Raw genomic sequence first — 59,656 nt, 5'->3', positions numbered from 1 at the left:
AATTTTATGGTTTGATATTTCATCATCAATCGATGGTAGCCAGAGAAATAATCCGGAGCTGTGCCATTACCGATGGACAGAGAAGCGGTTAAGCGACTATTGTGACCTGATGCTCCTTTAATCTAGTATCATTTCCTTGCACAAAGGATAAACAAATGTGTATTTTATCCTTCCAATTGACATTCTTATGACTGGATTGTTACTTGGATCATCAAAATTTGATTTTGCTTGACAAACTAATTCAGAATTTATCCATCTTCCGAAATTTAAAATGTCGGCAGGATCGTGAAATCACTAGTCTGAATTGGGAGCGATATCGTAATTTTGGATAGTCATGCTGACTAAAAGGTGATTGCTGGGGCCCTCATCCTAATCATCAGATAAGTCGTTTTCATAGTTTACTATTATTTCCTCTCTAAACTCATTGTATAGCACCGAGTGTTGTGACCTGAAGTGACGTGTGAGGAGACGTCCAAGGGGACTTCCGAAAGGTTTTCTCCTTCAAAGGACGATTTAGTAGGTAATAAGAAAAACCGTGCAAGTCATAATTTGGTTGTATTCTTTGGAGGAGTGGAATGTAGGCGTCCCTACACGCCATCATATTGCAATCCAATACTAGTGGCAACCTCCAATAGTGAGAAGATTGAAAACTTGGACAAATGCATTTTTGCTACTGTCTAAAGTGATGAAATATTCTCTTTCCTAAACACATCAAAATTGTTCTTTTTTTCAAATTCTGCTCTTTTTCCAAATTATCAGTGCCTTTAGGCTCTGAAATAGGTTTTTCAGTGCATTTAAGCTTTGAAATGAGAAATAGTGGGTAAAATTATTCCGATCCTGGATTTTTTTTTACCTCGGGACGCGAATAATTTAAACTACGACCCTAAACCCTAGGGATCACTTTGCTGACGATACCACAGTCCACGCAGCTGTCTATAAACACGAAGATCCTGTATAAGCTTCTCTGCGCCTACAAGCGGATTCCCAAAGAAAAGCGGTCTGATGGCCAATTTCAATGCATCGAAGACCAAGGAACAACTAATCCCTTGATCGAAGTTCTTGTCGACGTCCTAACTTCCTTACTGAACAATAAAGGTATCAAGAGAGTTGACAAACTTCGTTCTTCGGGAATATATTGCTCAGCAGACCTCTCTTGGGGTACACATCTCGATCAGGTCCGATTTTCCTGCACGAAAAAGCCAAGTTTGACTCGTTGTTCTGAGAACCCGTCGCCATCCAGTTCGATAAAATATCTGGACAAGTCTTGCATTTGACCTATTGTCGAACATCTGTGCTCCCTTTTTACAGGGGCTCCCAAAATCCAACTGACCCCGGTCCAGAGGGTCTAAAATAAAGCATCAGGGGCAAGTTGAGTAATGACAATGAATTCTAAGCAGTCTGGTGCCATGAAAGATGTCATAAGAAATTTCAAGTCACTTTTTGTAAATGTTAAATTGGATCCATTTTTCAGAAACATGCAACACGTGGCTAAAAAATATGAAAGATAATTCATGGACTTGGCATGGTTTCTAGTTAGAAATCTTTCAAAAACGAGTTTTTTTTAGTGTCCACCACAAATTTAAAACCCAGATTGTAACTATATTGTTTAAATGAAGTCCATTTCACACATGAGCCATGTTAGACATCTATGTCTAGGCATGATCACTTTCGACCAATCATAATTAGCTTCCTCTTTTATAAGCGGCCCTCATTGGGCCAAAGCGATTATGTCTACACATTGATGTTTAGCTAAACATGCGTGAAAGCGGAGCTTAAAAGAGACTCACTGCATCAATCAGTCTCTCATAGCAACATTACGAAAGAATATGTTAATGACTCTGTTTCAGAAAAATGGGACTCAAAAGTTATTATAATAACGTTTATTATATTATAATTCATTTTATATTTCATTATACAATAATAAATGTTGATACTGCATTAAAATAATATCTTAGACAGCTAATCCCCTACAAAAATCAATAAAACATATTTACTGTCCATATTTATTCAAACCAAACATTCTAACAAAAGTGCAATTATAAGAGCTGAAAATAGAACACCAAAGGATTTTTGGTTAAAGAATATAAGGAATGAGTCGCTAAATTAGAGCATTGATCTCCAACAAGGTTATGCCTATCAAAAATCGGCTGATCCTTCCCATCACTATTTTATCACTAAAACGCTGGCTTTTATAGCCATGAAAAAAAAAAAAAAAAAAAATTTACTTAATATACACACTTAAGACTACTAAACACTGAAACTTATTCACAATTCAATGCACAGTTCAGGCTCATACATAGTATAGACTTAATAAGCTTAATTTTTGCGAGTAAACTAATGATTAAAGAAGTAGTTAAACTACACCATCTCTGCCATATTTTACAAGGCTGTTTCAGATTCCAAACTGATAAAACTCCATAAAACAAATATTGAAGGAAAACAGCAAAATAAGAATTGCCGATTGGGTTAAGAAAATAGGTGATATAAAATCTGTCACAAAGGTTACATAATATCCGTTGTTTAATCTTTTTGCTAGTCAAGGGCTGGTTCTCAGTTTCAGGAAATTTAATTAGGAATATACAAAGTTAAGAATCCCTCTAACGTTTAAAAACTAAATACTCAAAAAAAAAATACTAGAGAAATTAAGCTAGCCAATATAAATACTGCAGAAATCAAAAAGTCTTAAAGACCGGATAGCTCATGTGAGTATGCAGGGGAGTTTCAACCATGCAACATACAGACTGTGGTAGTGAAAAAATAAAATAAAAATAATACTGCTAATTTAGACAATAATAAAAAACAAATATTTTCGACCTCTTGGTATTCACAAAATATAAAACAAGACACAAAAAAAAAAAAAAAATTCGTATGGGCCTGCAACTTCCAACTAATGACTTATCATATATATATATATATATATATATATATATATATATATATATATATATATATATATATATATATATATATATATATAGAAAAAGAATTAATTTTACTTAAAAAGAAAAAGAATTAATTTTACTATTGATGAAATCATTGTTGAAAAGTATTTTACATATTAAACCAAGCCTCACAGGTGAGTCACATCAAAAGTTGTTTTAACCCAATAAGACTAGCCGAGGATACGAAATAAACAGGCTGATCAATGCCAAAGCCATGTGATTGACAGCTGTCGGGATAGGAATATTTAAATTATAAAGCCTAGAGATATTCATTCTAAGAATATAAATGACGTTTGAGGGTAAATGAGTCGAAATTTTTTTGAGGTGTCCCCTTTTCCAGAAAAAAAGGGGGGCGGGGATTCATTAAAACCATAAAAAAAGCAGACAAATTATATGACAGTTACAACAGAAGTGTTAGATAATAGTACAAAAATGTTCCTTTTCGAGGGTTTGGGGCTAGCTTAGATGATTTGGATATGTTATTTGGCTCATTGGCAGACAGACATACTGAATTTGGACAGCAACTTCTATTTCAACATATATAAAATAATGACAGGCTTAAATCCTAAAAATTGTGAAATAACAAATTTGTAGTACAGGACTCACCACACAAATTTAAAGTTTGATTTGTTAGAGAGAGAAAGGACTAGAATGAAATAAACCATATACAAAAACTAAAATGAAACTAAAATTACCGGTATATTTCAAACAAAAAGAAAACAGGTAATAGAAAAGTGCTGAGACAACTAAAACCTTTTACCAATTTAGAGAAGAAAAATTTGACGTATATTTGCACATTTTATACACAACAGTGGTGCATGGCAGTATTTGCTTACTATTTGAAAAATTTACATAGCTAAAAGATTAGCTGAAGAGTTTGGAACGAGAAGAGGCTCAGAAATCCAAGTGTTCAATCAAAGTATACGCTGCTGGAAGTAGCTGACCGTCCCTAAAATTCCACAGACCATTCACAGGAAAATGAAATCTCAAAAAGTAGGTTTATTTTTAGACAAAAGGATAGCGAAATAAGACAGGCGGCTGATTCAAAACGCCATTAAGGATTGATAGCACGGTGCTTACACCTGTGAATTCGGCTTTGTCAGCATTTCAGGAGAGGGGTTTTCCGTTTTCGCAGTGAATAAGGAAAATTTAGCAGATTTTCAAGACACAAAAAAAAACTTTTGGTATCAAAGGCTTCATTTTCGAACTCTTTCTGCAGAACAAATAAGGACGTCTAAAGTATTGAAAAAGTACAATCCGCCTAAACATCTAAAGAACCTATTTATACCGTAATAGATGAAGTATATTAATAAATCCCGAGTGTCCGGTTTAAAAGAATGGGCTATAAATCTCAGCATTGAATAATGACACATAATACTCTCTGAATTAACACAGCCAACTTGCCTGAGGATATTCGAAGGTATAATGTGACATTTTATGAAACCCCGCTTTATATCCTTTTTAAATTCAGAACGCTAGATTCAGATTTACTACATGAATAGATTAATATAGAAAACGCATTGTAGTAATGCAAGCATGGAAACAGGTACCAAGCATCTAACAAAAGTGCTGGAAACAATGGTAATCAATCAGTCGGCTGAGAGATGCAGAAATACCGGTTTTCACAGGTTTTACCTTCTTCCTCTACCTCAATAAACCTTTGCTGGTGGCGTGAAAGGAAAACAAATGCTGTCACTAGTCTATTATGGATTCACACTTTTGTGGAATCAATCGATTTTCTTTTTTTGTTTGATTCTAGAGATACTGAGATGTTTCTATTACGCCACATCGTCTAGCTTCATTTTTGTTGCAATAAAGTTTTATCCTCCACATTTTTGACGTGGACTTCCCAAGTATAAAACCTTCGTTGGTATCAGGTGAAAATCTCAAAGAACATTTTCTTTCTTAGTTTTCCCGCTGTCCTACAGCACTTATATAGACTAACACAGTGGCGGATCCAGGGGGAGGGCCTAACGTAGTCTTAAGTAGTGTAATTTGTTTGATTAACACAAGTTCACGTTGATTAAACTTGCTCCTAACGCAAGTTTACCGGATCAACCTTTTTTGCAGACACACCCCCCCCCACCTAAAAAAATCCTGGATTCGCCCTTGGTGTAACGTAGCATCTTTTGACGGGTGACAATCACACTAAAATAAATCTGCATCTTCAAGAGGATTACAGTAAATTGCCGAGGATGAGGCCAGAAACGACAGATAGGTAGATTTGTGACATACTATTTGTCTTAATTTCTTTATTTTAACTGGAGATCGTAGTATAGCAGAACAAAATTTGGCCTCCGTGCATATGACAAGAAAATAAACACTTCTCTTCTACATTATTCCTACACAAAACTAACAAGCAAGCTAATTGACATTGACGAGCCTGTTATAGGTCTATTTGATATAAGACACTAATACATACGTACATTTACAAAAGGAAAAGAAAATTAAATACCTTTTTAATATAAAATTGCTAAAAAAAAAAATCTTCTAAAACCATTTAAGGTGTATTTTTTACATATAACAGTTAAAAAGAAGTTAGGGGTAAATATATAGTAATCTTCGAGCAATAAATATCTTCCATCTACAAGTACTAGACTGGATACCTTTAAATGTTATTTAAGAAAGATTTCAATTTAGAAATGGGAAATTACAACTTTTGCTTAAATATTATGTTTTCGATACTTTTTCTTTCGCGTTTTAAATTCCCATTACCGAAAACAGATAACAATTTTTTCCAGTTTTTTTCCCAACAAAAATAAGGCACATGTTTTTGGACTTGTAAGTCTCACCAACACCCCTCCTCCTCAGCAGTTTTCTTCACCATATAGGCTAAATTAAATGCAATGAAAAGCATATAAAATACAAAACACAAATTAAACAATGTCCGCTTATCGTTATGCACCGTCTACACTACAAACGTTTAATCTGCGTGGATACATATTTATACATACGGATACACAATCCTTTTTCTCCCCAAAGAACTCTCGGACCAATGGACTATGTCTTATAAGATTAGTCAAATCAGAAACCGCTCATCAGAAATAAGAAAACTCAGTTAAGTCTAAACCCGGGTTAATATCCAACGTCGCTAACACAAACAGGGTGCCAATTAGAGAGGGAGGGAGTTTCCCCAAGTAACTCCCCCACTAGATCTTTTGCCCCTTCAGGCTTAGAAAATTACCTTTTTGAGCATTTTCACTGAAAAAAAAAACAAAAAAAAAACCACAAGACAATTGCCCCCCGCCTAGATTTAAAAAATATGTTTTAGTATCTTCATTAACAAAATACTTGCCCCCCCCCCACAACCCCTTCATTTTCCTGAACTGGCATTTCTGAGCACAAAACTCGGAATAGTTCGGTGCAAGAAGACGTTAAGTCACAATATCGACATTTCAAAAGTCTCGCCTTTGTTTTCGATTCCATCCATAAACGGATATATACAATACAAGATGGGTAGCCCATATTTCCGACAACAAGGTTGTTTAGAATAAAGGCCACTTCTTTTGAAGCTAGGTTCGTATTTGATTGAAAACACTTAAAGGTAGACTTGTTAACTTCACACATTTAACTCAATTAGGTCCAGTCAAACCTAAAAATCTTATCGGTGGATTCAAATCCAAATATCAAGCCCACAAGACTAAATTACTCAGTAGCCTTTGCGATAAATGCATTTATAATTTTTATTCTCACGATCGCAATTTTTGCAATATATATCGTAACTTTGCGCATATTGAAAAAAGCAAAATATAAAGTTGGATCAGAATGTTGAAGAATAAGGGGAGGGAGAAAATATTTACAAATTTGAAAAACTATGAAGCCAAACGTTTTTCTACGATATTTTAAATGTCAGTATTAGCATCTCAACATGCTTTTTTACTGATAAAATAAGTAATTGTATGCAAAATAAGCCCAATATCACGATTTATATAATCATGTCAAAAAGTTTTAATAACACTAGGACTTTAATTTTCAACTGCAATTATGTTAAGTGTATACTGCAGAGGACGAGAGAAAACTTGGGGCCCTGACAAGACTTTGGATAAGGCCCAAAATGGAAGAAAGCCCATTTTAAACGTCGAGGCTCGGGACAAAAACCATAGCCCGTTTTTTCTATCAGCAGCCCACACTAAATCTTACAGAATAAAAACTGGTAGAGTTCTGGCCTTGAATGTGTTGAAAAAAGGACTGTGAACCAACATATACATAGATTTACATAAAATAAAAGAGAAATTTGATAAGAAATAAACTTGAAACATCACCAGTAAGGCACCATAGTTTAAAAAGAAAGGCACTTTAAAAGAAGACCCTTCCGACACGACTTAAAAGAAGACACGACTCTCACTCAGCACAGAGGCTGTTACAGTTACGACAAACATAGCCAATATATGATCTAACTTATATTTATTCTATATTTTATATATAAGTATATTTTATATATATATATATATATATACATATATACATATATATATATATATATATATATATATATATATATATATATATATATATATATATATATATTCTATAACTTATATTTATTCTAAAAACCACGATTTTAAAAGTAAATGAAATCTACAGACTTTTGGTGTAAGGATGTTTTGGTTCAAAGAGGATGATATACAAGCGGATACATATGGCGCAAAAATTGCTGATCTTTCACGATTATATAGCTAGAAGGTAAAAAAGGTGGTCCCACATTGTCAGCCTCTATCTAAATTTGGAGTCTGCCTGCTGATGATTTTTAGCACAAAGTTCAGCATAGCAAGTTCAAACTCAAGACTTTTCTTTTTCAAGCAGTTGTTATGGAGCTATACTAGGTTAAAAATTAGAATACTTATATTTTTTCCAGCGGTAATATAAATATATCTCAACTCCTAAAGTAAGTTTGGTACTCAACGCACAAATTGATAGCATATAAAATACTTTTTTCCCTTCTCTTTATATTAATACATAAATACGTAAGTAATTAGTACCCAATTGGACCACCTAAGACCAATCCCCCCACCACACTCAGCAATTTTCTAAATTATAAACCAAGCAATTTTTTAATGTTATAGATGCACGAGGTTAGGTACAATTTGAAAACAAATCAGCGCAAGATTAGACGGGCCATCTACAATTATTTGTTATTTTTTTGGGTTGAGATACTCGCACCCCAACCCTCTTCAAGGATCGTACCAGCATGCACCTCTGTTAAAGATTATTTTACAATAGGAAGACCGATTAGAAAATAAGTTCGAATCAATATTCTTAGGAAAATGGTTGTCGGAAATGCCGCAGCAAAAATTCACAAGAGGCTGTTGCAAGATATACAGGCCACTCTTTTCATTCATTTTTTAGTTAAATTTTTCTATATTATCCCTTTATTGAATTTTTTTAACCTTACACCACGAGTCTATAAATAAATATACAATTTAAAACAATCCGATATAGTCCACCACTTTTCGAACACTAACTAAGTTGAGCAGGAATCACGAAATCACACCCGGTAGTTCCATAAGAAGAAAAACCCCTATCTAGAGCTAAATACCAAGTTGATTATCCAAGATTAAAACTTTTAAGTGATATTAATTTTTACTCGGCAGATTCTTATGGAGAGGAGATGGGGGAGGGGGGGGGGCAAATTTTGTCAGAATTTTGAATTGCAACTTTAAAATTTTTGTTTGTGTAATGTTCCAGTGATTCTTAAAAATCTAAGGGAAAACTACACCTATGCCAAGAAGATCCAATACTAAAGTTACATAAAGGCCCATTTAAAAATCCAAAACTTAGTTTCCTTATGGGAAAAAGAACGTGACAAAAATTCAAAATTTTTTTTTTTCAACCAACCAATATTTATTTTTCTTAGCATCTATATTAAAATTAATTTTCAATTAGTAATATAATTTGAAACTTAGAAAGTTAGTAAAAAACATGTTCACAACTAAATTTTGGACCGCGATTAAAAAAAAAAAAACCTTGGAAACACTTTCCAGACCTTTGTCCCCCCAAAAAGAGGTGTTTACAATAATATTCGATAGCTTATGGGACAACACTATTATTCTTATAGAAATCCTACACGGCAACACCTTTGCTAAATACGCATCCTCATTTTCAGCTAAAACTGCAAGCACGAGCGACAACTCATTTACTAGCTTTTAAACAGGTAAAGTCTTTTAGCTCTTACAACTAACTACTCTTTGTGGTAATCGTTTTTATCCATTATAATAGTTTGTCAATATTCTCAGTTTGGATGCCGTCTTTTTGCTTTTGATAATATTTATTTAATTTTTTGAAATTTCAAATTTCGGATGCGCTTTATGTATTTTATTTTATTTTTTCAATTCTACACAGATAGAATATTTTAGACTTATTGTTGTCTTGATAGTTGAAAAAAAAAACAACATGTAATTAATTTTAGGGTCAGAATTTCGGTAGGAAGCACTGAAATATTTTAAATATAAATTGGACATTCAATGATCTTGAACGAGTTGTTTGAAGTAGGGAAAGATAGTTAAATGCTAAAAAAGAGTGGAGAAATTGAATTGATCTAAAAAGACTAGATATAAGCACGACTTTCATCCCCACTTCTGGCATGGACCCTGCTTTAAATCAAGGATAATCCAAATGGTCAGTCTTGATGGTCGCCAAGGTCTTAGTCAAGAATAGTTAGAATTATAAAAAAGAATACCTAAGTCAATAATTAGAGATTATGAATGAGAATCTTTAACAGAAGTTGTATCGGAACAATAATATGTTGATGTACTTGATTCAGATTTGGACCGTCTTCGTCCTCCTTCTTTGACTGGAGTTAAAAAATTAGAAGTCCTTAGAGGACTAGATGTCTCTTTGATTATTTCTTCTAGTCGTGTTTGAGCTGACTCCTGAAATATAAAATAGAATTTGAACAGAATGTCTAATCAATTTCAACCATTCAACGATGTGTATATTTCCAAGAATTGCCGCTTTATGTGAAATCAAATCTCAAAGACCCCCCCCCCCCCTCCCAACTCTAACTGCATGCATTTCTGAAATAGTGTATAAGCAGTAAATACCTTTAGAATATGGTTTGTTAATACTGACTTGCTTTAATACAGATACAGAAATTTTACAGAGAGTCAACCTTTAGCCTTAACCGTTAATAGCTATGGTTTTTAATCTATTGACGCTAGCCATTATTCGATAAATCTTAATCCAAAAGTGTGGATTAAGAATTTACTTTAACAATATAGAACGTATCCAGGTTTTTTGTGGGGGGGGGGGGGGGTTACAAAAAAACTTTTTAAGAACGCATCCAAAAGTTGTTTATATTCTTTTTTTTTATGTTATACGAGTCGGACAAATATTTCGGGAGAAGGGGGTTCAAACCCCCTACATGCCCGCTGGAAACGGCCTTGTTAATATATTTACGTTGCCGATGGAATAGACTTTCTTATCTGGTCAAGCAGGAAGCCTTCAACATTCAATTAAAGAAGGGGAGATTATATCATGTCTATGCTTTTAGAATATATTAGGATTTAAAAATACAGAACAGTGATCATTTTTAGCTAACCCCCAACTTAAATTTATATTAACGACAAAAACAGAAATGTGATACATCAAGAAATTTCGAATAAAACCTCTGTTTGAATGCAAACATTGATACAGATTTACAAAACCACTTTTGTTTACCTCGATTTTTGCACGATTGCTTTTTTTTTACAAATTTGTGTCTGACTTTAAGGGCACGGGTTACTTTCAGCGTTGTTAGCAAAAAAAAAATACAGGAATAATAGTTTTCATATATACCCTAGGATCTTGGAAAAAAAAAAAATCAGTTGACCATTTTTTTTTTCGTAAGATTAATTTCTTTATAGGAGTTTGTTAAATATGAAAATTCTATTTAGCATATCTATTTACATTTCCAATATGAAATTTCCTGCAATGGAAATAGAATGAAAATTTCTAAACTGAAATAATGAAATTCAGCAACTTTCAGACACATACTAGGCAAATTTCCCAGTCCGAGGCATAATCGCATGGAACAAACCGAGACCGATTTAATTCAAATACTCGATTCAAAACCGATCAAAATTTTTGAAGTGTCAAAGCCGATTATAGGGCAGCTATGAAATCTTTATTTAAAAGGGCTATTTACATTCTTTAGAGCCATCATCCCAAAGGTTGGACGGATTTTATCACCCTGGATCCACATTCTTTGGACCCTTGACTGTTCAGATTAAAATGGGAATCAAAATTTAATCTGATGCAGTGTCGGGCTGCAGAGGAATATGGAAGGGTTGGAAGGGGAATGGGAACCAAACAATGCGTCTTCAGAGCGCAACCTGATTATTGAAAACACGGGGGCTGAGGCCCTATATAAATAGCCCATTTAAAATAAAGGCTCCATGGATGCATCGATCATTATGCCTTTTTACAAAAAAAAACATTTGAGCTGACCAATTTTTCAGAAACTATTCATAACTTCCCAGATCTTCCCGTGATCCTCCGACAAGTAGTTTGTCAGGATCCTGAAATCCTGATAATGATAATGGTCCTGGATAATGATAATGATAACAATCAGGATAATGATCCTGATTATTTTCCTGATAATGCGATAATTAACAACTATCGGTAATATAAGATAATGGAAAGCTATTTTAGCAGAGGCCATGAGATTTGGAAAGCTTGCTTTCACATAATATATACAGGTTTCATACTTCAAATGGCCTAGCTCATAGTACACTCCCTGTGAAAAATAAGTATGGGAGATTGTAGTCTCAGGTTACTAGGCTGCACTGCAAGCCTGTTTTGAACAAGGACAATGCGTTTTCTAATCATAAAGTCGGGGGCATCTCGAAATTTACTAAAGTAAGTATGTGCCACGTTTTTTTTTTTTTTTTTTTTTTTTTTTTTTCTGTCGTTTTATTTTTGCAGGCGAAATGTAAAGATAATTGTATAGAATATAACATAAATGCTTGCATTCACGCTCTATTCTTTACAAGGCATAACTCCTCCCAGATTTAAAAAGGCACAAATAATTGTCAATTACTTTAAGAAAAAAAACTAGTTAAACTAAAACTATACACCAGAAAAAGAAAGAGGAAATCCCTAAATCCCTAAATTTTTATCATCTAAATCCCTAAATAAAAACGAGCAGTATTTAAACAGTAATTAGTAAATTAGTGCAACAAATGGTACAACTTATAGACTCATAAACGGAAGCTAGATCAGCAACTCCTGATTTTTGGTATATACTACACCCCCCCCCCCCTCTTTGTACCCCATATGGATGCAAAGAGGATGGTCATATGTAAAAGGTAAAAGGGAGGGGATCCTCTTCTCCCTAGGATACGACTAAAGAACCATTCTCCTTGCAAAACTGAATGAGTCACCACGAAAAAATCGTTGTTACGCTTTAAATCTTTTTCTCATTTTTACTGAAATAATGAAAAGTAAAAGTTCTGCTTTTCCTAAATTACTGCTGGAAAAAGGCTTAATTCGTTCAAAATATGCTGGAATTCGTTCAAAATACACTTTTCAATTCCTTCTTTTAATACGAATTTCTCCTCCAAATTCATAAATATATATTGTTTATTGAAGAAATTACGCTGCATGTTGCAAAAGTTGTGTTTTTGCACGAAAACACACCAATGCGGCCCAACAGTTAGGAACACGTTACATATAGATATATTCAGTCTACCAGGGAAATTCAAGACACGTGGCTGGCATGGAAGATACCTACAAGTAATTGCAGATCCGTTGAATGAGTTTGAATATTGTGGCAGTCGTCCATCATCACTTGTGGGAAGATCCTTACTTCACTGACAACACCATATTCTGATTCTTTTAGGGTTATTGCAAAAGGTGTCATCCAGCTAACACACTGTGCAATCTGCTCAAAACGATAACCTAAAATTCAATAAAAAAACATAGTAAAAAACGAAAAATAAGTTTCATATTTTCCAGGCTATACAAAAATATACCGTTTAAAATACTGTCAACACAACAATTAGTAAACAATAATCTAGTTAGATAACTTACCATACTCAGCTCGCATCCTTCTTAACTTTTTTTAGTCGCTTATTCTTCCCTTATATTCCTTTTCATTTCCAAGGACAGCCATTCTTGGCGATCTCCTCTCTACTATTGCAAAAAGTAGAGCATGGCAATTTGAAGCATCTCTTTTTTCGAAAGACAGAATTCAAGGCCAAAAGAGGCAGGAAATATTTCATTTTCAGAATGGATACTTTAGAGGTAAGAAAGTATATCCAGTTAGTCCAGTCAGTCCAGGCCAATCAATTACTCTATACTAGTTTCTTTGTTAGACTTTTACACGTTCTAATTTCAGAGTAAAAATTGGCAATTCAATCACTGAGCAGTTTTAGGTGATCCTAAGAAATATTTTCACCCCCCCCCCCCCACTGGCATATAACATAGAATAATAGAATTTTATTGTAAAAATTACTATCACAGCATGATTGTCGAAGTTTAATTTTAGGTCCAAAAAAGCCCTATATATATATATATATATATATATATATATATATATATATATATATATATATATATATATATATATATATATATATATATATATATATATATATATATATTCTATAACTTATATTTATTCTAAAAACCTTACTTATATATATATATATATATATATATATATATATATATATATATATATATATATATATATATATATATATATATATATATATATATATATATATATATATATATATATATATATATATTATCTTCAGAACGTGACGTTCAGGTCAAACATAATTCATTGTAAAAAAAATACATAAAAAAAGTCAACACTTATTTAAAAAGGCAAAATTAAAAATAAATAGAAAACAATTAAATTAAGGAAAATACATAAAAAATATGATGAGTCAAAAATTTAGTTAAAAAGTCAAAAATAAAAATAAATAAATAGATAACATTAAATTTAATTACTAATTTCCCTGGTTATCATATAACTCAACAAAACTCGGAACAAAACTCTTGCAATATCTTTCATGTCTAGCGGGGATGGGAGTCAGTTTGGGGACTTTTTGGGATTTTATACCGGACGGTCTTTTGCGGGCGGGAAGGTAGGGTTCGGGGATGATGGAACGTAATCAAGGAACATACAGGGTCTTGGTACCGAAACGAAGGCATAGGAGGTTCCTTCTCTCGGCCAACGTGACCTTACCTTCACCATTTATGATTATAAAGTGCTCGTTTTTGGACAGTTTCAATTTTATAAATATGCTCTGAAGAAAGACCGAAATGCCACAATGGACAAGCAAATTCCAGTATTGGCCGAATAAAAGAACAATAAAGTTGGAGAAGATACTTAAGGGGGCAAGAAAATTTTAACAATTGTCCACAATGGACAAGCAAATTCCAGTATTGGCCGAATAAAAGAACAATAAAGTTGGAGAAGATACTTAAGGGGGCAAGAAAATTTTAACAAGAGTTTTAGAAGGGAAATTGAAGGAGAAGCTTGTTTGAGGATAGTTTGGACATGGGCATCCCACTTCAAGTCAGCGGTAATTGTCACCCCAAGTAGTTTAATGCATGTAACAGAGATTTTGGGATGAATGGGGTCTGTAAAAGAAGGGGGTAATTAAAAAAAAAATTAATTGTCATAACTGACGATTTATTAGCGTTAAATTTCATCTTCGACAAAGAAACTTCCTGCGTGACATCATCAAGTAATGTCATAATTGAGCTTTTAGTATTTCGTCGATAAACCTCAAGTGCAGACAGGTCATCCACATACTTCCATTACTCTTTTTCTCACATCGCTCAGTGTTTGACTTTCTCACAACTCTATTTTTTTCTTAAACAATGAAAAACTTTAGCGTAAAGAGCGAGGCGATGAGGAGGGGACAGCCCCTTTCATATACGGAATAATTTCTGTTCGTTTTAAGTTTTAACGTCGTTCCTAACTTTCAGTTAAAAAAAACTTATTTTTTTTTACTTAATACGAACAAGGGGTATTGATAGTTCATCGGGAAATGCTTTTATTAGATCATTTGGGATATCGATGGGACAAATGCTAGTTTTTTTCAGTTTCTGTATTTTTCTATTATTCGCCTCACAGAAATTTCCGGGATTTTGACTTTTAGAGTTTCAGGGATATGCTGATTTTCCGAGAGAGGGGGGAACGTTTGCACAATCCTAGCTAGGTATCTATTAAGCTCATTGGCTGTCTGCTCAGGCAGTTCATCCAGAAAGAAATGAATGTTTTTGCATAAGCGACCCCCCTATTTCTTTCATAATCTTAAACCATTGCTAAGTTTTGCCCTATTTTAAGTAATTTAGTTTATTCTAAACATAATGAGAAGTAGAACAACGTATTTCTTTCTTTATTTGTTAACGAAGGGTTAAGGCATCCTCTTTATTTTCAAGGCAAAAAAGTTTTAGTTTCAAATGGATTAGTCCTTTTATTTTTTATTAATGTAAATTTTATGAGGAACATACCTTCTTGGTAACCTCTGGGAAACAATTTTGGTTGAAACAAAATAACCTTTGAATTTACACACGACAAACATTATCCCAACTCTCGGACGTAATCCAAGATTCAAAATATAAAAGACCTTGACTTGTTATTGGCCGGTACGAAAATTCAGAAACTGAGAATTTGTTTTAAAAACTAGCAGTGGTTTCAAATGTAACATGAAATGATAGCTACCACAGAGGGGGGAAGGGTAGTTGGAATATTGTAGAAGGTTTTAAAAGGTTTTAAGGTTGGTACAAATAACATCCAAACTGGTTCCACCTTTTGTTGTAGGGAAATCAACAATTTGCTTAAGCTTCTGATCATTGCATAGATAAGACTTAGTTCGTTCGCATCTCCTGCTATAAAGATGTCGTCACAAAGTCAAGACTTGCTTGTAGCCTGTCATGAAAATTACAACGAGAACAAGCATTCTGTCCGGGTGAATAATAAAATGAGCAAGTTATTAAATTAGTATAAGGCCGCGGCAGGCAGTTGGGCTTTGTGGATATCCAAATGATTTCATCGCAATCACCTAGATCTGGTACATGGATAAGGGTAGGAGATAGGCAATCCTTTGGGAAAATCATTAGTCTACTCCTCCTCTTTTTTTCCCAGTGGGTGGTAAACCGGGCGTAGCTTTATAAACTCCTGAAACTAGTCATTTTAAGGAGATTTGGATTTTGTGTCTGGACTTCAGTAACTGCAATTATATCAATATAGTTTAATTTCGCTGTTGCTTCTAACTCAACTAACTTTTCAAAATTTAAATTTTCGGCGTTTGTAAGGAGAAAAACGGGGAAATAATAACGTTTTTTTTTTTATATCAAACTCTTCAACAACAGATTTCTTCAAAAAAGCTTTATTTTGAGGCAACTTTGGCGGGGTGCAAGTATCAAAATCAATACTGGAAGTGGGGAGAACGTCCCTCAAATGTAAAATATTATTCTTCGGGTTATTGTAGAGAGGTTTGCCGTAAGGCTCACACTTACCACCCTGAACAGAGAGACAACTAAACCAGTTTTGAAGTGGTAGGGGAAGAGGTTCACTTTTAAAAGTTGGGGATAAATCGAGAGAGCCGCGGGTGAAATTTTGCTCTTTTGCAAAATTTTCTTCTATTAAAGAGGGGAAACTATATCTTTTAACTGAATAATCACGGGTGATCCATGAAGCATTTACTGATTCACGGTTGGACTTTAAGAGTGAAGCTTTAACTAGGCGATGGGATGGAGCGGATTTTTGGGGCGGACTATTTATTATAGGATAATTTTCGCATGTGGGAACTCTTAAACCAGAGTCACACTGGTAAGGTAGCCAGGGGGGATAAAGTGCAAGGGAAGGGCGAAAGGCTTCATGGTGATCCGGGAATAGGTCAAATTATCCTATGACCGCATATCACCAAGAGACCCATTTTACTTAAAAAAAAACTGTATATAAAAGTAAAGCAAACGTTTTTGTGCATAAAAAAAAGAAAATAAAAATACTATGAACAACTTTTTAGTCCAATGGCTTAGTCACCGATTTTAAAATTAAGATTACTTGAAACTACCAGAGGTGGACGGGGCACTTGCCCCGGGCACAGAAATTTCAAATAAACAATCTAACATTTCCTAATTTTAGGAATATCCTTCCTAATTTTATTATATAATTAAAAATTAGGAATAATCCTTTCCTAAATAACGTAGACGGCGCAGTCGGCAGTAAGTAAAAGCAAATCAAATCAGAAATTTTCATTTTTGTCATATCTTTTCCCATATAAACTAAGAAGTCAGATTTAAATAATTGAAAATTCTGTTAAAATTTGACCTGAAAATTTTTGGGAGACAGGGGGAGGGGGGGGGCAATAATCAAGATTTTGCCCCGAGCAAAAGAGAGGCCAAGACCACCACTGAAACTGACAGGAAAATTTTCAAAATTCATTTCCTCACCGTGTTATAAATGGAACATGAAAAAAATATCAATGGGAGCTATCTAAGTTTGTTCGACAGTTGAATGTTTGTCATTAGAAGGGAATAAGGAAGTCAATTTGAAAGTCTAAAGTACGACGAAACCTTTATATTAATAATGATTCCTAAAAATAAAAGAAAATGTAACGAATTTGCCACATTTTAATATATAAAATTGACAATTTTAGCGTAGAAATAATTGATTGAGAAAGTTTAACATCATGGACAGATAAGTGAAGAAACTGCGGAAAGATTTAGAAAAACAGAAGATTATCATCTCCTCACAATATCAGCATTTTGGTCATGACTTCCTAAAAATTTTTAATCTTTGGAGAAAGGTTGATTTTTGTATTTTCCACAGATTCAATTCAGTTTACATGTGAGCAAATATTTTCATAAATGAAATTTATTTTAGGCAAGAAGCAGAAGAAGTCGATTACTGAAGATTTATATGCTTGTATTCGTCTTGAGAACGACTCATTATAAGCCAGACTTAACTAAATTGACGTCACAAGATCAACGTCAGAGACGGCACTAATACAAAAATGAACGTTTATAAATAAAATTGATTTAACTATGGTTGTTTTTATGATAATTATATTTCTAGCTTTTAACGTCTACTTACAGTATAAACGCTTATTTTAATTTCTTTAAAACATACCTTCCACTAAAAGACTGCTACAAATAAAAATACCATTGATCCAAATGTCTCTTTAATATTAGCATTTCGCTTGTTTTTTAACCACAGCCAAACAAGGTTGCTAACCCCTGTATTAGTATTATATTAAGTTGCACGATATTTGCACTTAATAATTGCGACCTGACATACCCTCGGTTATTCCGCGGATATTCTGTTGTCTTTTGGCTGTTTTCCCTTGATATTGGGCACTCATATAAGGACAAAATTTAATCGAGGGCATATTCATTGTAATATCAATAAAGGAAGCAGTTCTTTCTCTTTTTGGATTGTATTTCTCACTTTCTCTATCATTTCTCATTTTGTTTTTTCTTGCCATTTTTTTTGTCTATTAGGCAACCACCTTCTAATATTCAGAACTTCTAATTTCGTTCTATCAATTAAAATACAAAAGCAAAACTAAATATGAGTTCCGGCAGAAAGCTGTTCAGTTATTTTTAACGGATGCCTCTTTCAACGGCTCGATCGAAATATTTCAACACAGCCGTTGGCCCGTTATGACACAATAGTTTAAAGGATAGAAGTGATGAAATTTTGTGGAAAACACGAAAACAGCTGCTTCTGTGCGAAGACACAGCTGTGTAAACCTAGGGTGATACTATTACGAAAATCATATTAACCTGGATAGAAATATCATTTTTCGGTCTCGTTTATAATAACAAAAAAAAAAAAAAAAAAAAAAAAAAAAAAAAAAAAATTGCCATCGGCCAATTGGAGACAAAGCCAAGCCAGGTAGTCTGAGTGAGAGGCAAAGCTGGCATAAGCCTTTTTCAGGATTTTATAAAAAATGATGTTATTTTCAATTGTTGTTAGATATTGTCTATCATCCATCCATCCATCCATCCATCCTAGGGTAGAACTAAGGTAGATAGCCATAGAACTAAGGGATGATCAAGATTTTTGGTTTGACTCTTGACGGAAAATGTCCACTGGACTTGTATGCAAAAGGAGGGAATGGATTCACTTGGACTCAAAAGCGAACAAGTAACCTAAGTCTAATAGGCTTGCCCGCTTAGAGTCTCAGGCGGACTACCGTGTTTTACGATTGACACATGGCCGTTAAGTCGCCTGGAATCGCAAGCAAACAAGCGTCCAGTCCAAAGCCTAACAGGGCTCGCCCGCCTGCCTAGAGTGTCGGGCCAGGTTTAGAACCCAATTCACAAGCTCAGACAGATTCGCTAACAAAAAATCATTTAAATATAGGGTTGACCGAAAAGTCGCCTGAACTTGCAAGCCAACAAGTGTCCATAGCCTAATAGGGGGCCTATTAGGAATATAAGACACCAATATCCTCGAAAAAAGAAATTAATATTTGTTTAAACATTCCCAATAAAGAAAATACATACGGAAACAGAATTCGCATTAAGACTGGAAGTTAATATCTGCTTAGTTTCTAGCACTACAGGACGATTCTGTGGTAGGTGTTGTAAAGTCTATTGTGCGGCCCTTCGTGGTAGAACTTATTGTTTATATGTATGTATGCTAAGTGTTTTTTTTTGTTATTTAATTACATATTGTATGTTATATATATATATATTGTTTTTATATTACATAGTACGCATGTTATGTTTTACAATTTATCGTCCGGGTAAAAATTTGTGACAACAGAAAACCCAAAGGGATTAGTTGAAATTCCTACGTAATTTGACTTTTAAATGAGGAACAAAAAGAAGACACTTGCAGTAAGGGCCGTATCCAGGATTTTTTTTTCGGCGGGGGGGGGGGGGGTATAAAAAATTTAAAAATGCATCAAAAAATTTTGAATTCATTTTTGTTACGTTTTTGTGAGTCGGAAAAACACTTCGAGGAGGAGGGGGGTTCAAGCCCCCTAGCCCCTCAGCCTTGCTTGCAGTAATGCAACTTTCACAACTTTATGCGAAAGTACAATAAAATAGTTGGTACTAATCAACTTATAAAATGGTTTCATTCGACATGAAAATGTATTTTGTCGAGGAAAGCATATTGAAGCCTACTCGCTAGTTGATTAGTACTGACAAATCTAGGCGAAAATATTTTGTAGATTTTGGAATTAAGGCATTGATTTATTTACGACATAAATTTTCATCCTCACACTAAAGGTAACTAATCTATGGTTTAAGACTACTCATAATTTTTAATGATATTTTGGAGAAAAGTCCTTACTTACGTCTTCGCTAAAGGAATCATCTCAGTCATTTGAAATGAATAAAATGAGACGGACTTTGACAGAAAATCAGGCAAAAATTAAGGTTCTACTTTTTCTAGATACAAGCAACTAAAAAAAAAAAAAAAAAAAAAAAAAAAAAAAAAAAAATCTAACTTAAAATAAAAATGTTTGGAATTCAGGTCTTTGAAAATTTAAACCAGTCGAATAATTAAGCTAAAGAATAAAAACTACAATAATTGAGCTACTAGTGCAAAAATATTTAGATGGCTTACCGGATGCATTCATGGCTTTATCGCTCCCAATAAAATGATACATGGCGGAAGCAGCAAGAATACTATAGGGATACATCACTGAGTTTATGTCTATTGTCACTAGATCCAGAAGTTGTGTTACTTGCACAAAACTCAAACCAGAGAACTGCCTCTTCTCAAAGGGATCTCGGGTGCATGACACGTGTTTGGAAGTGCTGTGTCCACTCACTTGCATATATAATGATAGCCATGCAACAACTGTCACTGGAGTCAAATCCCAATCAAGACACTAAAGGAAAATTTAGTAAGCATTAGCGAAAAGAATAAAAGAAGAAGCTATGGGACAGGACCTGGGAAAGCAGAAACAAACGTTATATAAATTAGAACCAGAAAATGGAAATATCTGAAGAGTTGAAGTACATATGAATGTATGATTCAGTAAATTTATGATTTAATAATTTAAAAAAAAGAAGAAAAAAAAAGAAGGTTTTAAAGTTTTTTAATTCTTATAATTTTGGCTTTAATTTGTTTTTTTTTCTGTCTGCTTTCCACGTTGTTTGTTTTTTTCGTTTTTTTTTTGTTCACATTTCCGTTGAGAAAACGTAGACGCGTTTCCTTCTAACTTTGTCTTATAGTGCTGAAGAAGAGAGGCGGTTGTCCTTACGAAATATTCGTTTCCTTTCGTCTAGTATTTTCGTTTGCCTTATAAAACCCCATTCTCGTTTTTTTGTTTTGGTTTCTTAATCCTTTTTATGGCAGGCCAATGTGGATTATGAAACTATCTTTGATTCATAACACAAAAAAAAAGAAAGAAAAAGCAAAGGGCTATAACAGAAAAGAACAACAAAACTAAAAAACTAACGCCCAATCAGCTCAAAAAATTTTAGAATACGAAACTTTTGGAAATAAATGGAATCACTTCCAAGCTTGTAAGGACTGATGCAAATTACAGAAACTTCAGATAATAGGATGCTACTCCAACTATTTCAGAATATCAGATTTTGATTGATAAAAAAAAAAATCTCAGAAGATATTTTAAGCGTAAGAAAAATCGCCCCAATACATTTACATTACCTAGAAATTGCTAAGCACTTTTTTAGAAGCATTTTTTTCCACAACAAATGAAAGTTTAAGAGTATAAATATAGATAAGCTGGAATATAAAGGCTAAAGTGTCATTGCCTAAGCGTCAAATATCTATCCAGTCCATATTTTGCTATGTGAATTCTTTGTCTCAGAGAAATAAATACAAAAGGGGAATTGAAGATAATTTATTTCTTATTACAAAATACTATTAAACTCCTATAGGCAAAGACCATAACTATCTAAACAAAATGTGACAACATAATAAAATTACGTAGTGTTTTGATAAAAATACATGGCGTTAGCTTTCTCACGGATTTCGCGAAGCCTAGAAAATTTTATCAATTGCTAATGTCCAGCTTTTAATTTTAAAGTACCACTCCAGTCCCAATCTAAAAATGATAAAAAGTGGAATTTTATTAATAAAACTAGCTCTAGTTGATCACCATGGTCATAGACTTACATGCGGAAAAAAAAGAAAAAGAAAAAAGAGAAACACTATAGAGTAAAGAAACCACAACTGGTCCCCCTACCTTCATTATTACAAGTTCTTTTTCTTGTATTTCTATTTCCGAACATGCGCCGTCTGTTACGTAGGCAAACTCCGCTAATTTTGGAGGATAAATTTCTTCCATTTTCGCAGCAACAAACAAGCAGGATATCCCTAAAAAAAAGCGAAAAAAATGTTCAAGTCTAGACATTAACAAACCTACCTAAACTTCATTGATTTTTTCAAATCAATCTTTTTTCGACTTTTTCGAATCATTTCGTTGATTCGTTGATTTCTTCCCAAAATTAAACACACAGTCAATTGAGGTGATTTAATTGTTTAAAGAAAGATCAATGTCAAATCAAATCAAGTAAATAGGTGTTCAATTTAAGATTAATAAGGATCAGCTCGAGTTGGGGGGGGGGGGGGAGGGAGGGGGGTACCGCTTAGAGATGTTTAAGTCAGACTAAAAAAAGTAGAAAAAAAGCTAGAAACTATGTTTGCTTATGAAAGAAACAGAATGGGAAAATACAGGTAATCGATGGTCAAGCCATCTCAACTAGTAAATTCTAGCAACTACCTTCAAAATTATCTGAAGAACTTAAATGTAAGCATAGATAGGGGCAATCTGGGAAATCATGCCTTAAGTCTTGAGATTACTAGCTTCCAGGTCAGACCAAGACCTAAATATGCTGACATATACATACGTACTATAGATGGACTTCGTCCAGATGCCTATAGGAATGATCCTATTTAGTTTCTCCAACGAAACCTAAATATAGAATACATCCATGAAGTATGCACGACACAGCTAAATGAGTAATTTTGGGATTACAACAGGATGCTAGGCTAATACGAGGTGAACCAAAAATAACCGAATCAGATGGATCCAAAAATAATTTTTTTTTTTATTGTTCAAATTTTATGGACTGACTGTTTTTCTTTTAGGTTTCTTTTATTTCTGCACTAGAATCAATACACTCAATTGGACTTCATAGCACATTTGATAAATAAAAAAAATGGTGATTTTCCAGAACACTTGTGGCGGAGGTATTTTTTGAATCAGCCTATTAGGAAAGGACACATGTATTTGCAATCACATTTTCAACTTTGATTTCAAAATTGAAATATTCAAAAATGTAAAAACAGAAGTAACTCATAAATCCTTGCTTATCGGCATGGGGTAGAAATCTATATCTCCCGCGAAATGCAGCTCAACCGGTACCAAAAATTCAGCCAGTGCCAGCAAGGCATATGCGGTAGGCAAGTAGTTTTGTTCCCTCGTTCGTCAAGATTTTTAATTCTCCACCCACTCGTCGATAATTGTACATATTTATTTTCTCGAGTTCATTATTCTTTTTATTCGCTTGACTCTGTTTAGTTTGAATCTGTGATATTTCGAATCAATTTATATTTTTGCATGACGATGGCTATGCCTGTGATTTTCATATGTTTTATATGTTTAGTGTCTTATTATGACAAAAACTGCCGCTGATCGGCATGACCGTTTTTATGGCGTTTGAAAATAAAATCGTTATTTATTTATTTATCTAAAACACAATAAAACGTAAAACATAAAACATAATAAAACGATAAAACATAAGTAGGAGGCAAATAAATGAAAAATAATAAACTGAAGTACATCAACAGTGCAAACAGACAAAATCAGAATTTAGCATAATCGCATGTTTTATTTACATGACAAATGAGCTGCGGTGCTGATCAGTTTTGACTAAATATAACTTGGGAGTCATCCCCTTACGTAAAGTCTGCACCCATACCCTTCCGGCTTCGCACCATAGTCGTGAAATATCGCGAGCGAAATATCGAAGAACCATATAGCGAATATCGAAGAACCATAGAGCGAAATATCAAAGTAAAATTTTGTCTACGTCATCGAGGATCCAACGCTAACTAAAAAATACCCAATAAAAATATAAAATCCTGTAACAAATAAACTTTATTTAACATTTACTCTTAATAAAAAAAAAATTCTTCTGTTTCAAGCAAGGATTTTCAACCTTTAGGATTTAAGCGCTCTTATTAAAGTCCTTAGGCCCCGTGCCTCTTCGACGCTTTCCCCTTCCCCCAGTCCTCGCAAAGACAGGTATTTTGCACCTGTTTGGACTCACGATTCTGCAGTGATTATTTAGGGAAATGTCGAAAATGGTTAAACTTTAATCAGTGAAAATTCACAAGATTGAAACTCGTGTAGGCCTAATGATTCCACTAATAGATGAAAAAAAACGAAAAACTTCTTTTTACCAACAACTGCCAACAAAACAATTAGTTTCAAAATTACAAAAAGTATAAGTACTTGAAACAGTTTTTCTAAATACTCTATATTGCACTACCCCTGATCAACTAAATTACTAATATAGTCCTCAGCTAGCTAAATATTATGCTAGTAAGAAAAAAACCGCCATAAAATAATCAGTTTAATAGAATATAACACTTAAGGAAAATGCAAGATAGAAAAAGCCACTACATACATCTCAAACTAGGAAGAAAGGATATGCTAATATGGAGAAATAAAAGAACTCAGGATAAAGCTATAGTTTAAATCTTGCTCTAAATAACAATAATCAATTTGTAAAGCCACCGGTTATTTCAAACCCGTGAGGCTATCATAACATTTTATCATTTAAGACCCAATTGGGGGGGGGCACAAGGGCGCAAGGATAGTTTCTGAAGACTACACACACGCCCCTCCCGGCCTTACGAAAGTACTTCTAATCCTCCTTTGAAAAGAGAAATAAATAAGTTAAAACAGAAACTCACATCGAATGAGATTAATTTCCCTAAAGAAAATCACCTGTAAAGAGACTATTGAAAAACAAAACAGAATTTTCAGCAAAGGGTTATACATGAAAATTAAATTAAATGCACTGTACATTCAGCTCGTCAATTTGGAATCTAAAACCAAAGATACAGAAATTTTAGCAAGAAAAACTAGAAAAGAGTGTTTTATAGTACTTTCAAAACTTATTGGAGTCGCAGCTCCTCAATGTCGAAACCATATTCGGAATAAGCATTCTCAGTGCGCTCCCATTTCAACCAGAGTAACTATCAATCAAATTAAAAGTCAAAAACACGTGGAACGTTGAGTTACTCGATCGAGTTAACTTAGAACAACTTTTCTACTTATGAGAATTGCTCATAGTTAACGGCTTATTGACGTAGTTTTTATTTCCTAGGAGACGACAATTATTGAAAAGGGTATTGAATGACAGTATAAAAGGAGTAAAATGGGAAATGCCGATCATTTGGAGATTATACTATTAACAAAGTCAAACATACAAAAAATAAATACACTGTATTAGCTTAAAGTCTGAATAAAGGATTAAAAAAAGGTAAACGGTAAAAAAGAGAGGAAAATGGGAAACACCGATCATTTGGAGGTTATACTTTAGACAAAGTTGAACATACAAATAATAAATACATTTTATTAGCTTGAAGTGTGAATAAAGAATTGAAAAAGGTAAACAGTAAAAGAAAGAAGAAAATGGGAAATACCGATCGTTTGGAGATTATACTTTAAACAAAGTTGAACATGCAAATAATAAATACGTTGCATTAGCTTAAAGTGTGAATAAAGGATTGAAAAAAGGTAAACGGTAAAAAAGAGAGGAAAATGGGAAACACCGATCATTTGGAGGTTATACTTTAGACAAAGTTGAACATACAAATAATAAATACATTTTATTAGCTTGAAGTGTGAATAAAGAATTGAAAAAGGTAAACGGTAAAAGAAAGAAGAAAATGGGAAATACTGATCATTTGGAGATTATACTTTAAACAAAGTTGAACATGCAAATAATACAGTGATGACAATGGTCAAATATGGCTCTGAAGCATTGACGCTCTGAAAAGCAGATCAAGATTTGCTATATCTTTTCTAGAGAAGGTGCATGAGGATTGTTGTAGGTTCCTGATTTACTTACTGCATTTCGAAGAGTAGACAGTGAAAAAAGATTGGTTCAATACCGCTCTATAGGACTGCAACGACAGAGAGGTGGAGATGGCTATGGCACACTTTACAGCAGAACGATGACAAACTGTCGAAGATTGTTCTTTGCAGCAAACCATCTAGGTCTAAATGAAAAGCAGGTCGTCCCCGTCTGGGTTGGGAGGACGTCATAAAGAAAGATTTAAAGGAAATGGGAACTTCGTGGGCGGGTGTAAAAAGGGGAGGCTTTGAATAGATTGGGGTGGAGGAGGAGCGTGCGTAGCTGTGTTGGCCTCAGGCGGCTTGGTGCTGCGGTGAGTTGTTAGTAGTAGTAGTTTGGAGATTACACTTTAAACAAAGTTGAACATACAAATAATAAATACGTTGTATTAGCTTACAGTATGAATAAAGGATCGAAAATCTTGATAAATTTTAAACATATAAGAAAAAAAATTCGCAAGAGAGAAAAAAAATTCATGGACCTTTTGTGTTCACACAAAAGGTCCATGATCTGTAAAAGAAGGGGTAAACATTAAATAATCACTAACTGAAAACGACAAAAAACCTGGGTGTCATCTGACCCATGATAAAGACAGCCTAATAATCATTAAACATGCTCCAACCTATCCTGGAGACAGTACCCCAAGGATAAAAAGTTAAAGTGAAACCTAACAGTTTTTGAAGGTGCCAAATGATTGATATTTTCGATCTAATCATGTCAACCATTAGATATAATAATTTTTTTATATCTATAAATAATTAGAATAACAATTTTGCCAAAATTATTAATAATTTGACATTGCAACATTCAAAAATAACATTGTATTTTTGTTTCATTAATTAATTACACTGATAATCATAAAATTATAGAAAATGATGATTAATTTACTGATCATTTCCCGTTCTTAACCACATTTTGTTTCTTATAAAGTAGCCTCTCAAACGAACTCTACAATCTTCCAGCCAATAAATAGCAGGATACCCACATTTGAGAGTGTTTAAATAGAATCTCCAAAAGGCAGCATTTAATAAGGTTAAAGCAAAAAAAAAATGGTCGGAAATAACCCAGAAGAGAAACCAGGGCTATATATTGTTTTTTTTTTTTTTGGGGGGGGGGGGAGAAAAACTTTAAAAAAAGAATCAATAATTTGTTTATATTCATTTTTGTTATGTTTTTAAGAACCGGACAAACACTTCGGGGGGGGGGGGGGAGTTAATCCCCCTGTATACGGCCTTGAGAGAAACTAAATATAGACACTTTCTGTAAATATTTCGGCACGACCAGGACGCGATTAGAATTTAAAAGCCAATTAGAAGTAGCTTCGGCCACTACTAACGAAAAAAAAACCATTTCACCACCCTCATCAGGAATTGCAAATGCTTGTTATAATTTTAAACTTAATGGCAACTAATGAGAAGAAAACAATCGTTTCTTTAAAGAATGACTGGTCGCAGAATTTTCAACTTTTTCTTTGGTCACGTGAATTAATTATGATGATACTGTGGCTGGCGATGATGGTGAGAAAAAGGATGAATAATAAGATGTGGAGTTATAATTCATATTGACCATCAGAAGACCCTTGAACGCATGTGTGGAGGGGGAGGTGGGTATCTTAACCGGAACTAGGGGTTTCATTAAGCTAATCAGTTTGAACGGAACAGAGTACTATACGCATTTTTTGACTAAAATTATCTCGTGTAATTAAAAAATACTTATTTGCCATTGCAAGTAGAATTTTCAGTAGCCTGAAAATCAGCTACTCTGAAAATTTTCAGTTTCAGTAAGGAAAACACAATTAGCTTTCAGGGTGGGCCGATCATTGTTACTGGCATATATTCTCCATGTTAAGGCTATTCATTTTTAAGCATCATTGAAGAATATTGTCTTCTTGTGTAGTTGAAATGTGGAGGGCAATAATGAATTTCTCATACTGTGTCAACTTTATGCTAGTAAGATAGCCATCGAAAATTCTGACTACCCACAAAACTGTTGATGTCAAGTGATTGGTTATTACATATCTTTATATTCCAATCAATTAGAGTAAGGAACAATTTTAAAGTAAGTCAATTTTAAATAAATAGAAAGAGAGAATAATAAAAAGGTAGATAATAAAAGAGATGATTACCAATTAATTGTAATTGCTGTTTTGGAACATCTGATGTATTACTCAGGTACCTGTCAATAAAATCCACGGCTAAATAAAAAGTTTCTCTGTGAAGCCGATAAACTTCGCACACCTATAAACAATAAATTACCAGAATTAGATTAATATTAGATCCTAAGGCGAAACCTACGGTAGTAAACTCCTTTTCGACGGCACACGGTGACGGAAAACCTAGTTCTTCTTCGTCAACGCATTTTTACAAATTTAATCTTGTAAGATTAAATCTCTACAAGATATAAAATCTCTTTCAATCTTTCTCAATTCTCAGTCCCCTCTTGCTTATTATCAAATGTCCAATCGTTATTATTTCTTCCAATGTAAAATCACCGAATATCCAACTATTATAAGTTTTAACCTTATAAGATAAAAAGTTCTTCGTCAACGCTTTTTTACAAATTTGTCTTTATAACACCGTCGTAAAGTGCCGTATGGCACCACAATTGGCTCTTTTTGATAAAGGTACCAGTATAATATTATATTATAGTTTTCTAGGTCTAGGACCTATAAAAGGTTCTAAGAACCTAATACAAAATAAGCTGAAATGATATATTCAGGTTTTCTTAGAATCATTTTACGCCGTCAATGATTCAAACGGTGTCGAATCCAGATGGCCCAGTGTCTATAATTCACACTGTCCTTTTCGACGGCACACAAGTCTATTAGAGTCTTATCAGGAAAATCAGAGAGAATCAGTTCGAGAAGTCTATAGGGATTTTAGGATATTGCCAGCGGCGGGTCTTCATCATTTTTATATATTAATGTTAATGTATAGATACAATATGAAGCAGCTGCCGGAGTGTTTTAACGGTTGGTTTTACAGCCGATGGAACACACATAACCAAAATACTAGGGGTAAAAATGATGATTATACTCCACCTATAGTGTCTGTCAGGTCCACGTTTTCTTTTGTTATAAAGGGTATAAATTTATGGAATAATTTGGATGGTGATATGAAGAAGACTGAAAATTTTAGTGATTTTAAAGGAAAATTGAAAGAAAAGTTACTAAGTAAGTATGAATTCTATTTTTGTTGGTTTTGAAGGATATTTGATTTAATTTGAATTAAATTATAATTGTTTGTTGGTTTGTGAGTCCGACCCCACAGCATGGATATGGTATGTAGTTGCTGCCCCTGTAGTATTATTATTCTTTATATTTTTTTTCTTTTCTTTTCTCTCTTTTTTTTCTTTCTTTCTTATTATAGTGAATTTAAATGACGTTATATGTATGTATTTTTTTTTACCTGTTTCACCCCACGTCAACCGTTTGGTTTTGGGTGAATCATATTGATTTTTGTATTTAAGCTTTTTGTTAAAGTTAATTAAATATATCACTAAAAATATATCACACGGTGACGGAAGACCTAGTAGATAATTTTTTAAAACAATTACGTATGCCCCAAAAAAAGTTTGTCATACACACGTTCAATGCCAGATAGTTTGGGGGCGGTCTCCCTGGTATGATTTCTGTTTACTCTACTGCAGTTTCCATTTGCAATAGAAAATCATAAATAAAGTAGTCAAATTTCGGCATACCAATCGGTCAAGGACAAAGTCTTCAAAGCTCTCTTTAGCCCCCCCCTCCCTCCTCCTGAATCCGTCACTGTAAATTTGAAGGCTTTCTCGTTTTTTCATCTCAGTTTGGGTATAAAGTTCCCGTTTAATTTAGCATAATAGATCGTTCCATGAAATTTCAATGTCGTATATAGTAGCATAAAAATGTTTGAACATACTGAATATTAGCATATTCAAATAATTAGTAAAACTAATTGAGCACCAAGTTTTTAGAGGAGGGAGCAATCATGTTAAACTTGAGTGACATTTAAAATCAAATTTCTTTTATTGAAGACAATTATTCTTTTTGCAGAAAAACGATGTCATTTCTGAACTATATGCGGAGAGGTAAGCACACATTTTCCAGTTAGTATGTGTTCTTCTACTGCTTTCAAATTGCATAGGTGCACAGGACTGAACCATGGAGATGAAAAGGGGCAAAGGCACAAAACAACCGTTGTTAGGTCTTCCTTATTCAAATTATCTTGGGGGGGGGGATGGTCGGGGTTCTGAAAATCAATTCAGGAATTCCACAACTATAATTTTACGATTTATTCAACCAACATTCCAAAAACTAATTTAATTACCAATTTAAGGAAATGCGTATAACTCAGATAACAACATTTGATAAATAACGGTATTTTTTAGTCATTTTTTCAATCTTTTTCGAAAAATGTTTTTATTTTGATCTTTCCAGAAAAAGGTACTACGTAATATTAATACTTATAAAAGTGACAAAGAAGTTATAGTACTGCAAACACATAAATCTATGCCTAATCATTATAGAAATAAAAGAAACTTCTTGTTTCTTTATGTAATAATACCATTGTATCAATCCCTCTTTCACTGAAAACATTATTAGCTGATATTGAAAATTCTGTTTCCTAATGTGTATGCAATAAAAACATAAATTGATTAAGAAGTGAATTTAAAGCCAGAGGGTCAAATTAAAAATCTGAAAATAAATAAAGTTTACTCGAGATTTAAGTATAAAATCACCAGACATATCATTTTCCCTGGCTTTACTGAAAACATTTTCTATTTGTTTGTACAGGGTTTTGTAAAATTCAAAATATTCAGATATAGCTCATTTACATTCTCTAAAATTTTCCCTTGAAGTACACTCCGATGTGCTTAGAAACGGTAGAGACCAACACTACTATCACAACACACCAGACAAGTATATATCTCTGTGGGCATGTCTTTTTTCCCAATTCCTTTTTTCATTCTATTGATTGGTAAGTAGTAAGCACAAAACTCTAGCTAACTTTTCATCCTGACAACCGATCATGATATATGCATATGAAGAATCTGAATATACGAGTATATGTAGAATAGAAATATAAAATTATCATTTTCATACACTATTTACAGCCTAAGATTGACAAGTTATTAAAAAATATATCTACTATGTCCATTAGCAGTGTTGAAGGTTATTAGAAGAATACGTCCAAGTTTTTCTAAAAAATCAGAAGCTATTGCTTAGAATTATGTATGAAGTGCTGAAACCTAAAGATATTCAATTACATGGTTCGTTATGCCCAATACAAAAGAAAAGCGTTTAAAAGGACAAGGTCTTCGCCTAAGAAAACTACCAGACTTTGGTATGTACCAATGAGAATATGTAAGCTATAACAGTGGAAACTGGTACCAGTGTCGAAAAAAGTCACCAAGGCCATCTAGCGTTTGGCGTTTCTTTTTTTTTCTTTACTTTTGTAATTTCTTTCTCTTTTTAGAAACTGAGATCAAAATCCTTATACTACACTAATTGTGCCTTATTATTACACTAAAAGATGCCAAGAACGCCAAACGTAATATGGTGCTGGTGATGTTTTTCACACACAAGCACAAGTTTCGACTCATATAAGTTTTATATATAAGTATTATATAAGTATAAGTATATATAAGTATAAGTTTTTTCTAAATGCCTTGCAAATTTTTTTTAGTTTTAGCTCATGGAAGTAATGCCAAAGAGGACTGAAAAGACACTGGCAAAACCTGGCCGTCAGACTTGGAAACTATCAATGGCTTCAGGAAGATTAGTCTAAGGTGACACACGCAATGGTTACATTTACTCAGTTAAAAACAACTAAGCATTGGTGTCGAAGATCATGGATCCTAATTACCAACCCACAACTACAACTATTTTGTCTCTAGAATCCGGGTTGTAATACTAGCAATCTCCTTTTCCTAATAGAAGATTTTTACCATAAAATATAATAGGAAGAGGCTTTTAGCCCCCCTTCATTAGACAGCCTCAATATGGCTCAAGGACCTTTTAAAGTTCAAGGAATCCAGAAATTTCAAAATAAAATATTTCCCCAAGAAAACCGAAAAAAGGAGCTATATTAAATAGAATAGTTTTATTTATACAAGCAATCATGTTTTAGAATAAAAATAAAGATAGTATGTTATCTCTTTTTTTAGTTTCTTCTAGCTAGTGCAGTATCCATGGAATATGTTTACTAGCAGGTTTAGTAAGCTGAAAATTAGACCTAAATAATGACAACAACTGTTATGGCTACACGAATTAGCACTCAGTGCGTCCGTATTTCATATGGTTTAGTCGTATCCCCTATTTAGCCCTCTCTTAAAATCTACTATGAGAGCTATAGGACCACTCTGTGTAACAGGAAGCCGCAACTGCCTATGAGGCAACACAAAACTTTGTTTGGACTAACTTCAGTTTAAAAACGACAATTTTTTTTCTTCAATTAGACATAGAAGTGTTAACACAATTCTAACAGAAGACGGTAAAATTTGTCAAACTGGAATGACCAAACGTTGTTGCAATGCGAATTTCGGTTGGCATGTCGGATTGAGAGCGAATTTCTCGAACAAAAGAGACTCTTGAATGCCTATCTAGAAAAAAATACAATAGTCTATTTTTACCTCCTGAATACACATGAAACTTTTATTTACTTTAAATAACGTTTTTCCAGATTTGGAAACGATTTGTTCGACTTCGATCTAAATCAGATGCGAACCGAATTTTCGTCTATGTGAAAACATTTTATCCCTGGCGACGTGAAATCCTGCCGGCATTATGCCCAAAATAGTTTCAACGAGATTCTTTTTTTTGTTGCAACTAGAAGACGAGAATGAAAAACTTCATCGGATGTATTATCAAATTCATTTTCGGCACGGAACTATACAAGTTGTGTACGCAACACCCAAGATTCATTTGGCCATCTTTTAAGAAGTCATTTGGCCAGCCAAACACCCAAGATTCATTTGGCCATCTTTTAAGAAGTCATTTGCCCACCCAAACACCCAAGATTCATTTGGCCATCACACAAGAAGTCATTTGGCCATCTTTTACTCTGCTTTTAATTATTTCATTTTTTTTTTCAGAACGAGAATAAACTCGTATATGAGGTGTATATTATCAAATTTAAGACTTGTTTGGTATTTGCAGTAGATGATTATGATCTGGCCAACCCTTGGTTGTTCTCAGGATGATAGTTAATTTCTTCTTGATAACACGCGATCATCTTATGGTATGCTCTCAAACAAGATATTTTTGTTGCAATGTTTAGAAAGGAAGCACTTCACGATAATAATTATTTTTATTTTCTCAAATACAATGTTCAAACAACACGTGCCTTTTATATGTCGAAATGCGACATTTACTTTCTAGTTTAATAATGACAGCACTGACAATTTTAACAACAAATCCATACCTCAATAAGCCAATCAAGAAGAATAGTTCTCATTCTGGGTTGTAATGCTGTATGCCTATTCATCATTTCTGGGTCACGAGTATAAAAAGTTTCTTTCTCTCGAAGAAGTGCCCACACCTCTGCCGAGTCTGCCCATTGTAATGCAGGCATTGGATTTGTGAGGGTATCACCTTCTCGTTCAAAAGCTTTGTTACGAAACCTAAATTTAAAATAGATATCTATATATTTATATTCACGTAAATATAGCCTCCAATTTTTCTTTTACCATTGGATTTTAGTTACTGTTTACACTCCTTTCTACTCAGTTTCCTATTTTCTACGCATCTATCAATTGTCATTATTTCTGAGTGGAAAATTGATAGATTAGCTAAAAATGATCCAAAATTACTAACTAAAAAAGGAAAGAGGGTGTACCACGAGTTCATTATCAAAAGCTAGGGTTTCCTGAAATGGCTTTATCCAGCTTAAAAAAACAGTCAATGAACTATTCAACCTTATTTCTGAATAGGAAAGGCGTATTTCACAAAAATATAATAAAAACGAGCTTTATGGTATTGGTACTTAAGATTTCAGTTTAAGGTCAAAGTTAATTTGGATCTATACGTCATTTTCTGAAAAAAGCCCAAATCAGAAGCTACTGAAAAAATTTTCTGAAAAATTACTTAATTTGCATATGTTTGTAAATAAAGAAGACAACATACTAACCAACTTATATTGAATATGCACGTATCTTAGCTGAGATATATGTATCTATAAGAAAATTCCTCTATACCTAGTTCCTATCGCCATTTTTATTTTCTATATCCCAATTTATTTCCAATTTCCTCTCCCGTGTTTCCTGTTTCCCATTATTTCTATGAGTAAAGAAGTCACTGCAACATCCTATAGATACTGAGTATATATTCGTCTTAACTGAGGATATATATATATATTCTTCGCTACAGCTACAATCTAGTAAAGAAAAAACCACGGCCCACAGTAACCAAAAGTTTGAACACTTTTTGAAAAAAAAACTGTCAAGTGAGAAAGAATTGCCATTTAAAGCAGATTTAGGAATGGTAAATATGATTTTAATTAATCTTAATGGTAAAAGTTTATTGTAAAATCAAATTTACCGGAATTTCGAATGACGGCCTAAAAACCCTCGAAAATGTTGTCAGATCGAAATGAAAACTGCACAATTGAAATCGACTGAAAAATCGATCAAAAAAGAAATAATTAAAATTACTGTTGTCAGAAACCCCCTACAGGAGTTACAGCCACCCCTCCCTCGCCTTGAACATAGAGGAAAATCACTTTTTTGTCATAATATTTATAAGAAGTTTTCTATATACCTATTTCATATTCCCATATTTATTTCCAATTTTCCATGTACCAATGAGTAAGAAATGCATGTACTAACCTACTCATACTGAGGATATACGTATCTTCAATTTGTTCCGCACTAGTGAGATCTTCAGTAGCCAGCGAGTCCCCGACAGAGCTAGCATCTTCCATTAAGTATTCTTGTGAAAAAACACTGCTACTGCTAGGTGTCGCAAAACCTGAAACACTACTTGTACTTCTGACATCAATAGACAGTTCACTTGCTGTGCTTCTCACCTCCGCGGCAGCAACTTCAGATCCATCTGTCTCATCCTAAAAAGTAGAGATGTATTACCTTGGGTTCACTCAGATGCGTTTACACCTAAAAATTAACATTCCTTCATTTTTATCGTAAATTATTACGTTGTAGGGATACGGCATCTGTGCTGAAATCCATAATTGAGCCATTGAAAAGCACAGAAGTTTTAAAATTTGAATTTAGCGCTATAGGCTTATAAAAAAAAAAAAAAAAAAAAAAAAAAAAAAAAAAAAAAAAAGTTTATTTACTTACAAGAAGTCACCTTATTTTATAAAAAAAAAAAAAAAAAAAAAAAAAAAAACTGACTCCTCTTTGGGAGTACCTATAGAGCTATTATTTTTATTATTGTTTACTTTTTAATAAACTTCAGGTCTTTGTTTTTGCTGTTTCGCTTCCGTTTTTAAGGTTCTACATTTTGACCCTGTTCACTTAACTTAAAGAACTCATGTTTTTTTTTTAAATAAATAAAATGAAACACAATAAAAACAAACAATACAACTAAAGAGAGAAAGAAGTACGAAACATGAAAAGAATAGGAAATTTGCAATTGATTTTGGCGGAATTCCTTGCAGACAAGTTATTACCTTACGTTATTAACACAATTAATTAAAACAAACGTCCCATAGAAGACTCAAAAACCTGTGCTGTATGAGAAGAAAAAAAAATTATCCCCAGTTTAGGAATTAAATCCAACAGCATAATTAATGATTTTATAAAGAGGCTGAATTGACCCGGCTTTGCATGGGACTCCTTATAATATTTTCTTGAATAGCTTTGGCACCATGATTGTCTTTAATTTCGCAGGGTTTAATCACTTCACTCTGACACCAATTACCACCCCCTCCAAAAAAAGCCCGCCTCATCCCATGTTGACCTTCACCCACCATTTCCTGCCCTTACCTCACGAGGTATCCTACCACAAAATATTTATTGCAATAATAAGACTGAGTGCAAAATAGACATCCGGTTTTCTAAAACGTCACTGTTTCCGTTGCCATCGGTTGAGAAACATTGCTTGTTAGGTCGTTTATTATATTAAATTTTAAGAGAGAAAAAAAAGGTTAGGCTAAAATTTATCTGCTGTTAGCGCTTAGCTTAAGTAGCAGCAATGCTTCCGGAAGCTTCACTGTAAGCTTTAAATACTCTGTGAGACGATTATTATGTATAATGATTATAAAACAGTCTTTACAGCATACCAGAAAAAATTAACACTGAAAAGTTAAAGAGCAAACAAGCAAGGATAGACAAAATGAAATAATGTTTGCTCAGGGGACGCTTCGACCATTGATCAAGCGCTCAGGTCAGGTTAAATTATGTTAATTATTTAATTATGTTTATTATGTGTAATTATGTTTTATTATTTAATTATGGTCAGGTTAAACTATATTAAATATTTAAGTGGGCAAGGCTTTATAGGCAGTCAATAGAAGCCATTACAAACAAAAAAATTTAGAGGCCCCATGATTTTTCAGGCCACAACTTAACTGGATACCATATCTTGCTTTACTTTGTTGGCCTTGCAAAGCAGGAACCTAACGGTATCCATATTCCGTGGGGACTAACCATTATGAAAAACGTAAATTTTCCAAATGCCATCCAAAGATGTAAGAGTCAGGGCTCGCAGGAAATACCTATGAAGATGGTAATATTTTAAAGACTAAGGGCAATTCATCTGTATTTTAAGTCATAAATAAGAAAATGTAAAAACAAAGTCAATATTTTCTTCTATAGACTGACTAATCAAAAGACCACTGTGTTTTCTGAAGGTGAAACATTGATAAATCTTCCAATTTATTCAATTGAGGCAATCGTGTCAGATTATTGTGATGATACAACAGAAAATTCAGCTAAACTGACTAATAAGAGCATTGACAGGCCTGTATTAGTATTATCATCGATCTCATGCAACTCAGAGGTCGTATCTGTCATTTTTACACTTCTTAAATAATTTCCAAGAAAACCGTTTGCTAAGTTGCCTTCATTGAGAGGATAAGTTCAGCAGGAGAATTTAAGTTCAACCACGCTTGGACCCTTTTGATCTACATTGCCATGTATGTCCACCCTATGAAAACAGCTTAACAGATATTTTTTCGCAATTGTCTCAGAAGCGTAAAATGGTCATACGCAACCTATAGGCGTTACATTGACAGTATCTCCTTGGCATAAATTAATGATGCCCCCAAGATAATACAGAGAATTCATATAAGAAGACGAGAGTATGCGTACAACTTAAAAAAGCTTACCTGGTGAAAAGTCCGTCTCTTTGGTTGGGTTTGGAAATACTAAAAAATAGACAAGAATTAGCAAGTAAGTAGGAAACGAGAAAAAATGTTTTAAAGGCAAAGCAGCAAGTAAAAGCCTATATCTACTCAGTAAAATATACAATATGTTAAAGAGCTTTGTTTTCCCATATACGAAAAAAGGCTTTAATAAAGAATTTCCGCAGGGACATCGTTGATTCCAGTAAAACTCAGTACAATGGTTTTTCAACATGTTTGGACAAGAACGAAAGATATAAAGCAACGAATAACGGGGTGTGTTCAAGCCTGTAGACGAACCGACTCTGGAAATTTACCTGCACTCAAACGTGTAAATACGTTTCTATGAAAAATAACTTGTTAGATTTTATTCATTCAATGATTTGTTATTCGTTATTTGAAACAGCTAAATAACAAATAAGGTTCTAAGACAGACAGCTCAAAAACATTTTTTATAGTTGTAAATCAGCAGGAATAGAGAGCGAGAGACAGAGACAGGGCGCGGGGGAGAGAGAAAGAGAGAAGGGGGAGAGAGAGGAGGGAGAGGGGAGAGAGGGGGAGGGAGAGATAGAGAGAAAGAGGAGAGAAAAGGAGATTAAGAGAGGAGACAAGAGAGAAAAAGAGCTCTTAACTAAGGAACCTAAAAAAAAAAATGATTGATTATTCTCTACTTACGTCTGTAATATCTTTTTGTTTTCTTTTCTGTCCTGGTATACATGTCTTTGGAGCATTTGAACGACGGAGTGGTTTTGAACTGGAATGAGGAAACATATAAATATTCCAAAATATAAACTGAACAAACATAACTGTCTCACTTGGGGTTCCACAAAGAATCTCTAATCCTAGCCAACTAGGGCTTCAAACCTTCGCCACTTATTTGATGTTTTGCCTTTATTGTACAATCTTTATGATACATTACAGTATACTGCTACAATCTATGTACACGTAGGTCTGTCTTTAAGTAGAGCTTAGAAGATTTCTACCAAGAGAGAGAGAGAGAGAGAGAGAGAGAGAGAGAGAGAGGGGGGGGATCTCTAAACAAAATAGACGATTTTTTATTCACCTGAAGAATCTTTCAGATCAATCTTAGAGTGGAGGGAAAATTCTCCACTTCCCACTATGTGCGCTTATGATTAAAATGATGGTTACGTGATAAAATGTCCACTTTTTGTTTAAGCAATGTTTTTTTTCACGCTTTTTTCCGCCGTTGATAAACAAGAAAATAACTTAAAGAAATATTCGTTTGTTAAAGCTATTCAAAACTATCAAAATGGTTCAGCATAAAAAAGAGAAAAAATATGGTATATTTCTCTGAGGTAAAATAAAAACTGAAATAGCAATAAAAGTAGAATAATACGAGCTAAAAAAAACAACAACAGACGATGCCTCGAATAAAACAGAAGAGTTTAACAATAATCATTGGCATGAGTGTAATACGAGGGGGCATATGGAGTTTCCTAGGTGAGACCAAAAGACTCGCCTAGAAAAATTGAAAAAGCGGTGGCCTAAGAATACCCTTATTCCATATTTTTGGATCTTTCACCACCAAAGACATATATATCGTCTTTCCTTAGGAATTGGACCTATGCGCCCATGAGGCTCTTTGTGATTGAGGCTGTTTGTAAAGTCATAAATTACTCATAGAAAGATAACAGGAGTAATAGGAGTTTTTCATAGTTGTATATCTCCCTCCCCCTCTTGAGAATAAAATCCCAGGACCAGTCATGGATGATACACACAGAAAAGTAAGCTAACCATCTGACCGTCCTGATTGGCAATATGAAGGAAAACAAAATGTTCCAAATTAAACTAAGAGCGGAATTGAGAAGGTGCAGTGAAGAAACGATTAAAAATAAACTGAGCAGAGAAAGAGGACAGTTAAGCAGAGATAGAGAGGGGTGACTAGAGTGAGACAGGAGAGAGAACAGTGAAAAACATTCAATCAGAAGACAAAATTTTACTCTCTCGAAGGATTTAAATAATAGAGGATTGGCTTACCCTTTTCTTGACATATTATCACTCTCTGTACAAGGCACCCTAGAATGGAAAGAGAAGAAATTAGTGCCAAATTTTCAATAGCAACAGAAAATACTAGTGAATTGCATTTAGCAGAACTTTTCCTGGCTCAATGTTAGTGCAGAAACGCATAGTAAATAGAACCCCCATCAGCAGATACACACGGGACCAACTACCACGAGTCATAGGAACCATGCCATAAGCTCATTAGTATAGCAGCAATGGTAGCCTGAGGTAAATGTAGCCATCAAGACAGTGTTTCCATTTCTACTTATTTTGGCAGTAGAATACTTGTTTTTGGGCTTTCCTACTTCCAAATATTAAATCTACTTACTTTCTACTTATTTTGGGAGACATTTACTTACTTTCTATTTATTTTTGGAGGCCTAAATTTTCGTGCAAGCCCATTATTTTGGTTCTGATTCCGTTGAATTATAATTCTACAATGTTCTACAGAATGGAAGGGTGCAACTGTTTTTAGCAGCGGCATCTTTGTCGACAGCGGAATCTTCTCCTATCTCAAAGACAATGCAATTCCCGAAGGTTTTGACCTGGATTTGGTTTGTTTCATATCCTGTTTATAATCTCATATACTTTATGCGTCGTCTTAATTGGGCCGTTCAGGTTAAAACTGCCAGAGTTAGTTACGCATTATTCGCCAATTTACTCAGGGCTTCTCCTATCCCCGAATTTTCGAGGATTTCCCAAAAATATATGCGTCTTCCCGAAAAAAAATTTGGTTCCCCGAAAATCACCCAATCACAGTTTTTCAAGGACACTTTTAACAGTATAAAAATAAAGCATTTTTGAATTGTTGCTTAAGCTTTTTTCATTTAATTTGACATCACTTCTGCACAATGAGCTCAGTCCAATGATTGACTGTCGTTTGGGATCTGAAGACAGACACTTTATTGATTATTTTGTAGACAAGTTCCAAGTGAACCAATCTTGGTAGTATTAGGACTACAGACTTGCTTTAGAATTTGTATCAAAAGTTATATAAAGAAAGAAAAACGAGCAAAAATGGGGTTTTTATAGGCCAAATGACGATACTGAATGTTTTATTTCAGTATCGTCATTTGGCCTATAAAAACCCCATTTTTGCTCGTTTTTCTTTCTTTATGTGATGTCAGGCCAATGTGGTTTAAGAAATTATCTTCATCAAAAGTTATAATTTCATAACTGATAATTTTAATTGTATACAGAAAGTTACAGATATTACAGCTCGTGTAAGACTATTAAAAGCGTTATAGATAAGTTTATAAATTTATCACTGTCTATTAAAAGGATTTTATTCCTATTTGAACTTTTATTTATCGTCATGGAAAGGCAGTGTGGTCTCCGAAATTATCTAGGTCATATTTATAGGGAAGATTTGTGCCCCCCCCGGACAAAAATTCTGGGTACGACCCTGTACAGGACTGATAAAATTTAAGACCTGACTAAAATTTAAGTCTTTCCCCAACACCGATAGCTTAAAACCAAAGAAAAATACAATGTTCTTGGACATTCGTCAAATGCAAATCAGGAGATGAGGCGCTCCCCACTCCCTGGCACCGGCTGGCACTCGCCGGTGCCGGAAGAATCTCATGAAAAAATTGCTGTATCATAGACTTTCATGTATCATCAGCAGTAAACCTCGGCCCAGCATTGGCCAGCACCGGGCACTGATTAACACAAAGATACCTAGTGGGCAACCCCTCGGCAAGATATTGTTTCCAAATGTTTTATTATTTAATGCTATTCACCTAATTCTAACTCAAGTTTATCGGTTTCTTTAAACTTAAAATCCCCTTAGTCCATCGAATTTGTACTGGACTCTTAAAAAATTAGCATATCTCTGCTGACCTTACGAAGAGGGCTTTGAAGATTTACTAATTTTTTTGAAATTTGGCTAAATTCTTAGAGTACATCTTTAAGGAATATTTAAGGGACAAAATTAAAATACATACTGGAGTGAGCTTAAATAAACTACAATTCTTTGTGTAAATGAAATTAAAAAAAAACAAGTTTTTTCAACTGAAAGTAAGGAGCGCCCTTAAAACTTAAACGAACAGAAATTATTCCGTATATGAAAGGGGTGGTCCCCTCCTCAACGCCTCGCTCTTTACGCTACAATTTCTTATTGTTTTAAAAAATAATGTTGTGAGACAGAGTCAAAACTTTAGCGTAAAGAGCGAGGCGTTGAGGAGGGGACTGCCCCTTTCATCTACGGAATAATTTCTGTTCGTTTTAAGTTTTAATGTCGCTCCTTACTTTCAGTTGAAAAAACTTTTACAAAAATAAAAAAGTTTTTTTATTCAATTTCTGAACGTTTTTTAATTAATGCAACTTTGATTTTGGCTCACCGTACATGAATGATTAAAACGAAATTTGCATATTAATTTTACTTTTTTTGGCTAAATGGCTCTCTCGATATTTTTTTCTGACGTAACTTACGAATTAACTTACGCAACGAACTTCTATATTCGTATGTTTTTATTACGCATATTAGGGAGTTCGCCCCTCTAGTCAATACCTCACTCTTTATGCTAAAGTTCGAATTTTTGTCCGAATCACAAACCCCTGAATCACAAAGGCTGGTTAATTAGAATAGATAGCTCTTTTGAAAGTCCTAAAAAACGTTAGCGTAAAGAGCGAGGTATTGTCTAGGGAGCGAACCCCCTCATATACGTAATAATTTCTGTTCATTTTAAGTTTTAATGTTGCTCCTTACTTTCAGTTGAAAAAACTTGTTTTTTTATTTGATTTCTGATCGTTTTTTAAATAATGCTGGAGAATCCGGCGCCCCCTGCATAGAAATTTCCCTTCCCCAGGGAATCATCCTCCAAGGAAAGATCCTCCCCCATAAACCCCTCCTCCGAACCCCCCCTACCAGAAAAAAATCCTCCTGAAATCGTCTGTATACTTCCCATTAACCAATACTCTATGTAAACAATTGGCAAAGTTCATAACTTGCAGCCCTTCCCCCGGAAACTGTGGGGCTTTAAGTTATCCTCAAAGACATATCTATTAGATTTTCGACTATGCTGAACAAAATGGCTATCTCAAAATTTTGATTGGGTGACATAGGGAGAAAAACGAGCGTGCGAGGGGGTCAACTTGCTCTCCAGTTTTTTTTTGGTCACTTGAAAAGGGCACTAGAACTTTTAATTTCCGTCCGAAAGAGCCCTCTCACGATATTGTAGGACTACTGGATCAATACGATCACCCCTGGAAAAAAACAAAACAACAACAAATAAACACGCATCCGTGATCTTTCTTTTGGCAAAAAATACAAAATTCCACATTTTTGCAGATAGGAGCTTGAAACTTCTATAGTAGGATTCTCTGATACGGCTGAATCTGATGGTGTGATTTTCATTAAAGTTCTATGACATTTAGGGGTTGTTTCCCCCTTTTATCGAAAATAAGGCAAATTTTCTCAGACTCGTAACTTTTGACGGGTAAGATTAAACTTATTAAACTTTATATATTTGAAATCAGAATAAAATTTTTATTCTTTTGATATATTTATTGGTATCAAAACTCCGTTTTTTAGAGTTTCGGTTACTATTGAGCCGGGTCGCTCCTTACTTACAGTTCGTTACCACGAACTGTTTGATAAAGAAAAAAAAATGACAGATAATCAATGTATGTGAACAACCGTATGCTCAAACCTTTTGAAAATGTAACCCTTCAGTTAGTTTTAAAGTTATGTTTTTTATTTAGAGAACAAGCATAGAAGATTCTTCAGATGATAGCAGTGAGTACTGCTCTGACTCAGAGAAGAATTCAAAAAGCTTGATCAGAATTACTGAAAGCAATGGGAGAGCAGTACGAAATTCAGCGGTTGGAGTAGACAAGCTAGAAATACTGTTTGTATCTTGGTTTCACATATGGCACACTGTATTTGCTGCAAGAAAGATGCTCTCAGGGTAAAGCAGCCTTGTGGAAGCATGCCACAACGTCCGCGCATCTTGCTAGTGAGAAAGCCTGGATCTCAGCACAAACATCTGTGTAAGATCTGAATTCCCTGACATATCAGTTGAAAATCATTTGTTGGAGGTTGAAAGTAAAATTTCATACTTCCTAGTGGAGCATGATTAACCTTACAGCCTATGCAACGACATCACAATGTTATCAAAGTCACTATCAGGGCCAGAAGGCTTGCTCTGAGCAAACAAAAAGTGAAAAACGTGGTGCGTCAGGCACTTGGGCCACACTTCAGGGAAGACCTACTCGCCATGTTGAAACAGTACTGCTTTTCTATAATCGTGGATGAAACCAAGGACATGTCTGCTGAGAAGCAGCTAGCGATTTGCGTCACTTTTGCTGTTGTGTTGCCCAGACAGTAATGCAGATGGGGTATTTGACAAACTAAGCCAATGTTTGCAAGCACTGAAAAAGGGCTTACGGAACTGGATCGGCTTTTGTGCGGACGCAATTAACTCTATGACGAGCTGCTGTCACAGTTTGTGAACGCTTATCACAGCCAAATATCCTTGGGTTGTGAAAGTGAAGTGCTTGTGCCATCTTTCTCATTTGTGTGCTCAATATGCCTGCAAAAAGCTGCCTATAGGATTTTGGGATATTTGTCGAACTGTAACTTCCCATTTTAGGCACAGTTCCAAGCGAGTACATGCATACAAGCAATTTCAAATATTCACCCAAGTTCCTGAAAGAAAGGTTGTTGCTCTCGCTCCTACACAGTGCCTCTCTTTTCAACGAATTGTAAGGGGCCTGTTGGAGCAATGGGACACCGTGACACTTTACTGGCTGAATTTACCAGTTGAAGACTCTTCGCATGGTAACGACCAGGTTTTATCGACGCTAAGGGATCCCTATCAGCCGGTACTGACGGAGTTTGTAGAATATGCTATTGGAATGTTCAACGAGTTCAATACACTTTTCCAGAGTGAGGCAACCATTTTATTCAAGTTGGAAAAAGAAGTAGAATCTGTAGTGAAGGCATTCTGCATTAATTTCCTTGCTGCTTCTTACTTTCGGGACCGAAAAACATCAAGGATGTAGACGTGATCAGCGAAGACATTTACCTTCAGCTTCACCAGGTGTATCTAGGTTAGAACGCCGAAAGCCGCCTTTCGGATTTAATGTCTGATCCCCAATTCGCAGAAAGCAGCGAAAAAGTCAAGCGTATAGCCAAAGAATTCTACAAGGAAGCAATAAAACAAATTCAGAAAAGATTCCCGTTTGAAGGTGAAAATATACAAGTTTGCTGAACTTGTGAATCCGTCTTTCCCATATACAGGAGGAGCTAAAACCCTGATACCTCAGGCAGCATTGAAATAGAGTGGCGAGAATTGGCTTTAGTTCCCCCCCCCCTTATGACATCTTTGTTCGAGAGGGTGAGGGTTCGAATCCTATTGTATCCAATTATTTGGTTTGGGACGGGGGTCAGTGACGTGACTCTGTAAGCTCAGCCGGAGTCGACCCCGCTCTAAATAGGTACCTGAAGATATCTAGGAAAGGTAAACAGGTAAGGTGTGTATAGGCAAGGAATGGCTGGCCCCCAACCCCCCATTGCACTTTCTGGCTGAAGGGCCAAGAAACAGAAATCAGCACTGCTGGTAGGGACTGTAAGCTCCAATACAGTATTCTTTACCTTTACCAGATGACATGGGCTGTGAAAGTGTTGAGCCAGATATATTTTGGAAATATGTCGCAAGTGTAAAAACGCCTACTGGACGTAAGAAGTTCAAAATGTTTTGAAAGTAGTCAAATTTCTCTTCTGTTTGTCATTTTCAAATCTCATAGTAGAAAGACTATTTAGTGTCTTAAAATGGATCAAGACAGAAAACACAATCGGCTAACCAGTGTCACCCTTTGCGCCACTCTTCAGACGAAGTGTGGACTAAAACGAAAAGGCGGTCACAGCCACATGGTCGTTGACGATTTGCTTAAAGTGTTTGAAGCGAGTTAAACCTGTAGCGAGCAGCTTCAGAATGCTAAAGCAGATGTCTATTTCCCCTTTAGTTTTGAAATGTGGAGCAGTGTTTTTAAGTGAATTCCGCCTTTTATAGCCGGAAGCATTTAAAATGTTTTTTGGTCCGAACGCATTTGGCTTAGCTAGCCAGTATTTTATCTGATATTATCCCTTTCTATTTTTGTGCTGGTTTTACAATTAAAGTCATTTATCAGAGAAAAGCCTTATGTAAGCCTCGAAACGTTTAATTTCTTATCGAAAGGTCTAATTTCTTATCCAAAATCTTTAAACAATTTATGCATAAACTACTTATTTTTTTATATATTCGGTACCGTTTCTACTTCCAATCTACTTACTTTTTGGGCTCGCCTACTTCTTTCTGGACCATGTCCAATGGAAACACTGCATCAAGAGGACAGGTTGCTGTTATTTACTTAATTATGAACTAGACAAATACTTTTTAACAGAAAAATAATCCTGAGTAGCCCGTAATTAAGTTACTTGAGATTACCATCATTTAAAACTTTTACTTTAAGAGATAAGATATCTTCAATTTTTGTGGGACCCTTAGATCCTAAACTAGATAAGAATATTTTAGAAAGACATCTAAGTCATCTACGTTAGAAGGACTTAAGCCCTGTCGCTGTAAGACTGTTATAACGTAAAACCTATGTATACTTTAGTGGTGTTCAAGAAAACCAAAACCTATCAACACAAATTTAAGCAAAACAAGTAACCACGGGCGTAGGGAGGGGGGGCAGGGGGGGCAGCTGCCCCCCTAGACCTTCAAAGTTACATTAGATATGGCTGAAAAAGCAGAGGGTTTTGAGAAAGCAGTTGATAAAACTTCATTACACTATCGACTGCCCCCCCCTTAGACAATATGCTGCCAACGTCCATGCAAGTAACCTCTCCTCGATATTGTTGTTGGGCCCAAGCAAATTAACTCCACCTTTTTTTTTTTATAAAATATTCATTTGGAAACGGTTATCTGATTTAATTTTGTTTTTCTTCAAATTCAGATCTTACTAGTAGCCTCAAGACAGCACTCATAAATACCAAAATACATAAGGAAGTGAGTCCCAGTGAAATTTAAAACCGTTTTACGTTAGTAAATGCCTGGCAATTTTAACATTTTTGGTTAAGGGATATATTTCCTCTGAAACCAGCGATTTTACAACCAGTCTACAGCTGTAACTTGCACCAAAAGAACAAAATACTTATATAATTGAATAAATTAGTACCAGATAAGTCCATTCACCATGCCACAATGATGATATTCTTTAGACTTTTTCTTAAAGAATGATCTCAAGCTGGTAAAAAAAAAGGAAAAGTGTCCTTTTTCAATGATTTACAACCAATTTTCAAAGTGAAAAAAAGAAAAAAAAGGAAATGATGTTAGTATGAAGATAAAAGATTTTAAATTATTTTTTTATTGGTTATTGTTTGATTTTTGAGAAGCCAAATGGGTATTTAGAGATTTTTGATTTTTGAGAAGCCAAATGGCTATTATTGTTTGATTTTTGAGAAGCACATTTAGAAGGAATATGTTCATCAGACATATTTGTATTCGGAAAAGTTGAGAAATGTCTAGAGCACAATCAGCAGCCTATGTATTTTGAAACAAGTATATATATATATATATATATATATATATATATATATATATATATATATATATATATATATATATATATATATATATATATATATATATATGTGTGTGTGTGAGAAATGTGTATCACATAGTGTGTTAATGTCTAAACGTAGTTTTACCTTAAGTGACATCAAAAAGCAGGCCTTTCAGTATGCTGTTGCGAGTGAAATTAAAACCCTACCATCTTGGAAAGAAGAAGAAAATGCCTCAAAAGACTGCTTCAAAAAATTCCAATATCTTGCTTCATGTACCTAAGCCCACTAGCCAAGGCTGAATGATTTCAAAGTTTTTCGCAATTTGTTTAATGTATGTGGCAGACACAACTTCATAGCTGAGCACATTTGGAATATGGATGAGAGTGGCATTTCTATGGTTAAAAAACAACAAGAGTTTCTGAACCAATAGGAGTGAAATAGGTAAAACAAACTCTGCCTTCTAAGCATTGAGAAAGTGCTATTTCGGTTCACTGTTGTAAAGGTCCTACGAATATTTATATTTTTCTGAAAGATATTTTAGCCTGAGGTGGTGCAGAGTTCTTCCTGGCTCTCCTGAGTAAGCAGGCCTATTAGGATGGGTAAACGACAAAGCATTTTGTTGGCTTAGAACATTTTTGGAACCAGTGTTTATCTTAAAAAATAATCCTGATTTCCTTTTGCTTGATAATCAAGAAATCACTGTAATTCGAGAGGAATTTCTTTATGCAAATATCAGGTTATAGTTTTTTTTTACCAGGAATTCAGTCACTTTGCTGCAGCCCTTCGATGCTGGTGTTCTTGGTCCTTTCAAGAGTGGTCTCAAGATCAATGCTCAATGAATGGTTTCAGTTGAATGACCAACCTAGAAAATTTTTCTCCAGCCAACACCACTTCCTTGCTCAAAACATTGGATTATGGCCTTCTGACAGAAATGCATTAAATGAAGTGAACTTCCTCTCATCCCAAGTGACATACTGACCTGTTCAATACCAAGAAGGCTTAGATCAAGTAAGTCCAAGATACTCAGAACAAGTCGAAATTCTCTATTCGGGGGCCAATGCTGACAGTCCTACTCATGGGTTATCCAGTGATGCTAGCCCTGCTTCCAGGTTATTACCTATCAACCTGCAGAGCCATTCAGTCAGAAAGACCTAACAAATGATTAGGCCTTTCCTGCACATAAGAAACCTTGATACAAGTTCCCAGGAGCAGCACAAAACTAGAAGCCCCGGGATACTCATGGACACCGCAGCATAGGAAGATATACATGCAGATAAGCACTGAAATGCAGGGAAAAGGCAAGGTAATAAAAAACCTCGAGCGTATTTAGAGCATCAAAATTCATCTCATGAGTCACTACAGATTGGATGTGCATGAAAGTCAGCCATTTAAGCCTATCTTCAATGTCAGTGGGCCATTACAACCTTGTCAAGCTCCAGCTAAAGAGAATAAAACAGCTGCTATGTTGGGTTAATCAAAGACATATCACAAGGTAACTTAACATGGCTTCATTTGGAGAGTAATGGGGATAGAAGCAGAGATGAGTGGGGTGAAAGGTATCCTCCCTTATAAATGTCTATAGGTAGCCTTATTCATAGGAAACAGTTTTGTGCATTCATTTCAGACCCCTCCAAGGTGTTTAGACAGGAGGATGTGGCCTAATCTGAGAACCTTCAAAAGGTGGTTAAAATTTCATAGTAACACCAGTGGAAACAAATTTCACAGTCAAGGACTATTCAGTAAGGTTCATTGTTGTAATGTCTACAATTTGACATCATAGGAATTATGTTCCAACTCAGATGGAACTTTAAATGGGCAGTTAAAGTTTTTTCTTTTTTAACCTTTTTTTAGAATAAATTTGTAAATTTGGTCAATTATTGGCACCTTTGTCACCTTGCTACCCCCCCCCCCCCCCCAAGATTTTGCTCTAGATCCGTCCCTGAGTTGGACAACAGTTTTAACAGTGCTAAGCCTGAACAAATCATTGAGTCACCAAGTTCTAAAAGATTATCAGCCACCTCTGATGGTAGAAGCTGTGAGAACATTAGTTACCTTGGCATTATCTCCAGCAATGTTGACTGTCTAACTGCCAAGTTTCAATAAATTAAGTATGTTGTTGCATCAGGCACTTCAGACATTTACACCTTCTGTGAATTGAAACCCAAAAGGACTACTATTCCTTTGGCAGAACAACAGATACAGATACCAGGATACAAAATTGTGAGCAACGTATCAAAGCAGGAAGGAAGGGGAATTGTCTTATACATCGCAGCAACTTAGCAGGTAGGAAATATTAAAATTGATTTTGATTATGAGCCTTATTTAGAACAAGTGTGGATATCAATAAACCTACCTGGTGAACCAATTCATATTGGTTCAATTTACAGAAGTCCAAGCTCCCCTAATTTATAGAAGTCCCTCTATGAAGTTGTAAAATCAATTGATAGAAAAGTTGCACTGACAGGAAATCTTCTCATTGTTGGGAATTTTAACCTACCCTCCATTCAATGGACAGATTAGCTGTGGCTATTCTGGACAAAAAAGTTAAACCATTTCTTGAGTTCCTAACTAACAATTCACTCACAAACCTGATTGATTCTTATAATTATTTCACCAATCTTCTGGACCAAGGGTTCCCTGTTGAAAATATACTACTGGATTTGGCAAAGACAATTGACAAAGTCTGCCATAAAAAACTTCAAATCGAGCTCCAAGCTATTGAGGATGTGGTACAGTGGGTGAAGCAGTTACTAACCAATAGGAAACAGACAGTTAAAATTTTTGGAAGGGATGGAAGGACGTTTTACTCTGAGGTGGCTGCTGTTTGAAGTGTTGTCCCCCAGGGCACAGTATTGGGTCCAACTCTTTTGAATATTTTTATAAATGTGCCAAATACCCTTAACAGCAAAGTAAGCCTCTATGCTGATGACGCAAAACTTATTGGTTGTGTAGACACAGCAGAAAATATTGAGTCAACACAACTGGACCTTGATGAATTCACTCACTGAACTAATATTTGGAAGCTTGAATTCAATGCAGCAAAATGCAAGACTCTCCACCTTGGGAAGATAACCCACACACTCAGTACCATATGAATTGTAGTGATGGGTCTTACAAAGCTATTTCTAGCAGCCACGTGGAGAGAGATCTTGGTGTCCTGGTAGATGATGAGTTGAATTTCCATGTTCATGCCCAAACAACTATTGCAAAGGCTAATCAGAAGCTTAATCAAAAGAAAATCCACTAGCAGATCTCCAACTGTTATTACTAAGCTGCATAAGAGCCTAATTTGACCAAGGCTAGAATTTGGAATTTGTTTCATGCCCAATCAACAAGACTGACCAAGCAGCAATGGAATCAGTCCCAAGGATAGCAACAAAATGCATTAAAGACCCCTGCGATGTCCCATATCCATCCAGTCTCTGTAGGCTCAGAATACCCCCTCTAATGTGTAGATGCAAACAAGGTGATGTGATAACAACATTCAAGCTTCTAAATGCTGAGGACCATTCCTGACATTTTCCAACTGGGCAATTCAAAGAGAGCTTGTGGTCACCCTCATAAGCTTTTCCAGACACAGACAAATACCAGACTAAGGAACAATTCTTTTCAAATAGAGTTGTCAGCTTGTGAAACTCCCTCAGTGAAAAAACAGTGACATCTACCAGCATGGATACATTCAAGTGATCAGTGGATAGGGAGTGGCTCAATAAACCATGCACTGCTGCTTGGGACCCCACAGAGGATTAACTATCATCACTGAGGCTGGCAGACACAGGATTCATCCTATTGCTAGTGAGTGCAATTTAATAAAACGAAACAATCGTAAAAAAAAAGAGAAAAACGAGGATTGTACAAGCCAGTGAAACATATGAACTAAAATGCAAATATTTCGGTCAAGACCTCCACTTGACCGTCCTCAGTGCAAGATAATAACATCAAAATTACTAATAAAAATCCATGGATACTATAAAAAAAATTTTTATATCCATGGATGAGTTAACCTTTCACCGTTACATGGAGAGGGTCTTCAAATTTTAGTTGTGCTTCGTTTTAATGTTTGAAATTTTTTTTATAGTATCCATGGATTTTTATTAGTAATTTTGATGTTATTATCTTGCACTGAGGATGGTCAAGCGGAGGACTTGACCAAACTATTTGCATTTTAGTCCATATTTTTCACTGGCTTGTATAATCCTCGTTTTTCTTCTTTTTTTTTTTACTATTGTTTCGTTTTATCATGATTAGCCAGTGTGGTCTTATAAATTATTTAGTGCAATTTAAGGTAAAATAATTATTTAAAGAGCCTTATGAAAATTACTTACTTGACATTTTTTTTGCACATTTTCAGGAGAGGAAAAAATAGAGGCTAAAAATGGGGAAAAAAATCCTATAGCTTATATACTACAAAACATTGAGTTGAACTTGTTACTAACTGCATTAATTGTCATTATTGACATCACATAACCTTTTGATTGCTATATACCAACAGTCTACAAGATGCCAAACCAAATGCAACAATTGTCTTGAAGATGTATTTAACTATGCACATGTCAGTTGCTTTAAATGAAAGAAGCTTTGGCAAATTAAAGTCAATTAAGAACTATACTAGAAACAGGATGGCCAAGCAACACTTGGCAAACTGGAGTATAAACCACATAAGAACATGACATGGCTTCAAAGCTTTCATATGAATACATTATATTGACACTGGCTTTGAGAAAAGCACACAGAGTTCAGTTTTAATGCACAGGATAAGACTGATTATATATAATTTAAATTGTATGCAGACTATGTCATCAATAGAATTTTGTTATGTGGAATTTAAAGAGTTTTATTTGAACATTGTTGTATCTATTAGAATTTACATAAGGAAAATACATTAGGCCTAGTCAGAGGCATAATCTGCTATGGGGCAGGGGGGGGCAACGGCACCCAAGACCTGAGTTTGCCCCCCCCCCCAGCTGAAATTTAGTTTCAAACTAACATAAGCATGCATGATTCAAGCATCAATAGAAACAGATCAGTTTTTTTAGTATATATTTTCTTTTATAGTACTATAAAGTATATTTATAGTGTAGAGTTCTTTAGTTAGTGTTTAATATATTTTTCTTTATTTATTATGTTGCTTATATTATATTTATTTTGTAGGTGCTTGGGTCACAATAGATACTTAATGCTTACCCTTTAATGCTTGATAGAATATCAAGAAAACAAAGAAGAGCTCCAGACATTGCTTGGGATGTTTAATTATCTTTCTAGATACACACCGAACTTATCCATTCTGAACCAACCTATGTGAAAGCTTTGGAAAATGATGGAATTTGCCTGGAAGAAGGTACACCTATCATAGTATTTGCAAATCTTTGTTTGACCAACTTTCATATTTTGATACAAATTGCCCAGAAGTTGAGATCATTGTTGATGCATTGCAACACAGCCTAGGAGCCCAGCTACTGGTAAAAGAAGAAACAGTTGTATTTGGTTTGCAATCCTTAAGCAACACAGAACAAAGATACACCCAAAGAGAGAAAGAACTACTAGGCATAGTATTTGCATGCAAGTATTTTCACCAATATACATTTTGAAGAAAAATCTCAGTGATTAAAGACCCCAAGCCCTTGGAAAATATTCTGAAGAAACCAATCAGTCAGGCACCACCTAGACTACAACAAATGATGCTTGCCATCCAGCCATATGACATGAGATTTACATACAGACCTAGACCCGAAATCCCAGTGGTTGATGCCCTCTCACATTTGCATATGGCAGACAGAGACCCAGAAGAAGAACTACATGTACATAACACTGTCAAAGGCATCCCCATAAAAGACCAAATGGAGCAAAGCAGAGCAAATAGTTCAAGATATGATAAAGAGATGAACATTCTAGCTAAAAGAATCAAAAACAGATGGCCAGAATACAGAAAGCAATGCCCAACTGAAACTCAGGAGTATTGGAACTATAGGAATGAAGTAGCAACACACCACAGCATTCTTCTAAAGGGAGATCAAATCATAATACCTAAATGCATGCACCAAGAAATCATGGCCTGTCTTCACATGGCTCACCTAGGCATTGTCAAAACAAACAACTTGCACGCTGATGTGTTTTTTGGCCAAACATCACTAAGTACATCTCAGGATGTGAAATATGTCACAGTTTAGAAATATGAAACAGTTTAGTGCATGTCAGCAAAAGAAGCCCCTCCAGAACACAGACATTCCTGAGTATCCATGGGAACATGTGGGTACTGACTTATTGTTCTGGGAAGGAAGGAGCTATTTGGTAACTACTGACTACTACAGCCAGTACATCAAAGTTGATAAACTAGACAGTACCAGCTCAGGGAGCATCATTACTAAGCTAAAGAGTCAATTTGCAAAACATGGGATCCCAAGAATACTTACATCTGACAATGGCTCCCAGTTTGCAGCAGACAAATTTAGAAGATTTACAGAAAAATCAAGAATCACACACCACGTGTGCAGCCCCAAATACCCTCAGAGCAATGGCCTCAGTGAAAAGGCAGTCTAAACAGTCAAGAGGCTCATGTCTAAAGCATTAGCAGACAAATCAGATTTATACCTTACTCTACTAGAATATTGTAACACTCCTATAGATGACGTAGCATCCAACTCACAACTTCTGATGAGCAGACAGCTGAGATTGGTAATGCCATCAATAGAAATTAGCTTTATGCCCAAAGCTGTGCCTATACAGAATACAGGAGTACAGGGCAGCCAGACAAAAGCAGCAAGAAGCTAAGAAAGAGCCATATGACAGGGGACACATCTAATCAAGCCATTAACACCAGGTCAACCAGTATGGCTCAATAAAAATGGAATATGAAATAAAAGATGGACCAAGGCTACAGTAACCCATATATATGATGAGTTGAGCAACCATTCAGTGACTGTAAAGACAGAAGATAGAGTGGTATACCAACACAATAGGAAGTTTATACACCCCAGATACAGTACCAATGAATGCACCTACCATTCAAACTACATGCCATCATTGACAAATGTGGAGGTGCCAAAGATACTTGAACCTTCCAAAGAGCAGCCAGAAGAGACCAGCCTATCCAGCAACACCAATTGAAGCCTGCTGGAGGAATCTTTCAAGACACTAAGAGCAAATCAACTATCAAGTGATCAGGAAATTTAAAACACACCATCTTGTTCCAAAGCCAAAACTACAGTGCTCCCACCACATAGATCCTTGAAGACAACTAAATCAGGGAGGATCTTACAGGTACCGGCTAGATTAAATATATAAGCTGGACCATTCCTTAAGACTATTCAAAGAACAAGAATGTCAAAAGAAGGAAGATCTCTTGTTAAATTGTTTAAAATGTTTCTGTATTTATTATGTTGCTTATATCATATTTATTTTGTAGGTGCTTGGGTCACAATAGATGCTTAATACTTTATGTCTGATGCTTGCTTGTTTAATGCTTGATAGAATACTCTATAATAGTACTATATTGTACTTTCATGGTACCAAATGGCTGATTTTTCAGTTTTTACTGTCATTTTCACTTGGCTTGGGAAAATTGGCTCCCCCCCCCCTCCATGGTTTTGACAAAAATTACACTACAGGGCCTAGTAATAGTAAAAATTGAATAAAATACAATAAAGAAATGGACACTTTAGAGAAGTAAAATAACCATAATTTGAAATCTACCACAGGTTTGGTGATCAGGGGGCATCAATTGCCATTCTTACCCTGGGCACTGACAGGTCTAAATCTGTCCCACCTCTACCCCCTGATTAAGCCAGATATGGCCCTAGGTCAATATATACCAAATCATACTATTGAGTTTCAAATAAAGTGAATATGCCATTTAATGCCTTTTTTTTATGCGGATTACAAATATAATAAGCATTTCAATCGCAAATGAACTTCAGCCCCCCCTATAAAGGCTATACCTAACCTAACCCGGAATTGGTATTTATAGGGGGGGGGGTGGGCTGAAATTCATTTCCGATAGAGATGCTTATTATATTCATAATCAGCAAAAAAAAAGGCATCAAATGGTGTATTCACTTTAGTCCTAACTCAATAATATGATTTGGTATATATTGACCTGGCCCTAAACTATAGGCCTATACAAAAGTTTGTATGTTTTGTGGGTTTGCCATTACTTTTTGCACTTATCTCTCATCAACAATTAGTTTATAGCAACAGATAAAGCCAATCTGAAGGAAAATCAAAATCACCAAACAATTTGAAATAGCCTAGGGCTATATTTGATTCCAATAAGAAGGAGGGGGCTGGGATTACTTTTCAACATCAGCAATCATTATGGTTGAATAGAGCATTGAATGAAGAATATAATGGAGTTTTTTTCCATCTAATTTCTGCCCTAGGCTATAAGAAACCTTAACTGCTATTAAAGGGTAGCCTATAGGCCTATCACCTTAAATGTTTAGGCAAAGGGACTGGGCCTTTGTTTTACTTACCTTGAGAACCTATTACAAAACTGAGATTTTAAATATCAATGTTCTTAAGGTAGCCTAGGTGTTAACCCCTAATTTCCTTTTAATGATTAATTAAGCTCTTGCTGACCCCTTAGTAGCCTAGGGATAGACCTAATAGGCCTAGGCTAAGGACAATAAAAATTTGTGCACATGAAAATAGCGTGTATCTAACAGCCAAAAGAAGCATTCACAATCAAATAGTTTACAGGCTATGGCTTAAAAAATGGCATGAATATAATAGGCCTGGAGTGACACCATAGCCTAAAACTGGCTCCTTGCAACATATGCATCCCGTTTCTCAATCAACAGATTTTAAAAGAAATTGCATTAATTATATGTTGATAAAATGATTTAGGAAGCTAAGTTTCAAGCTAAAATATAAAGGAAAACACAAGTCACCACATGGCATGGTGTATCTTTTTACCTTGCTGAAATTTGCCAATCCTTCCAAAGTTTTTGCGAGATTAACAACTTTTTAGATATCCAGAATGTTTACAGAATGCAAAAGTCATAAAATATTTAGAATATTCATTCTCGTTCACTTTGAAATAGTTATAAATCTAAACAGGAAAACATCCTACTTACACTTTCCCTGGGCGCCGATGTATTGATGTTGTAGTTGCAATCCCGGTAAAATAACGCGCTCAAATTTCAGCGGTTTATATTAAAAATATGTTAGAATTAGCAGCAAAAGTCAAAACCTACAAGGTGGAAAAAGGCCAGAAATGGTAGTTTTACTAGAAAGTTGCTACAGGTAATATTGACAAAATCTATTGATGGGTAGTCATATCAAAATGTTTGGCAAATTCGGGCTGAAATATAACTACCAAAAAAGATGATATTTCACATAGATTGATTAGCTTTTATACATTATCAGAAAATAATAGCCACAATGCATTTCATTATAATCCACAGTTAATATATATAGGCTATACTTGCAGGAATTATAATAAATAAAACAAGATTTGATACTCTTAAAAAAAAATGGTTAATTGAGAAAGCTAGACTTCACTTCTAGTATGGGACTTTTAAAAACCTTATTGCTAATCCATAATATAGAAATCTGAAGTAAGTTTCTAAATATTTCAAGTCTTTTTATTTTAATAAACTTTCTTTTCCCGCTTACCGGATCAAAAACACACGCCGTTATGAGCTTTGAATTTCTTCGCCGTAATTTGGAGAATATGATTGGCTATTACGACAGGTGAAAAGGCGGTCTTAACGGGTGACTATTGGGTGGGAAAAGGGAGATACCGCGCTTGTGTTTCAATTAAGACAATGCGCGAAAAGAAATGGAATGCTTTAGGTTTTGATAGCAGAGCGAAAAATGCAGTATTCTTAACAAAAAAAAAGCTTTTTTAGATGCACTGAAACGGACTGTCCTATAGGAAATTTTAATGCGTAGAGTAATTGGAAGCTAAGGAGCAAAGAATAGGCAATCTACTATTAAAGACAATAGCTATATTTAACCCTTGCTTCATAAAGCTGCGTCTTCGCGCAAGAAGACGCTGTTTTTGCGTTTTCTACCAGATATGATGTGTTTTTTTTTTTTTTACAAGTTCATGTATCTTAATGGTTTAACAGTTTTGTTGAGACATGTCAAATAAGCTGTTCAAAACGAGCCCCTTTAAAAACGGTACTTACCACATATTGTTCTTGAACTGTAAGGAAGCCGGTTTTCTGTTTCGACTTGGAGATAAATAGCTAAGCCTAAGCGAGATAAACGGTATCTATACTGTTTTTTTTTTTTAAATTAAATATTTAATATATAGAGATGGTTAGGTTAGGTATTTAATATAATGAGTTCTGGGCGGCCTGCTTTCCATATTTCTCTGCTGTAGTTTCCATAAATTTGTTACTAAAATATTATAGTTTCATCATATTTTGGTATATTTAATTATGATTAGTCTAGCTTCACTTCTTTGGCGTAGTCGCTATAACATGTAAGTACCAAAAAAACTTGTCCACTCAATCCCGTGATTCTAGCTATACCGATTGTGCTTTAAAAGCAGAAAAGAACAATATCGATATTAATAGTTTTATATTTTTGCTGCAACTGCTATACATGAGGACATTTGGGTCGTAAAAATCTTAGCCTAGCGAACCCAGGGTAATAGTTTCCCAGCGTTAACCTATCCATGATCAAACGTAATTTTATATATTTGATTAAGGAAACATATGAACGAATTGTTATTATAATACACTTTTAGTGTTTCTATTCATTCAATACCCACTTGACTTTTTATAAACATCGAATTTAATTTATTCCATTATGAAATGTCAAAATTATATATAGTTTACTTCGTATTAGATTTTTGATTTAAAGACGTATATATAAAAAAAGATCATAATACGGTGTGTTTATTGCATTCAACATTACAATTAACATCATGTGAGCATTTTCTATGAAAAAAAAAGTCTAAACATCTCGAAAATCAAGCATAGGATGTAAATCTTAGTCTGATGGAAAGGTGTCAAATACTCTCCTTGTAAACTACAATATGTAAAGTACAAATTTTCTCCTTGTAAATTACAAATACACCCTAGTCGCATTTGTGACAGAAACTAAAATATCTCAGAATTATTGTAAATTTATTAGTGAATTTCAGAATAACGTATCATGTTTGCTTATCTTTTTTAGTATAATCCTGAAAACAAGGCTGATACATTAGCTGATAATACAGTAGGTTACTATTTACCCCTCGAATTAAATCAATTAAACATCGTATTTAAATTACTAATTTGTTGTTGAATGGATATCAATTCAGTGAAAATAATCGCTTATCCGAATTTTAGTAGAATCTAAGTTTTGTCCAACGCTGAAAAATAAAAATCTTGCTTATAAATTTGAGAGTTTCGTGGAGGTTTTGCTAGCCAAAGCTAATCTTAAATTTATGAAGTGATGCTGAAAATTTTACAAATGGGTAGTATAGTACCAGTTTTCCTGGAGAGAGGAGATCAGGTTAGTCAGTTGATTCTTGGACCACAAGGGCATGCGTTTTTTTTTTTTTATTTTTTTTTTTTTGCTTTGATGTAAGCCCATTGTTTATATATAAGGTGATTTATTGGGAAATGAAAATCCCTTACTCTATGGATATAATGAAAGAAAGGTTGATATGGCTAGGACATGGATTGTAGACGAAGGATGACAGAATGTCCTTGTCGACCAACCGTCTAAAGCCAAACGAGGAGCAGATCGTCTCCAATTGGGGTGGGTATATGTCATAAAACAAATTTTATGGGAAATGGGAACTTTCTGTGAGGGTTTAAAGAGGGAGGCTTTGAAAAGATTTGGATGGATGAGGAGCGTGCTTAGCTGTGTTGACCTCAGGCGGCTTAGTGCTGCAGTTAGTTGCTAGCAGTAGTATTTAGAAAAGGGCGTGTTTAACCCTGGGTCTCTGCGACAATATTGTTGCTGTAGCAATAACTTTACCCTAATAAAGAGCGAATCTTACTATAGATATGCATGTAATCAGTTGGTTTCATAAAAAAAAAGTGACGAGCCTTATGGATAGTTTGGTATTCCCTCTTTTGTCTCACGTCTGAGGGATTGATTGGAACTCTCAGGAAAAGTTTTTTTTTTAGAAGTGAGCTAACAAATTTTTCTCTAATCCTCGTAAAACAATATGTGCTATAATTTTGTTTTTTATGAATTATGTTGCCCTACAGGTTTTTTGGCTAACAATGTATAACTTAGGCTGTGATATGCCTATGAACAGTATACGTGTATACGTTATACGAATATGTGTATAATCCCACCATATATTTTTTTGAATTTCTTAACTTAGCCAGAATTTTGATAAGAAGGCAATATCAGTAGAGGGAAAAATTTTAATTCCAACCAAACTTGGCAGAAACTATGTGGAATTGTTTGCAAGATCTTTGTGTTAATGTATTGACTAAAGATATCAGTTTTAGGTAATTTTATCAATTCCAAATTCGCCAAAAGCTTTCTCAGATAAATTTTTATTATTCGATATTACTAGCTAAGTCTCGACAGATTTTCTGACTCGTAGAGGTTTCCATAGCTATCAATTGATTTTTTTTTTTTAATAATTTGCAAGATGCAGGCTATTACCAAATAAAATGCAAAACGCTGGATATAAAATGATCATGTTTAGTGCGTATTTCAAGGCCGTATCCTGGGGGGGGGGTTACCCGTTTTGAACCCCCCCCCCCCCCGAAGTTTTTGATCGACTCGAAAATAAGTCGAAAATTAGTAAAACCTAGGTAAAAATCAGTAAAATTAGTCGAAAACTGAGTCAAAAATTAGTAAACCCCCCCCCAAAAAAGTCAAAAATTAGTAACGCCCCCCCCCAAAAAAAAAAAACAATCCTGGAT

At 34.7% G+C, this 59,656-nt stretch overlaps 2 protein-coding genes across 2 annotated transcripts; one reads left to right on the top strand and one right to left on the bottom strand.

The window, feature by feature from the left end:
• Window positions 1–7,508: 7,508 nt before the first annotated feature.
• Window positions 7,509–55,875, bottom strand: CycE (cyclin E). The gene is made up of 11 exons (XM_089098524.1): window positions 55,740–55,875; window positions 39,254–39,292; window positions 37,931–38,009; window positions 37,241–37,279; window positions 34,776–35,011; window positions 33,374–33,572; window positions 28,099–28,210; window positions 22,067–22,197; window positions 20,473–20,740; window positions 12,652–12,818; window positions 7,509–9,811 (listed from the first exon to the last, which is right to left on the bottom strand). Exons 2-11 carry the CDS (start codon window positions 39,265–39,267, stop codon window positions 9,638–9,640), a joined length of 1,419 nt encoding a protein of 472 aa, XP_088954650.1. The 5' UTR covers window positions 39,268–39,292; window positions 55,740–55,875; the 3' UTR covers window positions 7,509–9,637.
• Window positions 49,337–49,657, top strand: LOC148946024 (uncharacterized). The gene has a single exon (XM_089097580.1). The coding sequence runs from the start codon at window positions 49,337–49,339 to the stop codon at window positions 49,655–49,657; it is 321 nt and encodes a 106-aa protein (XP_088953706.1).
• Window positions 55,876–59,656: the final 3,781 nt, after the last annotated feature.

The sequence above is a fragment of the Artemia sp. Qi Xiang Cuo genome, chromosome 12 (genome assembly GCF_049724085.1).
Source record: "Artemia sp. Qi Xiang Cuo chromosome 12, ASM4972408v1, whole genome shotgun sequence".
In the NCBI taxonomy this organism is placed as follows: Eukaryota; Metazoa; Arthropoda; class Branchiopoda; order Anostraca; family Artemiidae; genus Artemia; species Artemia sp. Qi Xiang Cuo.
This window is presented reverse-complemented; position numbering and strand designations above follow the sequence as displayed.

Excerpts from the sequence above, each read along its gene's own strand:
- CycE (XM_089098524.1), bottom strand. Across the intron at positions 35,012-37,240 it reads AGAGACGGACTTTTCACCAG|GATGAGACAGATGGATCTGA; the intron begins GTAAGCTTTTTT and ends TCTACTTTTTAG. Across the intron at positions 22,198-28,098 it reads ACAGCAATTACAATTAATTG|GGATATCCTGCTTGTTTGTT; the intron begins GTAATCATCTCT and ends GCTTTTTTTTAG.
- LOC148946024 (XM_089097580.1), top strand. The coding sequence starts at position 49,337 with ATGGACAGATTAGCTGTGGCTATTCTGGACAAAAAAGTTAAACCATTT.